The sequence below is a fragment of the Ovis canadensis genome, chromosome 25 (genome assembly GCF_042477335.2).
Source record: "Ovis canadensis isolate MfBH-ARS-UI-01 breed Bighorn chromosome 25, ARS-UI_OviCan_v2, whole genome shotgun sequence".
Taxonomy (NCBI): Eukaryota; Metazoa; Chordata; class Mammalia; order Artiodactyla; family Bovidae; genus Ovis; species Ovis canadensis.
In genome coordinates this window covers 13911033-13981879 of record NC_091269.1, presented here as the reverse complement: position 1 = coordinate 13981879, position 70847 = coordinate 13911033, and positions in this window count along the sequence as shown.

Here is a 70847-nt window from a genome sequence, read left to right as displayed (position 1 = left end):
CCTGTTTCGTAGGGAAAGAATTCCCGGCATTCCCGTCGCATCTCAAGAGGAGGCGCTCTCCACAGGAAAGGCGAGAGGAACTCCAGGGTCGTGCCACCATTCCAAGAGTCCCCAAGATGTGTCAGTCCATTCCAGAGGAACCTGTTTTCCCTGCACTGCGTTGACGTTCAAGCCGAGCATCGACTCACTCGACATGTGCACGTGGGACAGCCCTGTGGGAAAGCCTCGTGGGAAATCCTCGAGGGAAAGACTCGAGGGAAAAACATAGATCCATTGATCCACGCGGTGGACTGCATGACACTGCTGCTACCGCTCTGGAGGAAAGCGCAAGTGCATGCCCGCATTCGAGACGAGGACTGACTCCCCTGGGGAGACTCCAGAAGTACCCCAAGATCCATGTCAGCACTGGAGAGGAATCCTCAGGTTCCGGCCCCGACTCCACACAAGGTCTTAGGCCCCGGCATGGAAGGGAGAGGAATCCCGAGAGGCCCCCGAGGAACTCGCATGGGGACTGGCCTTTCCTGAGGCTACCAGAGAGGGTCCCTGAGGTCCCCGTCGTAAGTCGAGGGCACCTGCCGCAACTCGAGAAAATCCAGGAGGTTTTGCCCTCCAGGCGAGATGAGGCCCATTTCCGCTCAGGCTTCTCAAGGCTAATCACATCTAACTGCTGGAACTTCCAAAGGGTCCTTCACACCCTTGCTGCAACTCAAGAAGTTCCCCGACATACCCGTCTCCACTCGAGAGGAAGCACGAGGGTCCCGCACACTTCCAGGGGAGCCCCGTTTCCGCCTCCTAGCTCGAGATGAGGGATCCTTTCCCTGTTTCGTAGGGAAAGAATTCCCGGCGTTCCTGTCGCATCTCAAGAGGAGGCGCTCTCCACAGGAAAGGCGAGAGGAACTCCAGGGTCGTGCCACCATTCCAAGAGTCCCCCAGATGTTTCAGTCCATTCCAGAGGAACCTGTTTTCCCTGCCCTGCCTTGACGTTCAAGCCGAGGATCGACTCCCACCATGTGTGCACGTGGGACAGCCCTGTGGGAAAGCCTCGTGGGAAAGCCTCGAGGGAAAGCCATAGATCCCATAATCCACGCGGCGGAATGCGTGGCACTGCTCCTACCGCTCTTGAGGAAAGCGCAAGTGCCTGCCCGCATTCGAGACGAGGACTGACTCCCCTGGGGAGACTCCAGAAGTACCCCAAGATCCATGTCAGCACTGGAGAGGAATCCTCAGGTTCCGGCCCCGACTCCACACAATGCCTTAGGCCCCGGCATCGACGGGAGAGGAATCCCGAGAGGCCCCCGAGGAACTCGCATGGGGACTGGCCTTTCCTGAAGCCACCAGAGCGGGTCCTTGATGTCCCCGTCGTAAGTCGAGAGCACCTGCCGCAACTCGAGAAATCCAGGAAGTTTTGCCCTCCAGGCGAGATGAGGCCCATTTCCGCTGAGGCTTCTCGAGGCTAATCACATCTAACCACTGGAACTTCCAAAGGGTCCTTCACACCCTTGCTGCAAGTCCAGAAGTTCCCCGACATAGCCGTCTCCACTCGAGAGGAAGCACAAGGGTCCCGCACACATCCAGGGTAGCCCGGTTTCCACCTCCTAGCTCGAGATGAGGGATCCTTTCCCTGTTTCGTAGGGAAAGAATTCCCGGCGTTCCCGTCGCATCTCAAGAGGAGGCGCTCTCCACAGGAAAGGCGAGAGGAACTCCAGGGTCGTGCCACCATTCCAAGAGTCCCCCAGATGTGTACGTCCATTCCAGAGGAACCTGTTTGCCCTGCACTGCCTTCACGTTCAAGCCGAGGATCGACTCCCGCCACGTGTGCACGTGGGACAGCCCTGTGGGAAAGCCTCGTGGGAAAGCCTCGTGGGAAAGACTCGAGAGAAACCATATATCCTTTCAACCACGTGGCGGACTGCGTGACACTGCTGCTACCGCTGTTTAGGAAAGCTCAAGTGCATGCCCGCATTCGAGACGAGGACTGACTCCGCTGGGGAGACTCCAGAAGTACCCCAAATCCATGTCAGCACTGGAGAGGAATCATCAGGTTCCGGACCCGACTCCACACAAGGTATTAAGCCCCGGCATCGACGGGAGAGGAATCCCGAGAGGCCCCCGAGGAACTCGCATGGGGACTGGCCTTTCCTGAGGCCACCAGAGCGGGTCCCTGAGGTCCCCGTCGTAAGTCGAGAGCACCTGCCGCAACTCGAGAAAATCCAGGAGGTTTTGCCCTCCAGGCGAGATGAGGCCCATTTCCGCTGAGGCTTCTCGAGGCTAATCACATCTAACCACTGGAACTTCCAAAGGGTCCTTCACACCCTTGCTGCAAGTCCAGAAGTTCCCCGACATAGCCGTTTCCACTCGAGAGGAAGCACGAGGGTCCCGCAAACATCCAGGTGAGCCCCGTTTCCGCCTCCTAGCTCGAGATGAGGGATCCTTTTCCTCTTTCGTAGGGAAAGATTTCCCGGCGTTCCCGTCGCATCTCCAGAGGAGGCGCTCTCCACAGGAAAGGCGAGAGGAACTCCAGGGTCGTGCCACCATTCCAAGAGTCCCCCAGATGTGTCAGTCCATTCCAGAGGAACCTCTTTTCCCTGCACTGCCTTGACGTTCAAGCCGAGGATCGACTCCCACCACGTGTGCACGTGGGACAGCCCTCTGGGAAAGCCTCGTGGGAAAGCCTCGTGGGAAAGACTCGAGGGAAAACCATAGATCCTTTGATCCACGCAGTGGACTGCGTGACTCTCCTGCTACCGCTCTGGAGGAAAGCGCAAGTGCATGCCCGCATTCGAGACGAGGACTGACTCCCCTGGGGAGACTCCAGAAGTACCCCAAGATCCATGTCAGCACTGGAGAGGAATCCTCAGGTTCCGGACCCGACTCCACACAATGCCTTAGGCCCCGGCATTGACAGGAGAGGAATCCCGAGAGGCCCCCGAGGAACTCCCATGGGGACTGGCCTTTCCTGAGGCCACCAGAGCGGGTCCATGATGTCCCCGTCGTAAGTCGAGAGCACCTGCCGCAACTCGAGAAATCCAGGAGGTTTTGCCCTCCAGGCGAGATGAGGCCCATTTCCGCTGAGGCTTCTCGAGGCTAATCACATCTAACCACTGGATCTTCCAAAGGGTCCTTCACACACTTGCTGCAACTCAAGAAGTTCCCCGACACACCCGTCTTCAATCGAGAGGAAGCACGAGGGACCGCACACATCCAGGTGAGCCCCGTTTCCACCTCCTAGCTCGAGATGAGGGATCCTTTCCCTGTTTCGTAGGGAAAGAATTCCCGGCATTCCCGTCGCATCTCAAGAGGAGGCACTCTCCACAGGAAAGGCGAGAGGAACTCCAGGGTCGTGCCACCATTCCAAGAGTCCCCCAGATGTGTCAGTCCATTCCAGAGGAACCTATTTTCCCTGCACTGCCTTGACGTTCAAGCCGAGCATCGACTCACTCGACATGTGCACGTGGGACAGCCCTGTGGGAAAGCCTCGTGGGAAAGCCTCGAGGGAAAGACTCGAGGGAAAACCATAGATCGATTGATCCACGCGGCGGACTGCATGACACTGCTGCTACCGCTCTGGAGGAAAGCGCAAGTGCATGCCCGCATTCGAGACGAGGACTGACTCCCCTAGGGAGACTCCAGAAGTACCCCAAGATCCATGTCAGCACTGGAGAGGAATCCTCAGGTTCTGGCCCCGACTCCACACAAGGTCTTAGGCCCCGGCATCGACGGGACAGGAATCCCGAGAGGCCCCCGAGGAACTCGCATGGGGACTGGCCTTTCTTGAGGCCACCAGAGCGGGTCCCTGAGGTCCCCGTCGTAAGTCAAGAGCACCTGCCGCAACTCGAGAAAATCCAGGAGGTTTTGCCCTCCAGGCGAGATGAGGCCCATTTCCGCTGAGACTTCTCGAGGCTAATCACATCTAACGACTGGAACTTTCAAAGGGACCTTCACACCCTTGCTGCAACTCAAGAAGTTCCCCGACATACCCGTCTCCACTCGAGAGGAAGCACGAGGGTCCCGCACACATACAGGGGAGCCCCGTTTCCGCCTCCTAGCTCGAGATGTGGGATCCTTTTCCTGTTTCGTAGGGAAAGAATTCCCGGCGTTCCCGTCCCATCTCCAGAGGAGGCGCTCTGCACAGGAAAGGCGAGAGGAACTCCAGGGTCGTGCCACCATTCCAAGTGTCCCCCAGATGTGTCAGTCCATTCCAGAGGAACCTGTATTCCCTGCACTGCCTTGACGTTCAAGCCGAGGATCGACTCCCTCCACGTGTGCACGTGGGACAGCCCTGTGGGAAAGCCTCGTGGGAAAGCCTCGTGGGAAAGACTCGAGGGAAAACCATAGATCCTTTGATCCATGCAGTGGACTGCGTGACTCTGCTGCTACCGCTCTGGAGGAAAGCGAAAGTGCATGCCCGCATTCGAGACGAGGACTGACTCCCCTGGGGAGACTCCAGAAGTACCCCAAGATCCATGTCAGCACTGGAGAGGATTCCTCAGGTTCCGGCCCCGACTCCACACAATGCCTTAGGCACCAGCATTGACAGGAGAGGAATCCCGAGAGGCCCCCGAGGAACTCGCATGGGGACTGGCCTTTCCTGAGGCCACCAGAGCGGGTCCCTGAGGTCCCCGTCGTAAGTCGAGAGCACCTGCCGCAACTCGAGAAATCCAGGAGGTTTTGGACTCCAGGCGAGATGAGGCCCATTTCCGCTGAGGCTTCTCGAGGCTAATCACATCTAACCACTGGAACTTCCAAAGGGTCCTTCACACCCTTGCTGCAAGTCCAGAAGTTCCCCGACATAGCCGACTCCACTCGAGAGGAAGGACGAGGGTCCCGCACACATCCAGGGTAGCCCTGTTTCCACCTCCTAGCTCGAGATGAGGGATCCTTTCCCTGTTTCGTAGGGAAAGAATTCCCAGCATTCCCGTCGTATCTCAAGAGGAGGCGCTCTTCACAGGAAAGGCGAGACGAACTCCAGGGTCGTGCCACCATTCCAAGAGTCCCCCAGATGTGACAGTGCATTCCAGAGGAACCTGTTTTCCCTGCACTGCCTTGACGTTCAAGCCGAGGATCGACTCCCGCCACGTGTGCACGTGGGACAGCCCTGTGGGAAAGCCTCGTGGGAAAGCCTCCTGGGAAAGACTCGAGGGAAAACCATAGATCATTTGATCCACGCGGCGGACTGCGTGACACTGCTGCTACCACTGTTTAGGAAACCTCAAGTGCATGCCCGCATTCGAGACGAGGACTGACTCCCCTGGGGAGACTCCAGAAATACCCCAAAATCCATGTCAGCACTGGAGAGGAATCCTCAGGTTGCGGCCCCGACTCCACACAAGGTCTTAGACACCGGCATCGACGGGGGAGGAATCCCGAGAGGCCCCCGAGGAACTCGTATGGGGACTGGCCTTTCCTGAGGCCACCAGAGCGGGTCCCTGTGGTCCCCATCGTAAGTCGAGAGCACCTGCCGCAACTCGAGAAAATCCAGGAGGTTTTGCCCTCCAGGCGAGATGAGGCCCATTTTCGATGAGGCTTCTCGAGGCTAATCACATCTAACCACTGGAACTTCCAATGGGTCCTTCACACCCTTGCTGCAACTCAAGAAGTTCCCCGACATACCCGTCTCCACTCGAGAGGAAGCACGATGGTCCCGCACACATCCAGGGGAGCCCCGTTTCCGCCTCCTAGCTCGAGATGAGGGATCCTTTCCCTGTTTTGTAGGGAAAGAATTCCCGGCGTTCCCGTCGCATCTCAAGAGGAGGTGCTCTCCACAGGAAAGGCGAGAGGAACTCCAGGGTCGTGCCACCATTCCAAGAGTCCCCCAGATGTGTCAGTCCATTCCAGAGGAACCTGTTTTCCCTGCACTGCCTAGATGTTCAAGCAGAGCATCGACTCCCACCACGTGTGCACGTGGGACAGCCCTGTGGGAAAGCCTCGTGGGAAAGCCTCGTGGGAAAGTCTCGAGGGAAAACCATAGATCCTTTGATCCACACGGTGGACTGCGTGACACTGCTGCTACCGCTCTGGAGGAAAGCGCAAGTGCATGCCCGCATTCGAGACGAGGACTGACTCCCCTGGGGAGACTCCAGAAGTACCCCAAGATCCATGTCAGCACTGGAGAGGAATCCTCAGATTCCGGCCCCCACTCCACACAAGGTCTTAGGCCCCGGCATGGCCGGGAGAGGATTCCCGAGAGGCCCCCGAGGAACTCGCATAGGGACTGGCCTTTCCTGAGGCCACCAGAGCGGGTCCCTGAGGTCCCCGTCGTAAGTCGAGAGCAGCTGCCGCAACTCGAGAAAATCCAGGAGGTTTTGCCCTCCAGGCGAGATGAGGCCCATTTCCGCTGAGGCTTCTCGAGGCTAATCACATCTAACCACTGGAACTACCAAAGGGTCATTCACACCCTTGCTGCAACTCAAGAAGTTCCCCGACATACCCGTCTCCACTCGGGAGGAAGCACGAGGGTCCCGCACACATCCAGGGGAGCCCCGTTTCCACCTCCTAGCTCGAGATGAGGGATCCTTTCCCTGTTTCGTAGGGAAAGAATTCCCGGCGTTCCCGTCGCATCTCAAGAGGAGGCGCTCTCCACAGGAAAGGCGAGAGGAACTCCAGGGTCGTGCCACCATTCCAAGAGTACCCCAGATGTGTCAGTCCATTGCAGAGGAACCTGTTTTTCCTGCACTGCCTTGACGTTCAAGCCTAGGATCGACTCCCACCACGTGTGCACGTGTGACAGCCCTGTGGGAAAGCCTCGTGGGAAAGCCTTGTGGGAAAGACTCGAGGGAAAAACATAGATGCTTTGATCCAAGCGGTGGAATGCATAACATTGCTGTTACCGCTTTTTAGGAAAGCGCAAGAGCATGCCCGCATTCGAGACGAGGACTGCCTCCCCTGGGGAGACTCTAGAAGTACCCCAAGATCCATGTCAGCACTGGAGAGGAATCCTCAGGTTCCGGCCCCGACTCCACACAAGGTCTTAGGCAACGGCATCGCCCGGAGAGGAATCCCGAGAGGCCCCCTAGGAACTCGAATTGGGACAGGCCTTTCCTGAGGCCACCAGAGCGGGTCCCCGAGGTCCCCGTCGTAAGTCGAGAGCAGCTGCCGCAACTCGAGAAAATCCAGGACGTTTTGCCCTCCAGGCGAGATGAGGCCCATTTCCCCTGAGGCTTCTCGAGGCTAATCACATCTAACCACTGGAACTTCCAAATGGTCCTTCACACCCTTGCTGCAACTCAAGAAGTTTCCCGACATAGCCGTCTCCACTCGAGAGGAAGCCAGAGGGTCCCGCACACATCCAGGGGAGCCCTGTTTCCGCCTCCTAGCTCGAGATGAGGGATCCTTTCCCTGTTTCGTAGGGAAAGAATTCCCGGCGTTCCCGTCGCATCTCAAGAGGTGGCGCTCTCCACAGGAAAGGCGAGAGGAACTCCAGGGTCGTGCCACCATTCCAAGAGTCCCCCAGATGTATCAGTCCATTCCAGAGGAATGTATTTTCCCTGCACTGCCTCGACGTTCATGCCGAGGTTCGAATCCCACCACGGTGGCAAGTGGTACAGCCCTGTGGGAAAGCCTCGTGGGAAAGCCTCGAGCGAAAGCCATAGATCCCTTGATCCACGCGGCGGAATGCGTGACACTGCTGCTACCACTCTGGAGGAAAGCGCAAGTGCATGCCCGCATTCGAGACGAGGACTGACTCCCCTGGGGAGACTCCAAAAGTACCCCAAGATCCATGTCAGCACTGGAGAGGAATCCTCAGGTTCCGGCCCCGACTCCACACAAGGTCTTAGGCCCCGGCATCGCCGGGAGAGGAATTCCGAGAGGCCCCCGAGGAACTCGCATGGGGAGTGGCCTTTCCTGAGGCCACCAGAGCGGGTCCCTGAGGTCCCCGTCGTAATTCGAGAGCACCTGCCGAAACTCGAGAAAATCCAGGAGGTTTTGACCTCCAGGCGAGATGAGGCCCATTTCCGCTGAGGCTTCTCGAGGCTAATCACATCTAACCACTGGAACTTCCAAAGGGTCCTTCACACCCTTGCTGCAACTCAAGAAGTTCCCCGACATACCCGTCTCCACTCGGGAGGAAGCACGAGGGTCGCACACACATCCAGGGGAGCCCCAATTCCGCCTCCTAGCTCGAGATGAGGGATCCTTTCCCTCTTTCGTAGGGAAAGAATTCCCGGCGTTCCCGTCACATCTCAAGAGGAGGCGCTCTCCACAGGAAAGGCGAGAGGAACTCCAGGGTCGTGCCACCATTCCAAGAGTCCACCAGATTTGTCAGTCCATGCCAGAGGAACCTGTTTTCCCTGCACTGCCTTGACGTTCAAGCCGAGGATCGACTCCCACCACGTGTGCACGTGGGAGAGACCTGTGGGAAAGCCTCGTGAGAAAGCCTCTTGGAAAAGACTCGAGGGAAAGCCATAGATCCTTTTATCCACTCGACGGAATGCCTAACACTGCTGCTACCGCTCTGGAGGAAAGCGCAAGGGCATGCCCGCATTCGAGACGAGGACTGTCTCCCCTGGGGAGACTCCAGAAGTACCCCAAGATCCATGTCAGCACTGGAGAGGAATCCTCACGTTCCGGCCCCGACTCCACACAAGGTCTTAGGCCCCGGCATCCACGGGAGAGGAATCCCGAGAGGCCCCCGAGGTACTAGCATGGGGACTGGCCTTTCCTGAGGCCACCAGAGCGGGTCCCTGAGGTCCCCATCGTAAGTCGACAGCACCTTCCGCAACTCGAGAAAATCCAGGAGGTTTTGCCCTCCAGGGGAGATGAGGCCCATTTCCGCTGAGGGTACTCCAGGCTAATCACATCTAACCACTGGAACTTCCAAAGGGTCCTTCACACCCTTGCTGCAACTCAAGAAGTTCCCGACATAGCCGTCTCCACTCGAGAGGAAGCACGAGGGTCCCGCACACATCCAGGGGAGCCCCGTTTCCGTCTCCTAGCTCGAGATGAGGGATCCTTTCCCTGTTTCGTAGGGAAAGAATTCCCGGCATTCCCGTCGCATCTCAAGAGGAGGCGCTCTCCACAGGAAAGGCGAGAGGAACTCCAGGGTCGTGCCACCATTCCAAGAGTCCCCAAGATGTGTCAGTCCATTCCAGAGGAACCTGTTTTCCCTGCACTGCGTTGACGTTCAAGCCGAGCATCGACTCACTCGACATGTGCACGTGGGACAGCCCTGTGGGAAAGCCTCGTGGGAAATCCTCGAGGGAAAGACTCGAGGGAAAAACATAGATCCATTGATCCACGCGGTGGACTGCATGACACTGCTGCTACCGCTCTGGAGGAAAGCGCAAGTGCATGCCCGCATTTGAGACGAGGACTGACTCCCCTGGGGAGACTCCAGAAGTACCCCAAGATCCATGTCAGCACTGGAGAGGAATCCTCAGGTTCCGGCCCCGACTCCACACAAGGCCTTAGGCCCCGGCATGGACGGGAGAGGAATCCCGAGAGGCCCCCGTGGAACTCGCATGGGGACTGGCCTTTCCTGAGGCCACCAGAGAGGGTCCCTGAGGTCCCCGTCGTAAGTCGAGGGCACCTGCCGCAACTCGAGAAAATCCAGGAGGTTTTGCCCTCCAGGCGAGATGAGGCCCATTTCCGCTCAGGCTTCTCAAGGCTAATCACATCTAACTGCTGGAACTTCCAAAGGGTCCTTCACACCCTTGCTGCAACACAAGAAGTTCCCCGACATACCCGTCTCCACTCGAGAGGAAGCACGAGGGTCCCGCACACTTCCAGGGGAGCCCCGTTTCCGCCTCCTAGCTCGAGATGAGGGATCCTTTCCCTGTTTCGTAGGGAAAGAATTCCCGGCGTTCCTGTCGCATCTCAAGAGGAGGCGCTCTCCACAGGAAAGGAGAGAGGAACTCCAGGGTCGTGCCACCATTCCAAGAGTCCCCCAGATGTTTCAGTCCATTCCAGAGGAACCTGTTTTCCCTGCCCTGCCTTGACGTTCAAGCCGAGGATCGACTCCCACCACGTGTGCACGTGGGACAGCCCTGTGGGAAAGTCTCGTGGGAAAGCCTCGAGGGAAAGCCATAGATCCCATAATCCACGCGGCGGAATGCGTGGCACTGCTCCTACCGCTCTTGAGGAAAGCGCAAGTGCATGCCCGCATTCGAGACGAGGACTGACTCCCCTGGGGAGACTCCAGAAGTACCCCAAGATCCATGTCAGCACTGGAGAGGAATCCTCAGGTTCCGGCCCCGACTCCACACAATGCCTTAGGCCCCGGCATCGACGGGAGAGGAATCCCGAGAGGCCCCCGAGGAACTCGCATGGGGACTGGCCTTTCCTGAAGCCACCAGAGCGGGTCCTTGATGTACCCGTCGTAAGTTGAGAGCACCTGCCACAACTCGAGAAATCCAGGAAGTTTTGCCCTCCAGGCGAGATGAGGCCCATTTCCGCTGAGGCTTCTCGAGGCTAATCACATCTAACCACTGGAACTTCCAAAGGGTCCTTCACACCCTTGCTGCAAGTCCAGAAGTTCCCCGACATAGCCGTCTCCACTCGAGAGGAAGCACAAGGGTCCCGCACACATCCAGGGTAGCCCGGTTTCCACCTCCTAGCTCGAGATGAGGGATCCTTTCCCTGTTTCGAAGGGGAAGAATTCCCGGCGTTCCCGTCGCATCTCAAGAGGAGGCGCTCTCCACAGGAAAGGCGAGAGGAACTCCAGGGTCGTGCCACCATTCCAAGAGTCCCCCAGATGTGTACGTCCATTCCAGAGGAACCTGTTTTCCCTGCACTGCCTTCACGTTCAAGCCGAGGATCGACTCCCGCCACGTGTGCACGTGGGACAGCCCTGTGGGAAAGCCTCGTGGGAAAGCCTCGTGCGAAAGACTCGAGAGAAACCATATATCCTTTCATCCACGTGGCGGACTGCGTGACACTGCTGCTACCGCTGTTTAGGAAAGCTCAAGTGCATGCCCGCATTCGAGACGAGGACTGACTCCGCTGGGGAGACTCCAGAAGTACCCCAAATCCATGTCAGCACTGGAGAGGAATCATCAGGTTCCGGACCCGAATCCACACACGGTATTAGGCCCCGGCATCGACGGGAGAGGAATCCCGAGAGGCCCCCGAGGAACTCGCATGGGGACTGGCCTTTCTTGAGGCCACCAGAGCGGGTCCCTGAGGTCCCCGTCGTAAGTCGAGAGCACCTGCCGCAACTCGAGAAAATCCAGGAGGTTTTGCCCTCCAGGCGAGATGAGGCCCATTTCCGCTCAGGCTTCTCGAGGCTAATCACATCTAACCACTGGAACTTCCAAAGGGTCCTTCACACCCTTGCTGCAAGTCCAGAAGTTCCCCGACATAGCCGTTTCCACTCGAGAGGAAGCACGAGGGTCCCGCAAACATCCAGGTGAGCCCCGTTTCTGCCTCCTAGCTCGAGATGAGGGATCCTTTTCCTCTTTCGTAGGGAAAGATTTCCCGACGTTCCCGTCGCATCTCCAGAGGAGGCGCTCTCCACAGGAAAGGCGAGAGGAACTCCAGGGTCGTGCCACCATTCCAAGAGTCCCCCAGATGTGTCAGTCCATTCCAGAGGAACCTCTTTTCCCTGCACTGCCTTGACGTTCAAGCCGAGGATCGACTCCCACCACGTGTGCACGTGGGACAGCCCTGTGGGAAAGCCTCGTGGGAAAGCCTCGTGGGAAAGACTCGAGGGAAAACCATAGATCCTTTGATCCACGCAGTGGACTGCGTGACTCTGCTGCTACCGCTCTGGAGGAAAGCGCAAGTGCATGCCCGCATTCGAGACGAGGACTGACTCCCCTGGGGAGACTCCAGAAGTACCCCAAGATCCATGTCAGCACTGGAGAGGAATCCTCAGGTTCCGGCCCCGACTCCACACAATGCCTTAGGCCCCGGCATTGACAGGAGAGGAATCCCGAGAGGCCCCCGAGGAACTCGCATAGGGACTGGCCTTTCCTGAGGCCACCAGAGCGGGTCCATGATGTCCCCGTCGTAAGTCGAGAGCACCTGCCGCAACTCGAGAAATCCAGGAGGTTTTGCCCTCCAGGCGAGATGAGGCCCATTTCCGCTGAGACTTCTCGAGGCTAATCACATCTAACGACTGGAACTTTCAAAGGGACCTTCACACCCTTGCTGCAACTCAAGAAGTTCCCCGACATACCCGTCTCCACTCGAGAGGAAGCACGAGGGTCCCGCACACATACAGGGGAGCCCCGTTTCCTCCTCCTAGCTCGAGATGAGGGATCCTTTCCCTGTTACGTAGGGAAAGAATTCCCGGCGTTCCTGTCGCATCTCAAGAGGTGGCGCTCTCCACAGGAAAGGCGAGAGGAACTCCACGGTCGTGCCACCATTCCAAGAGTCCCCCAGATGTGTCAGTCCATTCCAGAGGAACCTGTTTTCCCTGCACTGCCTTGACGTTCAAGCCGAGGATCGACTCCCTCCACGTGTGCACGTGGGAGAGCCCTGTGGGAAAGCCTCGTGGGAAAGCCTCGTGAAAAGCCTCGAGGGAAAACCATAGATCCTTTGATCCAAGCGGTGGACTGCGTGACACTGCTGCTACCGCTCTGGAGGAAAGCGCAAGTGCATGCCCGCATTCGAGACGAGGACTGACTCCCCTGGGGAGACTCCAGAAGTACCCCAAGATCCATGTCAGCACTGGAGAGGAATCCTCAGGTTCCGGCCCCGACTCCACACAAGGTCTTAGGCCCCGGCATCGACGGGAGAGGAATCCCGAGAGGCCCCCGAGGAACTCGCATGGGGACTGGCCTTTCCTGAGGCCACCAGAGGGGTCCCTGAGGTTCCCGTCGTAAGTCGAGAGCACCTGCCGCAACTCGAGAAAATCCAGGAGGTTTTGCCCTCCAGGCGAGATGAGGCCCATTTCCGCTGCGGCTTCTCGAGGCTAATCACATCTAACCACTGGAACTTCCAAAGGGTCCTTCACACCCTTGCTGCAACTCAAGAAGTTCCCCGACATACCGGTCTCCACTCGATAGGAAGCACGAGGGTCCCGCACACATCCAGGGGAGCCCCGTTTCCACCTCCTAGCTCGAGATGAGGGATCCTTTCCCTGTTTCATAGGGAAAGAATTCCCGGCGTTCCTGTCACGTGTCAAGAGGAGGCGCTCTCCACAGGAAATGCGATAGGAACTCCAGGGTCGTGCCACCATTCCAAGAGTCTCCCAGATGTGTCAGTCCATTCCAGAGGAACCTGTTTTCCCTGCACTGCCTTGACGTTCAAGCCGAGTATCGACTGCCCCCACGGTGGCACTTGGCACAGCCCTGTGGGAAAACCTCGTTGGAAAGCCTCGAGGGAAAGCCGTAGATCCCTTGATCCACGCTGCGGAATTCGTGACACTGCTGCTACCGCTCTGGAGGAAAGCGCAACTGCATGCCCGCATTCGAGACGAGGACTGACTCACCTGGGGACCCTCCAGAAGTACCCCAAGATCCATGTCAGCACTGGAGAGGAATCCTCAGGTTCCGGCCCCGACTCCACACAAGGTCTTAGGCCCCGGCTTCGACGGGATAGGAATCCCGAGAGACCCCCGAGGAACTCGCATGGGGACTGGCCTTTTCTGAGGCCACCAGAGCGTGTCCCTCTTGTCCCCGTCGTAAGTCGAGAGCACCTGCCGCAACTCGAGAAAATCCAGGAGGTTTTGCCCTCCAGGCGAGATGAGGCCCATTTCCGCTGAGACTTCTCGAGGCTAATCACATCTAACCACTGAAACTTCCAAAGGGTACTTCACACCCTTCTGCAACTCAAGAAGTTCCCCGACATACCCGTATCCACTTGAGAGGAAGCACAAGGGTCCCGCACACATCCAGGGGAGCCCCGTTTCCGCCTCCTAACTCGAGATGAGGGATCCTTTCCCTGTTTCGTAGGGAAAGATTTCCCGGCGTTCCCGTCGCATCTCAAGGGGAGGCGCTCTCCACAGGAAGGCGAGACGAACTCCAGGGTCGTGCCACCATTCCCAGAGTCTCCCAGATGTGTCAATCCATTCCAGAGGAACCTGTTTTCCCTGCACTGCCTTTTCGTTCAAGCCGAGGATCGACTCCCACCACGTGTGCTCGTGGGACAGCCCTGTGGGAAAGCCTCGTGGGAAAGACTCGAGGGAAAACCATAGATCCTTTGATCCACGCGGCGGACTGCGTGACACTGCTGCTACCGCTCTGGAGGAAAGCGCAAGTGCATGCCCGCATTCGAGACGAGGACTGACTCCCCTGGGGAGACTCCAGAAGTACCCCAAGATCCATGTCAGCACTGGAGAGGAATCCTCAGGTTCCGGCCCCGACTCCACACAAGGTCTTAGGCCCCGGCATCGACGGGAGAGGAATCCCCAGAGGCCCCCGAGGAACTCGCATGGGGACTGGCCTTTCCTGAGGCCACCAGAGCGGGTCCCTGAGTTCCCCGTCGTAAGTCGAGAGCACCTGCCGCAACTCGAGAAAATCCAGGAGGTTTTGCACTCCAGGCGAGATGAGGCCCATTTCCGCTGAGGCTTCTCGAGGCTAATCACGTCTAACCACTGGAACTTCCTAAAGGTCCTTCACACCCTTGCTGCAACTCAAGAAGTTTCCCGACATACCCATCTCCACTCGAGAGGAAGCACGTGGGGTTCCGCACACATCCAGGGGAGCCCCGTTTCTGCCTCCTAGCTCGAGATGAGGGATCCTTTCCCTGTTTCGTAGGGAAAGAATTCCCGGCGTTCCCATCGCATCTCAAGAGGAGGCGCTCCCACAGGAAAGGCGAGAGGAACTCAAGGGTCGTGCCACCATTCCAAGAGACCCCAGATGTGTCAGTCCATTCCATAGGAACCTGTTTTCCCTGCACTGCATTGACGTTCAAGCCGAGGATCGACTCCCATCACGTGTGCTTTTGGGACAGCCCTTTGGGAAAGCCTCGTGGGAAAGTCTCGTGGGAAAGACTGAAGGGAAAACCATAGATCCTTTGCTCCACGCGGCGGACTGCGTGACACTGCTGTTACCGCTCTGGAGGAAAGCGCAAGTGCATGCCCGCATTCGAGACGAGGACTGACTCCCCTGGGGAGACTCCAGAAGTACCCCAAGATCCATGTCAGCACTGGAGAGGAATCCTCAGGTTCCGGCCCCGACTCCACACAAGGTCTTAGGCCCCGGCATCGACGGGAGAGGAATCCCGAGAGGCCCCCGAGGAACTCGCATGGGGACTGGCCTTTCCTGAGGCCACCAGAGGGGGTCCCTGAGGTCCCCGTCGTAAGTCGAGAGCACCTGCCGCAACTCGAGAAAATTCAGGAGGTTTTGCCCTCCAGGCGAGATGAGGCCCATTTCCGCTGAGGCTTCTCTAGGCTAAACACATCTAACCACTGGAACTTCCAAAGGGTCCTTCACACCCTTGCTGCAACTCAAGAAGTTCCCCGACATACCCGTTTCCACTCGAGCGAAAGCACGAGGGTCCCGCACACATCCAGGGGAGACCCGTTTCCGCCTCTTAGCTCGAGATGAGGGATCCTTTCCCTGTTTCTTAGGGCAAGAATTCCCGGCGTTCCCGTCCCATCTCAAGAGAAGGCGCTATCCACAGGAAAGGCGAGAGGAACTCCATGGTCGTGTCACCATTCTAAGAGTCCACCAAATGTGTCAGTCCATTCCAGAGGAACCTGTTTTCCCTACACTGCGTTGACGTTCAAGCCGAGGATCGACTCCCACCACCTGTGCACGTGGGACAGCCCTGTGGGAAAGCCTCGTGGGAAAGCCTCGTGGGAAAGACTCGAGGGAAAACCAAAGATCCTTTGCTCCACGCGGCGGACTGCGTGACACTGCTACTACCGCTCTGGAGGAAAGCGCAAGTGCATGCCCGCATTCGAGACGAGGACTGACTCCCCTGGGGAAACTCCAGAAGTACCGAAGATCCATGTCAGCACTGGAGATGAATCCTCAGTTTCCGGCCCCGACTCCACCCAAGGTCTTAGGCCCCTGCATCGACGGGAGAGGAATCCCGAGAGGCCACCGAGGAACTCGCATGGGGACTGGCCTTTCCTGAGGCCACCAGAGCGGGTCCCTGAGGTCCCCGTCGTAAGTCGTGAGCACCTGCGACAACTCGAGTAAATCCAGGAGGTTTTGCCCTCCAGGCGAGATGAGGCCCTTTTTCGCTGAGGCTTCTCGAGGCTAATCACATCTAACCACTGGAACTTCCAAAGGGTCCTTCACACCCTTGCTGCAACTCAAGAAGTTCCTCGACATACCCTTCTCCACTCGAGAGGAAGTACGAGGGTCCCGCACACATCCAGGGGAGACCCGTTTCCGCCTCCTAGCGCGAGATGAGGGATCATTTCCCTGTTTCGTAGGGAAATAATTCCCGGCGTTCCCGTCGCATCTCAAGAGGAGGCGCTCTCCACAGGAAAGGAGAGAGGAACTCCAGGGTAGTGCCACCATTGCAAGAGTCCCCCAGATGTCTCAGTCCATTCCAGAGGAACCTGTTTTCCCTGCACTGCCTTGACGATCAAGCCGAGGATCGAATCCCACCACCTGTGCACGTGGAACAGCCCTTTGGGAAAGCCTCGTGGGAAAGCCTCGTGGGAAAGACTCGAGGGAAAATCATAGATCCTTTGCTCTACGCAGCGGAGTGGGTGACACTGCTTCTACCGCTCTGGAGAAAAGCGCAAGTGCATACCCGCATTCGAGACGAGGACTAACTCCCCTGGGGAGATTCCAGAAGTACCCCAAGATCCATGTTAGCACTGGAGAGGAATCCTCAGGTTCCGGCCCCGACTCCACACAAGGTCTTAGGCCCCGGCATCGAAGGGAGAGGAAACCCCAGAGGTCCCCGAGGAACTCGCATGGGGACTGGCCTTTCCTGAGACCACCACAGCGGGTCCCTGAGGTCCCCGTGGTAAGTCGAGACCACCTGCCGCAACTCGAGAAAATCCAGGAGGTTTTGCCCTTCAGGCGAGATGAGGCCCATTTTCGCTGAGTCTTCTAGAGGCTAATCACATCTAACCACTGGAACTTCCAAAGGGTCCTTCACACCCTTGCTGCAACACAAGAAGTTCCCCGACACAGCCGTCTCCACTCGAGAGGAAGCACGAGGGTCCCGCACACATCCATCGGAGACCCGTTTCCGCCTCCTAGCTCGAGATGAGGGATCCTTTCCCTGTTTCGTAGGGAAAGAATTCCCGGCGTTCCAGTCGCATCTCAAGAGGAGGCGCTCTCCACAGGAAAGGCGAGAGGAACTCCAGGGTCGTGCCACTATTCCAAGAGTCCCCCAGATGTGTCAGTCCATTCCAGAGGAACCTGTTTTCCCTGCACTGCCTTGACGTTCAAGCCGAGGATCGACTCCCATCACGTGTGCTCGTGGGACAGCCCTGTGGGAAAGCCTCGTGGGAAAGCCTCGTGGGAAAGACTCGAGGGAAAACCATAGATCCTTTGATCCACGCGGCGGACTGCGTGACACTGCTGCTACCGCTCTGGAGGAAAGCGCAAGTGCATGCCCGCATTCGAGACGAGGACTGACTCCCCTGGGGAGACTCCAGAAGTACCCCAAGATCCATGTCAGCACTGGAGAGGAATCCTCAGGTTCCGGCCCCGACTCCACACAAGGACTTAAGCCCCGGCATCGACGGGAGAGGAATCCCGAGAGGCCCCTGAGGAACTCGCATGGGGACTGGCCTTTCCTGAGGCCACCAGAGCGGGTCCCTGAGGTCCCCGTCGTAAGTCGAGAGCACCTGCCGCAACTCGAGAAAATCCAGGAGGTTTTGCCCTCCAGGCGAGATGAGGCCCGTTTCCGCTGAGGCTTCTCGAGGTCAATCACATCTAACCACTGGAACTTCCAAAGGGTCCTTCACACCCTTGCTGCAACTCAAGAAGTTCCCCGACATACCCGTCTCCACTCGAGAGGAAGCACGTGGGTCCCGCACACATCCAGGGGAGCCCCGTTTCCACCTCCTAGCTAGAGATGAGGGATCCTTTCCCTGTTTCGTAGGGAAAGAATTCCCGGCGTTCCCGTCGCATCTCAAGAGGAGGCGCTCTCCACAGGAAAGGCGAGAGGAACTCCAGGGTCGTGCCACCATTCCAAGAGTCCCCCAGATGTGTCAGTCCATTCCAGAGGAACCTGTTTTCCCTGCACTACCTTGACGTTCAAGCCGAGGATCGACTCCCACCACGTGTGCACGTGGGACAGCCCTGTGGGAAAGCCTCGTGGGAAAGCCTCGTGGGAAAGACTCGAGGGAAAACCATAGATCCTTTGATCCACGCGGCGGACTGCTTGACACTGCTGCTACCGCTCTGGAGGAAAGCACAAGTGCATTCCCGCATTCGAGACGAGGACTGACTCCCCTGGGGAGACTCCAGAAGTACCCCAAGATCCATGTCAGCACTGGAGAGGAAACCTCAGGTTCCGGCCCCGACTCCACACAAGGTCTTAGGCCCCGGCATCGACGGGAGAGGAATCCCGAGAGGCCCCCGAGGAACTCGCATGGGGACTGGCCTTTCCTGAGGCCACCAGAGCGGGTCCCTGAGGTCCCCGTCTTAAGTCGAGAGCACCTGCCGCAACTCGAGAAAATCCAGGAGGTTTTGCCCTCCAGGCGAGATGAGGCCCATTTCCGCTGAGGCTTCTCGAGGCCAATCACATCTAACCACTGGAACTTCCAAAGGGTCCTTCACACCCTTGCTGCAACACAAGAAGTTCCCCGACACAGCCGTCTCCACTCGAGAGGAAGCACGAGGGTCCCGCACACATCCATCGGAGACCCGTTTCCGCCTCCTATCTCGAGATGAGGGATCCTTTCCCTGTTTCAAAGGGAAAGAATTCCCGGCGTTCCCGTCGCATCTCAAGAGGAGGAGCTCTCCACAGGAACGGCGAGAGGAACTCCAGGGTCGTGACACCATTCCAAGAGACGCCCAGATGTGTCAGTCCATTCCAGAGGAACCTGTTTTCCCTGCACTGCCTTGACGTTCAAGCCGAGGATCGACTCCCTCCACGTGTGCACGTGGGACAGCCCTGTGGGAAAGCCTCGTGGGAAAGCCTCGTGGGAAAGACTCGAGGGAAAACCATAGATCCTTTGATCCACGCGGCGGACTGCGTGACACTGCTGCTACCGCTCTGGAAGAAAGCGCAAGTGCATGCCCGCATTCGAGACGAGGACTGACTCCCTGGGGAGACTCCAGAAGTACCCCAAGATCCATGTCAGCACTGGAGAGGAATCCTCAGGTTCCGGCCCCGACTCCACACAAGGTCTTAGGCCCCGGCATCGACGGGAGAGGAATCCCGAGAGGCCCCGAGGAACTCGCATGGGGACTGGCCTTTCCTGAGGCCACCAGAGCGGGTCCCCGAGGTCCCCGTCGTAAGTCGAGAGCACCTGCCGCAACTCGAGAAAATCCAGGAGGTTTTGCCCTCCAGGCGAGATGAGGCCCATTTCCGCTGAGGCTTCTCGAGGCCAATACGTCTAACCACTGGAACTTCCAAAGGGTCCTTCACACCCTTGCTTCAACTCAAGAAGTTCCCCGACATACCCATCTCCACTCGAGAGGAAGCACGTGGTGTCCCGCACACATCCAGGGGAGCCCCGTTTCCGCCTCCTATCTCGAGATGAGGGATCCTTTCCCTGTTTCGTAGGGAAAGAATTCCCGGCGTTCCCGTCGCATCTCAAGAGGAGGCGCTCTCCACAGGAAAGGCGAGAGGAACTCCAGGGTGGTGCCACCATTCCAAGAGTCCCCCAGATGTGTCAGTCCATTCCAGAGGAAGCTGTTTTCCCTGCACTGCCTTGACATTCAAGCCGAGGATCGACTCCCACCACGTGTGCACGTGGGACAGCCCTGTGGGAAAGCCTCGTGGGAAAGCCTCGTGGGAAAGACTCGAGGGCAAACCATAGATCCTTTGATCCACGCGGCGGACTGGGTGACACTGCTGCTACCGCTCTGGAGGAAAGCGCAAGTGCATGCCCGCATTCGAGACGAGGACTGACTCCCCTGGGGGGACTCCAGAAGTACCCCAAGATCCATGTCAGCACTGGAGAGGAATCCTCAGGTTCCGGCCCCGACTCCACACAAGGTCTTAGGCCCCGGCATCGACGGGAGAGGAATCCCGAGAGGCCCCCGAGGAACTCGCATGGGGACTGGCCTTTCCTGAGGCCACCAGAGCGGGTCCCTGAGGTCCCCGTCATAAGTCGAGAGCACCTGCCGCAACTCGAGAAAATCCAGGAGGTTTTGCCCTCCAGTCGAGATGAGGCCCATTTCCGCTATGGCTTCTCGAGGCCAATCACATCTAACCACTGAAACTTCCAAAGGGTCCTTCACACCATTGCTGCAACTCAAGAAGTTCCCCGACATACCCGTCTCCACTCGAGAGGAAGCACGTGGGGTCCCGCACACATCCAGGGGAGCCCCGTTTCCACCTCCTAGCTCGAGATAAGGGATCCTTTCCCTGTTTCGTAGGGAAAGAATTCCCGGTTTTCCCGTCGCATCTCAAGAGGAGGCGCTCTCCACAGGAAAGGCGAGAGGAACTCCAGGGTGGTGCCACCATTCCAAGAGTCCCCCAGATGTGTCAGTCCATTCCAGAGGAACCTGTTTCCCCTGCACTGCCTTGACGTTCAAGCCGAGGATCGACTCCCACCACGTGTGCACGTGGGACAGCCCTGTGGGAAAGCCTCGTGGGAAAGCCTCGTGGGAAAGACTCGAGGGAAAACCATAGATCCTTTGATCCACGCGGCGGACTGCGTGACACTGCTGCTACCGCTCTGGAGGAAAGCGCAAGTGCATGCCCGCATTCGAGACGAGGACTGACTCCCCTGGGGAGACTCCAGAAGTACCCCAAGATCCATGTCAGCACTGGAGAGGAATCCTCAGGTTCCGGCCCCGACTCCACACAAGGTCTTAGGCCCCGGCATCGACGGGAGAGGAATCCCGAGAGGCCCCAGAGGAACTCGCATGGGGACTGGCCTTTCCTGAGGCCACCAGAGCGGGTCCCTGAGGTTCCCGTCATAAGTCGAGAGCACCTGCCGCAACTCGAGAAAATCCAGGAGGTTTTGCCCTCCAGGCGAGACGAGGCCCATTTCCGCTGAGGCTTCTCGAGGCCAAAACGTCTAACCACTGGAACTTCCAAAGGGTCCTTCACACCCTTGCTGCAACTCAAGAAGTTCCCCGACATACCCGTCTCCACTCGAGAGGAAGCACGTGGGGTCCCGCACACATCCAGGGGAGCCCCGTTTCCGCCTCCTGGCTCGAGATGAGGGATCCTTTCCCTGTTTCGTAGGGAAAGAATTCCGGCGTTCCCGTCGCATCTCAAGAGGAGGCGCTCTCCACAGGAAAGGCGAGAGGAACTCCAGGGTCATGCCACCATTCCAAGAGTCCCCCAGATGTGTCAGTCCATTCCAGAGGAACCTGTTTTCCCTGCACTGCCTTGACGTTCAAGCGGAGGATCGACTCCCAACACGTGTGCACGTGGGACAGCCCTGTGGGAAAGCCTCGTGGGAAAGCCTCGTGGGAAAGACTCGAGGGAAAACCATAGATCCTTTGATCCACGCGGCGGACTGCGTGACACTGCTGCTACCGCTCTGGAGGAAAGCGCAAGTGCATGCCCGCATTCGAGACGAGGACTGACTCCCCTGGGGAGACTCCAGAAGTACCCCAAGATCCATGTCAGCACTGGAGAGGAATCCTCAGGTTCCGGCCCCGACTCCACACAAGGTCTTAGGCCCCGGCATCGACGGGAGAGGAATCCCGAGAGGCCCCCGAGGAACTCGCATGGGGACTGGCCTTTCCAGAGGCCACCAGAGAGGGTCCCTGAGGTCCCCGTCGTAAGTCGAGAGCACCTGCCGCAACTCGAGAAAATCCAGGAGGTTTTGCCCTCCAGGCGAGACGAGGCCCATTTCCGCTGAGGCTTCTCGAGGCCAATCACATCTAACCACTGGAACTTCCAAAGGGTCCTTCACACCATTGCTGCAACTCAAGAAGTTCCCCGACATACCCGTCTCCACTCGAAAGGAAGCACGTGGGGTCACGCACACATCCAGGGCAGCCCCGTTTCCGCCTCCTAGCTCGAGATGAGGGATCCTTTCCCTGTTTCAAAGGGAAAGAATTCCCGGCGTTCCCGTCGCATCTCAAGAGGAGGAGCTCTCCACAGGAACGGCGAGAGGAACTCCAGGGTCGTGACACCATTCCAAGAGACGCCCAGATGTGTCAGTCCATTCCAGAGGAACCTGTTTTCCCTGCACTGCCTTGACGTTCAAGCCGAGGATCGACTCCCTCCACGTGTGCACGTGGGACAGCCCTGTGGGAAAGCCTCGTGGGAAAGCCTCGTGGGAAAGACTCGAGGGAAAACCATAGATCCTTTGATCCACGCGGCGGACTGCGTGACACTGCTGCTACCGCTCTGGAAGAAAGCGCAAGTGCATGCCCGCATTCGAGACGAGGACTGACTCCCTGGGGAGACTCCAGAAGTACCCCAAGATCCATGTCAGCACTGGAGAGGAATCCTCAGGTTCCGGCCCCGACTCCACACAAGGTCTTAGGCCCCGGCATCGACGGGAGAGGAATCCCGAGAGGCCCCGAGGAACTCGCATGGGGACTGGCCTTTCCTGAGGCCACCAGAGCGGGTCCCCGAGGTCCCCGTCGTAAGTCGAGAGCACCTGCCGCAACTCGAGAAAATCCAGGAGGTTTTGCCCTCCAGGCGAGATGAGGCCCATTTCCGCTGAGGCTTCTCGAGGCCAATACGTCTAACCACTGGAACGTCCAAAGGGTCCTTCACACCCTTGCTGCAACTCAAGAAGTTCCCCGACATACCCATCTCCACTCGAGAGGAAGCACGTGGTGTCCCGCACACATCCAGGGGAGCCCCGTTTCCGCCTCCTATCTCGAGATGAGGGATCCTTTCCCTGTTTCGTAGGGAAAGAATTCTCGGCGTTCCCGTCGCATATCAAGAGGAGGCGCTCTCCACAGGAAAGGCGAGAGGAACTCCAGGGTGGTGCCACCATTCCAAGAGTCCCCCAGATGTGTCAGTCCATTCCAGAGGAAGCTGTTTTCCCTGCACTGCCTTGACATTCAAGCCGAGGATCGACTCCCACCACGTGTGCACGTGGGACAGCCCTGTGGGAAAGCCTCGTGGGAAAGCCTCGTGGGAAAGACTCGAGGGCAAACCATAGATCCTTTGATCCACGCGGCGGACTGGGTGACACTGCTGCTACCGCTCTGGAGGAAAGCGCAAGTGCATGCCCGCATTCGAGACGAGGACTGACTCCCCTGGGGGGACTCCAGAAGTACCCCAAGATCCATGTCAGCACTGGAGAGGAATCCTCAGGTTCCGGCCCCGACTCCACACAAGGTCTTAGGCCCCGGCATCGACGGGAGAGGAATCCCGAGAGGCCCCCGAGGAACTCGCATGGGGACTGGCCTTTCCTGAGGCCACCAGAGCGGGTCCCTGAGGTCCCCGTCATAAGTCGAGAGCACCTGCCGCAACTCGAGAAAATCCAGGAGGTTTTGCCCTCCAGGCGAGATGAGGCCCATTTCCGCTATGGCTTCTCGAGGCCAATCACATCTAACCACTGAAACTTCCAAAGGGTCCTTCACACCATTGCTGCAACTCAAGAAGTTCCCCGACATACCCGTCTCCACTCGAGAGGAAGCACGTGGGGTCCCGCACACATCCAGGGGAGCCCCGTTTCCACCTCCTAGCTCGAGATAAGGGATCCTTTCCCTGTTTCGTAGGGAAAGAATTCCCGGTTTTCCCGTCGCATCTCAAGAGGAGGCGCTCTCCACAGGAAAGGCGAGAGGAACTCCAGGGTGGTGCCACCATTCCAAGAGTCCCCCAGATGTGTCAGTCCATTCCAGAGGAACCTGTTTTCCCTGCACTGCCTTGACGTTCAAGCCGAGGATCGACTCCCACCACGTGTGCACGTGGGACAGCCCTGTGGGAAAGCCTCGTGGGAAAGCCTCGTGGGAAAGACTCGAGGGAAAACCATAGATCCTTTGATCCACGCGGCGGACTGCGTGACACTGCTGCTACCGCTCTGGAGGAAAGCGCAAGTGCATGCCCGCATTCGAGACGAGGACTGACTCCCCTGGGGAGACTCCAGAAGTACCCCAAGATCCATGTCAGCACTGGAGAGGAATCCTCAGGTTCCGGCCCCGACTCCACACAAGGTCTTAGGCCCCGGCATCGACGGGAGAGGAATCCCGAGAGGCCCCAGAGGAACTCGCATGGGGACTGGCCTTTCCTGAGGCCACCAGAGCGGGTCCCTGAGGTTCCCGTCATAAGTCGAGAGCACCTGCCGCAACTCGAGAAAATCCAGGAGGTTTTGCCCTCCAGGCGAGACGAGGCCCATTTCCGCTGAGGCTTCTCGAGGCCAATACGTCTAACCACTGGAACTTCCAAAGGGTCCTTCACACCCTTGCTGCAACTCAAGAAGTTCCCCGACATACCCGTCTCCACTCGAGAGGAAGCACGTGGGGTCCCGCACACATCCAGGGGAGCCCCGTTTCCGCCTCCTGGCTCGAGATGAGGGATCCTTTCCCTGTTTCGTAGGGAAAGAATTCCGGCGTTCCCGTCGCATCTCAAGAGGAGGCGCTCTCCACAGGAAAGGCGAGAGGAACTCCAGGGTCATGCCACCATTCCAAGAGTCCCCCAGATGTGTCAGTCCATTCCAGAGGAACCTGTTTTCCCTGCACTGCCTTGACGTTCAAGCGGAGGATCGACTCCCAACACGTGTGCACGTGGGACAGCCCTGTGGGAAAGCCTCGTGGGAAAGCCTCGTGGGAAAGACTCGAGGGAAAACCATAGATCCTTTGATCCACGCGGCGGACTGCGTGACACTGCTGCTACCGCTCTGGAGGAAAGCGCAAGTGCATGCCCGCATTCGAGACGAGGACTGACTCCCCTGGGGAGACTCCAGAAGTACCCCAAGATCCATGTCAGCACTGGAGAGGAATCCTCAGGTTCCGGCCCCGACTCCACACAAGGTCTTAGGCCCCGGCATCGACGGGAGAGGAATCCCGAGAGGCCCCCGAGGAACTCGCATGGGGACTGGCCTTTCCAGAGGCCACCAGAGAGGGTCCCTGAGGTCCCCGTCGTAAGTCGAGAGCACCTGCCGCAACTCGAGAAAATCCAGGAGGTTTTGCCCTCCAGGCGAGACGAGGCCCATTTCCGCTGAGGCTTCTCGAGGCCAATCACATCTAACCACTGGAACTTCCAAAGGGTCCTTCACACCATTGCTGCAACTCAAGAAGTTCCCCGACATACCCGTCTCCACTCGAAAGGAAGCACGTGGGGTCACGCACACATCCAGGGCAGCCCCGTTTCCGCCTCCTAGCTCGAGATGAGGGATCCTTTCCCTGTTTCGTAGGGAAAGAATTCCCGGCGTTCCCGTCGCATCTCAAGAGGAGGCGCTCTCCTCAGGAAAGGCGAGAGGAACTCCAGGGTCGTGACACCATTCCAAGAGTCCCCCAGATGTGTCAGTCCATTCCAGAGGAACCTGTTTTCCCTGCACTGCCTTGACGTTCAAGCCGAGGATCGACTCCCACCACGTGTGCACGTGGGACAGCCCTGTGGGAAAGCCTCGTGGGAAAGCCTCGTGGGAAAGACACGAGGGAAAACCATAGATCCTTTGATCCACGAGGCGGACTGCGTGACACTGCTGCTACCGCTCTGGAGGAAAGCGCAAGTGCATGCCCGCATTCGAGACGAGGACTGACTCCCCTGGGGAGACTCCAGAAGTACCCCAAGATCCATGTCAGCACTGGAGAGGAATCCTCAGGTTCCGGCCCCGACTCCACACAAGGTCTTAGGCCCCGGCATCGACGGGAGAGGAATCCCGAGAGGCCCCCGAGGAACTCGCATGGGGACTGGCCGTTCCTGAGGCCACCAGAGCGGGTCCCTGAGGTCCCCGTCGTAAGTCGAGAGCACCTGCCGCAACTCGAGAAAATCCAGGAGGTTTTGCCCTCCAGGCGAGATGAGGCCCATTTCCGCTGAATCTTCTCGAGGCCAATCACGTCTAACCACTGGAACTTCCAAAGGGTCCTTCACACCCTTGTTGCAACTCAAGAAGTTCCCCGACATACCCGTCTCCACTCGAGAGGAAGCACGTGGGGTCCGCACACATCCAGAGGAGCCCCGTTTCCGCCTCCTAGCTCGAGATGAGGGATCCTTTCCCTGTTTCGTAGGGAAAGAATTCCCGGCGTTCCCATCGCATCTCAAGAGGAGGCGCTCTCCACAGGAAAGGCGAGAGGAACTCCAGGGTCGTGCCACCATTCCAAGAGTCCCCCAGATGTGTCAGTCCAATCCAGAGGAACCTGTTTTCCCTGCACTGCCTTGACGTTCAAGCTGAGGATCCACTCCCACCACGTGTGCACGTGGGACAGCCCTGTGGGAAAGCCTCGTGGGAAAGCCTCGTGGGAAAGACTCGAGGGAAAACCATAGATCCTTTGATCCACGCAGCGGACTGCGTGACACTGCTGCTACCGCTCTGGAGGAAAGCGCAAGTGCATGCCCGCATTCGAGACGAGGACTGACTCCCCTGGGGAGACTCCAGAAGTACCCCAAGATCCATGTCAGCACTGGAGAGGAATCCTCAGGTTCCGGCCCCGACTCCACACAAGGTCTTAGGCCCCGGCATCGACGGGAGAGGAATCCCGAGAGGCCCCCGAGGAACTCGCATGGGGACTGGCCTTTCCTCAGGCCACCAGAGCGGCTCCCTGAGGTCCCCGTCGTAAGTCGAGAGCACCTGCCGCAACTCGAGAAAATCCAGGAGGTTTTGCCCTCCAGGCGAGATGAGGCCCATTTCCGCTGTGGCTTCTCGAGGCCAATCACATCTAACCACTGGAACTTCCAAAGGGTCCTTCACACCATTACTGTAACTCAAGAAGTTCCCCGACATACCCATCTCCACTCGAGAGGAAGCACGTGGGGTCCCGCACACATCCAGGGGAGCCCCGTTTCCGCCTCCTAGCTCGAGATGAGGGATCCTTTCCCTGTTTCGTAGGGAAAGAATTCCCGGTGTTCCCGTCACATCTCAAGAGGAGGCGCTCTCCACAGGAAAGGCGAGAGGAACTCCAGGGTCGTGCCACCATTCCAAGAGTCCCCCAGATGTGTCAGTCCATTCCAGAGGAACCTGTTTTCCCTGCACTGCCTTGACGTTCAAGCCGAGGATCGACTCCCACCACGTGTGCACGTGGGACAGCCCTGTGGGAAAGCCTCGTGGGAAAGCCTCGTGGGAAAGACCCGAGGGAAAACCATAGATCCTTTGATCCACGTGCGGACTGCGTGACACTGCTGCTACCGCTCTGGAGGAAAGCGCAAGTGCATGCCCGCATTCGAGAAGAGGACTGATTCCCCTGGGGAGACTCCAGAAGTACCCCAAGATCCATGTCAGCACTGGAGAGGAATCCTCAGGTTCCGGCCCCGACTCCACACAAGGTCTTAGGCCCCGGCATCGACGGGAGAGGAATCCCGAGAGGCCCCCGAGGAACTCGCATGGGGACTGGCCTTTCCTGAGGCCACCAGAGCGGGTCCCTGAGGTCCCCGTGGTAAGTCGAGAGCACCTGCCGCAACTCGAGAAAATCCAGGAGGTTTTGCCCTCCAGGCGAGATGAGGCCCATTTCCGCTGAGTCTTCTCGAGGTCAATCACGTCTAACCACTGGAACTTCCAAAGGGTCCTTCACACCCTTGCTGCAACTCAAGAAGTTCCCCGACATACCCGTCTCCACTCGAGAGGAAGCACGTGGGGTCCGCACACATCCAGAGGAGCCCCGTTTCCGCCTCCTAGCTCGAGATGAGGGATCCTTTCCCTGTTTCGTAGGGAAAGAATTCCCGGCGTTCCCGTCGCATCTCAAGAGGAGGCGCTCTCCACAGGAAAGGCGAGAGGAACTCCAGGGTCGTGCCACCATTCCAAGAGTCCCCCAGATGTGTCAGTCCAATCCAGAGGAACCTGTTTTCCCTGCACTGCCTTGACGTTCAAGCCGAGGATCGACTCCCACCACGTGTGCACGTGGGACAGCCCTGTGGGAAAGCCTCGTGGGAAAGCCTCGTGGGAAAGACTCGAGGGCAAACCATAGATCCTTTGATCCACGCGGCGGACTGCGTGACACTGCTGCTACCGCTCTGGAGGAAAGCGCAAGTGCATGCCCGCATTCGAGACGAGGACTGACTCCCCTGGGGAGACTCCAGAAGTACCCCAAGATCCATGTCAGCACTGGAGAGGAATCCTCAGGTTCCGGCCCCGACTCCACACAAGGTCTTAGGCCCCGGCATCGACGGGAGTGGAATCCCGAGAGGCCCCCGAGGAACTCGCATGGGGACTGGCCTTTCCTGAGGCCACCAGAGCGGGTCCCTGAGGTCCCCGTCGTAAGTCGAGAGCACCTGCCGCAACTCGAGAAAATCCAGGAGGTTTTGCCCTCCAGGCGAGATGAGGCCCATTTCCGCTGAGGCTTCTCGAGGCCAATCACGTCTAACCACTGGAACTTCCAAAGGGTACTTCACACCCTTGCTGCAACTCAAGAAGTTCCCCGACATACCCGTCTCCACTCGAGAGGAAGCACGTGGGGTCCGCACACATCCAGAGGAGCCCCGTTTCCGCCTCCTAGCTCGAGATGAGGGATCCTTTCCCTGTTTCATAGGGAAAGAATTCCCGGCGTTCCCGTCGCATCTCAAGAGGAGGCGCTCTCCACAGGAAAGGCGAGAGGAACTCCAGGGTCGTGCCTCCATTCCAAGAGTCCCCCAGATGTGTCAGTCCATTCCAGAGGAACCTGTTTTCCCTGCACTGCCTTGACGTTCAAGCCGAGGATCGACTCCCACCACGTGTGCACGTGGGACAGCCCTGTGGGAAAGCCTCGTGGGAAAGCCTCGTGGGAAGACTCGAGGGAAAACCATAGATCCTTTGATCCACGCGGCGGAGTGCGTGACACTGCTGCTACCGCTCTGGAGGAAAGCGCAAGTGCATGCCCGCATTCGAGACGAGGACTGACTCCCCTGGGGAGACTCCAGAAGTACCCCAAGATCCATGTCCGCACTTGAAAGGAATCCTCAGGTTCCGGCCCCGACTCCACACAAGGTCTTAGGCCCCGGCATCGACGGGAGAGGAATCCCGAGAGGCCCCCGAGGAACTCGCATGGGGACTGGCCTTTCCTGAGGCCACCAGAGCGGGTCCCTGAGGTCCCCGTCGTAAGTCGAGAGCACCTGCCGCAACTCGAGAAAATCCAGGAGGTTTTGCCCTCCAGGCGAGATGAGGCCCATTTACGCTGAGGCTTCTCGAGGCCAATCACATCTAACCACCGGAACTTCCAAAGGGTCTTTCACACCATTGCTGCAACTCAAGAAGTTCCCCGACATACCCGTCTGCACTCGAGAGGAAGCACGTGGGGTCCCACACACATCCAGGGGAGCCCCGTTTCCGCCTCCTAGCTCGAGATGAGGGATCCTTTCCCTGTTTCGTAGGGAAAGAATTCCCGGCGTTCCCGTCGCATCTCAAGAGGAGGCGCTCTCCTCAGGAAAGGCGAGAGGAACTCCAGGGTCGTGCCACCATTCCAAGAGTCCCCAAGATGTGTCAGTCCATTCCAGAGGAACCTGTTTTCCCTGCACTGCCTTGACGTTCAAGCCGAGGATCGACTCCCACCACGTGTGCACGTGGGACAGCCCTGTGGGAAAGCCTCGTGGGAAAGCCTCGTGGGAAAGACTCGAGGGAAAACCATAGATCCTTTGATCCACGCGGCGGACTGCGTGACACTGCTGCTACCGCTCTGGAGGAAAGCGCAAGTGCATGCCCGCATTCGAGTCGAGGACTGACTCCCCTGGGGAGACTCCAGAAGTACCCCAAGATCCATGTCAGCACTGGAGAGGAATCCTCAGGTTCCGGCCCCGACTCCACACAAGGTCTTAGCCCCCGGCATCGACGGGAGAGGAATCCCGAGAGGCCCCCGAGGAAGTCGCATGGGGACTGGCCTTTCCTGAGGCCACCAGAGCGGGTCCCTGAGGTCCCCGTCGTAAGTCGAGAGCACCTGCCGCAACTCGAGAAAATCCACGAGGTTTTGCCCTCCAGGCGAGATTAGGCCCATTTACGCTGAGGCTTCTCGAGGCCAATCACATCTAACCACTGGAACTTCCAAAGGGTCCTTCACACCCTTGCTGCAACTCAAGAAGTTCCCCGACATACCCGTCTCCACTCGAGAGGAAGCACGTGGTGTCCCGCACACATCCAGGGGAGACCCGTTTCCGCCTCCTAGCTCGAGATGAGGGATCCTTTCCCTGTTTCGTAGGGAAAGAATTCCCGGCGTTCCCGTCGCATCTCAAGAGGAGGCGCTCTCCACAGGAAAGGCGAGAGGAACTTCAGGGTCGTGACACCATTGCAAGAGTCCCCCAGATGTGTCAGTCCATTCCAGAGGAACCTGTTTTCCCTGCACTGCCTTGACGTTCAAGCCGAGGATCGACTCCCACCACGTGTGCACGTGGGACAGCCCTGTGGGAAAGCCTCGTGGGAAAGCCTCGTGGGAAAGACTCGAGGGAAAACCATAGATCCTTTGATCCACGCGGCGGACTGCGTGACACTGCTGCTACCGCTCTGGAGGAAAGCGCAAGTGCATGCCCGCATTCGAGACGAGGACTGACTCCCCTGGGGAGACTCCAGAAGTACCCCAAGATCCATGTCAGCACTGGAGAGGAATCCTCAGGTTCCGGCCCCGACTCCACACAAGGTCTTAGACCCCGGCATCGACGGGAGAGGAATCCCGAGAGGCCCCCGAGGAACTCGCATGGGGACTGGCCTTTCCTGAGGCCACCAGAGCGGGTCCCTGAGGTCCCCGTCGTAAGTCGAGAGAACCTGCCGCAACTCGAGAAAATCCAGGAGGTTTTGCCCTCCAGGCGAGATGAGGCCCATTTCCGCTGAGGCTTCTCGAGGCCAATCACATCTAACCACTGGAACTTCCAAAGGGTCCTTCACACCATTGCTGCAACTCAAGAAGTTCCCCGACATACCCGTCTCCACTCGATAGGAAGCACGTGGTGTCCCGCACACATCCAGGGGAGCCCCGTTTCCGCCTCCTAGCTCGAGATGAGGGATCCTTTCCCTGTTTCGTAGGGAAAGAATTCCCGGCGTTCCCGTCGCATCTCAAGAGGAGGCGCTCTCCACAGGAAAGGCGAGAGGAACTCCAGGGTCGTGCCACCATTCCAAGAGTCCCCCAGATGTGTCAGTCCATTCCAGAGGAACCTGTTTTCCCTGCACTGCCTTGACGTTCAAGCCGAGGATCGACTCCCACCACGTGTGCACGTGGGACAGCCCTGTGGGAAAGCCTCGTGGGAAAGCCTCGTGGGAAAGACTCGAGGGAAAACCATAGATCCTTTGATCCACGCGGCGGACTGCGTGACACTGCTGCTACCGCTCTGGAGGAAAGCGCAAGTGCATGCGCGCATTCGAGACGAGGACTGACTCCCCTGGGGAGACTCCAGAAGTACCCCAAGATCCATGTCAGCACTGGAGAGGAATCCTCATGTTCCGTCCCCGACTCCACACAAGGTCTTAGACCCCGGCATCGACGGGAGAGGAATCCCGAGAGGCCCCCGAGGAACTCGCATGGGGACTGGCCTTTCCTGAGGCCACCAGAGCGGGTCCCTGAGGTCCCCGTCGTAAGTCGAGAGCACCTGCCGCAACTCGAGAAAATCCAGGAGGTTTTGCCCTCCAGGCGAGATGAGGCCCATTTCCGCTGAGGCTTCTCGAGGCCAATCACGTCTAACCACTGGAACTTCCAAAGGGTCCTTCACACCATTGCTGCAACTCAAGAAGTTCCCCGACATACCCATCTCCACTCGAGAGGAAGCACGTGGGGTCCCGCACACATCCAGGGGAGCCCCGTTTCCGCCTCCTAGCTCGAGATGAGGGATCCTTTCCCTGTTTCGTAGGGAAAGAATTCCCGGCGTTCCCGTCGCATCTCAAGAGGAGGCGCTCTCCACAGGAAAGGCGAGAGGAACTCCAGGGTCGTGCCACCATTCCAAGAGTCCCCCAGATGTGTCAGTCCATTCCAGAGGAACCTGTTTTCCCTGCACTGCCTTGACGTTCAAGCCGAGGATCGACTCCCACCACGTGTGCACGTGGGACAGCCCTGTGGGAAAGCCTCGTGGGAAAGCCTCGTGGGAAAGACTCGAGGGAAAACCATAGATCCTTTGATCCACGCGGCGGACTGCGTGACACTGCTGCTACCGCTCTGGAGGAAAGCGCAAGTGCATGCCCGCATTCGAGACGAGGACTGACTCCCCTGGGGAGACTCCAGAAGTACCCCAAGATCCATGTCAGCACTGGAGAGGAATCCTCAGGTTCCGGCCCCGACTCCACACAAGGTCTTAGGCCCCGGCATCGACGGGAGAGGAATCCCGAGTGGCCCCCGTGGAACTCGCATGGGGACTGGCCTTTCCTGAGGCCACCAGAGCGGGTCCCTGAGGTCCCCGTCGTAAGTCGAGAGCACCTGCCGCAACTCGAGAAAATCCAGGAGGTTTTGCCCTCCAGGCGAGATGAGGCCCATTTCCGCTGAGGCTTCTCGAGGCCAATCACGTCTAACCACTGGAACTTCCAAAGGGTCCTTCACACCATTGCTGCAACTCAAGAAGTTCCCCGACATACCCGTCTCCACTCGAGAGGAAGCACGTGGGGTCCCGAACACGTCCAGGGGAGACCCGTTTCCGCCTCCTAGCTCGAGATGAGGGATCCTTTCCCTGTTTCGTAGGGAAAGAATTCCCGGCGTTGCCGTCGCATCTCAAGAGGAGGCGCTCTCCTCAGGAAAGGCGAGAGGAACTCCAGGGTCGTGACACCATTCCAAGAGTCCCCCAGATGTGTCAGTCCATTCCAGAGGAACCAGTTTTCCCTGCACTGCCTTGACGTTCAAGCCGAGGATCGACTCCCACCACGTGTGCACGTAGGACAGCCCTGTGGGAAAGCCTCGTGGGAAAGCCTCGTGGGAAAGACTCGAGGGAAAACCATAGATCCTTTGATCCACGCGGCGGACTGCGTGACACTGCTGCTACCGCTCTGGAGGAAAGCGCAAGTGCATGCCCGCATTCGAGACGAGGACTGACTCCCCTGGGGATACTCCAGAAGTACCCCAAGATCCATGTCAGCACTGGAGAGGAATCCTCAGGTTCCGGCCCCGACTCCACACAAGGTCTTAGGCCCCGGCATCGACGGGAGAGGAATCCCGAGAGGCCCCCGAGGAACTCGCATGGGGTTGGCCTTTCCTGAGGCCACCAGAGCGGGTCCCTGAGGTCCCCGTCGTAAGTCGAGAGCACCTGCCGCAACTCGAGAAAATCCAGGAGGTTTTGCCCTCCAGGCGAGATGAGGCCCATTTCCGCTGAGGCTTCTCGAGGCCAATCACGTCTAACCACTGGAACTTCCAAAGGGTCCTTCACACCATTGCTGCAACTCAAGAAGTTCCCCGACATACCCGTCTCGACTCGAGAGGAAGCACGTGGGGTCCCGCACACATGCAGGGGAGCCCCGTTTCCGCCTCCTAGCTCGAGATGAGGGATCCTTTCCCTGTTTCGTAGGGAAAGAATTCCCGGCGTTCCCGTCGCATCTCAAGAGGAGGCGCTCTCCACAGGAAAGGCGAGAGGAACTCCAGGGTCGTGACACCATTCCAAGAGTCCCCCAGATGTGTCAGTCCATTCCAGAGGAACCTGTTTTCCCTGCACTGCCTTGACGTTCAAGCCGAGGATCGACTCCCACCACGTGTGCACGTGGGACAGCCCTGTGGGAAAGCCTCGTGGGAAAGCCTCGTGGGAAAGACTCGAGGGAAAACCATAGATCCTTTGATCCACGCGGCGGACTGCGTGACACTGCTGCTACCGCTCTGGAGGAAAGCGCAAGTGCATGCCCGCAATCTAGACGAGGACTGAACCCCTGGGGAGACTCCAGAAGTACCCCAAGATCCATGTCAGCACTGGAGAGGAATCCTCAGGTTCCGGCCCCGACTCCACACAAGGTCTTAGGCCCCGGCATCGACGGGAGAGGAATCCCGAGAGGCCCCCGAGGAACTCGCATGGGGACTGGCCTTTCCTGAGGCCACCAGAGCGGGTCCCTGAGGTCCCCGTCGTAAGTCGAGAGCACCTGCCGCAACTCGAGAAAATCCAGGAGGTTTTGCCCTCCAGGCGAGATGAGGCCCATTTCCGCTGAGGCTTCTCGAGGCCAATCACATCTAACCACTGGAACTTCCAAAGGGTCCTTCACACCCTTGCTGCAACTCAAGAAGTTCCCCGACATACCCGTCTCTACTCGAGAGGAAGCACGTGGGGTCCCGCACACATCCAGGGGAGCCCCGTTTCCGCCTCCTAGATCGAGATGAGGGATCCTTTCCCTGTTTCGTAGGGAAAGAATTCCCGGCGTTCCCGTCGCATCTCAAGAGGAGGCGCTCTCCACAGGAAAGGCGAGAGGAACTCCAGGGTCGTGCCACCATTCCAAGAGTCCCCCAGATGTGTCAGTCCATTCCAGAGGAACCTGTTTTCCCTGCACTGCCTTGACGTTCAAGCCGAGGATCGACTCCCACCACGTGTGCACGTGGGACACCCCTGTGGGAAAGCCTCGTGGGAAAGCCTCGTGGGAAAGACTCGAGGGAAAACCATACATCCTTTGATCCACGCGGCGGACTGTGTGACACTGCTGCTACCGCTCTGGAGGAAAGCGCAAGTGCATGCCCGCATTCGAGACGAGGACTGACTCCCCTGGGGAGACTCCAGAAGTACCCCAAGATCCATGTCAGCACTGGAGAGGAATCCTCAGGTTCCGGCCCCGACTCCACACAAGGTCTTAGACCCCGGCATCGACGGGAGATGAATCCCGAGAGGCCCCCGAGGAACTCGCATGGGGACTGGCCTTTCCTCAGGCCACCAGAGCGGGTCCCCCGTCGTAAGTCGAGAGCACCTGCCGCAACTCGAGAAAATCCAGGAGGTTTTGCCCTCCAGGCGAGATGAGGCCCATTTCCGCTGAGGCTTCTCGAGGCCAATCACATCTAACCACTGGAACTTCCAAAGGGTTCTTCACACCCTTGCTGCAACTCAAGAAGTTCCCCGACATACCCGTCTCCACTCGAGAGGAAGCACGTGGGGTCCCGCACACATCCAGGGGAGCCCCGTTTCCGCCTCCTAGCTCGAGATGAGGGATCCTTTCCCTGTTTCGTAGGGAAAGAATTCCCGGCGTTCCCGTCGCATCTCAAGAGGAGGCGCTCTCCACAGGAAAGGCGAGAGGAACTCCAGGGTCGTGCCACCATTCCAAGAGTCCCCCAGATGTGTCAGTCCATTCCAGAGGAACCTGTTTGCCCTGCACTGCCTTGACGTTCAAGCCGAGGATCGACTCCCACCACGTGTGCACTTGGGACAGCCCTGTGGGAAAGCCTCGTGGGAAAGCCTCGTGGGAAAGACTCGATGGAAAACCATAGATCCTTTGATCCACGCGGCGGACTGCGTGACACTGCTGCTACCGCTCTGGAGGAAAGCGCAAGTGCATGCCCACATTCGAGACGAGGACTGACTCCCCTGGGGAGACTCCAGAAGTACCCCAAGATCCATGTCAGCACTGGAGAAGAATCCTCAGGTTCCGGCCCCGACTCCACACAAGGTCTTAGGCCCCGGCATCGACGGGAGAGGAATCCCGAGAGGCCCCTGAGGAACTCGCATGGGGACTGGCCTTTCCTGAGGCCACCAGAGCGGGTCCCTGAGGTCCCCGTCCTAAGTCGAGAGCACCTGCCCCAACTCGAGAAAATCCAGGAGGTTGTGCCCTCCAGGCGAGATGAGGCCCGTTTCCGCTGAGGCTTCTCGAGGCCAATCACATCTAACCACTGGAACTTCCAAAGGGTCCTTCACACCATTGCTGCAACTCAAGAAGATCCCCGACATACCAGTCTCCACTCGAGAGGAAGCACGTGGTGTCCCGCACACATCCAGGGGAGCCCCGTTTCCGCCTCCTAGCTCGAGATGAGGGATCCTTTCCCTGTTTCGTAGGGAAAGAATTCCCGGCGTTCCCGTCGCATCTCAAGAGGAGGCGCTCTCCACAGGAAAGGCGAGAGGAACTCCAGGGTCGTGCCACCATTCCAAGAGTCAACCAGATGTGTCAGTCCATTCCAGAGGAACCTGTTTTCCCTGCACTGCCTTGACGTTCAAGCCGAGGATCGACTCCCACCACGTGTGCACGTGGGACACCCCTGTGGGAAAGCCTCGTGGGAAAGCCTCGTGGGAAAGACTCGAGGGAAAACCATACATCCTTTGATCCACGCGGCGGACTGTGTGACACTGCTGCTACCGCTCTGGAGGAAAGCGCAAGTGCATGCCCGCATTCGAGACGAGGACTGACCCCCCTGGGGAGACTCCAGAAGTACCACAAGATCCATGTCAGCACTGGAGAGGAATCCTCAGGTTCCGGCCCCGACTCCACACAAGGTCTTAGGCTCCGGCATCGACGGGAGAGGAATCCCGAGAGGCCCCCGAGGAACTCGCATGGGGACTGGCCTTTCCTGAGGCCACCAGAGCGGGTCCCTGAGGTTCCCGTCGTAAGTCGAGAGCACCTGCCGCAACTCGAGAAAATCCAGGAGGTTTTGCCCTCCAGGCGAGATGAGGCCCATTTCTGCTGAGGCTTCTCGAGGCCAATCACGTCTAACCACTGGAACTTCCAAAGGGTCCTTCACACCATTGCTGCAACTCAAGAAGTTCCCCGAAATACCCGTCTCCACTCGAGAGGAAGCACGTGGGGTCCCGCACACATCCAGGGGAGCCCCGTTTCCGCCTCCTAGCTCGAGATGAGGGATCCTTTCCCTGTTTCGTAGGGAAAGAATTCCCGGCGTTCCCGTCGCATCTCAAGAGGAGGCGCTCTCCACAGGAAAGGGGAGAGGAACTCCAGGGTCGTGCCACCATTCCAAGAGTCCCCCAGATGTGTCAGTCCATTCCAGAGGAACCTGTTTTCCCTGCACTGCCTTGACGTTCAAGCCGAGGATCGACTCCCACCACGTGTGCACGTGGGACACCCCTGTGGGAAAGCCTCGTGGGAAAGCCTCGTGGGAAAGACTCGAGGGAAAACCATACATCCTTTGATCCACGCGGCGGAATGTGTGACACTGCTGCTACCGCTCTGGAGGAAAGCGCAAGTGCATGCCCGCATTCGAGACGAGGACTGACTCCCCTGGGGAGACTCCAGAAGTACCCCAAGATCCATGTCAGCACTGGAGAGGAATCCTGAGGTTCCGGCCCCGACTCCACACAAGGTCTTAGGCCCCGGCATCGACGGGAGAAGAATCCCGAGAGGCCCCTGAGGAACTCGCATGGGGACTGGCCTTTCCTGAGGCCACCAGAGCGGGTCCCTGAGGTCCCCGTCCTAAGTCGAGAGCACCTGCCCCAACTCGAGAAAATCCAGGAGGTTTTGCCCTCCAGGCGAGATGAGGCCCATTTCCGCTGAGGCTTCTCGAGGCCAATCACATCTAACCACTGGAACTTCCAAAGGGTTCTTCACACCCTTGCTGCAACTCAAGAAGTTCCCCGACATACCCGTCTCCACTCGAGAGGAAGCACGTGGGGTCCCGCACACATCCAGGGGAGCCCCGTTTCCGCCTCCTAGCTCGAGATGAGGGATCCTTTCCCTGTTTCGTAGGGAAAGAATTCCCGGCGTTCCCGTCGCATCACAAGAGGAGGCGCTCTCCACAGGAAAGGCGAGAGGAACTCCAGGGTCGTGCCACCATTCCAAGAGTCCCCCAGATGTGTCAGTCCATTCCAGAGGAACCTGTTTTCCCTGCACTGCCTTGACGTTCAAGCCGAGGATCGACTCCCACCACGTGTGCACGTGGGACAGCCCTGTGGGAAAGCCTCGTGGGAAAGCCTCGTGGGAAAGACTCGAGGGAAAACCATAGATCCTTTGATCCACGCGGCGGACTGCGTGACACTGCTGCTACCGCTCTGGAGGAAAGCGCAAGTGCATGCCCGCATTCGAGACGAGGACTGACTCCCCTGGGGAGACTCCAGAAGTACCCCAAGATCCATGTCAGCACTGGAGAGGAATCCTCAGGTTCCGGCCCCGACTCCACACAAGGTCTTAGGCCCCGGCATCGACGGGAGAGGAATCCCGAGAGGCCCCCGAGGAACTCGCATGGGGACTGGCCTTTCCTGAGGCCACCAGAGCGGGTCCCTGAGGTCCCCGTCGTACGTCGAGAGCACCTGCCGCAACTCGAGAAAATCCAGGAGGTTTTGCCCTCCAGGCGAGATGAGGCCCATTTCCGCTGAGGATTCTCGAGGCCAATCACGTCTAACCACTGGAACTTCCAAAGGGTCCTTCACACCCTTGCTGCAACTCAAAAAGTTCCCCGACATACCCGTCTCCACTCGAGAGGAAGCACGTGGGGTCCCGCACACATCCAGGGGAGCCCCGTTTCCGCCTCCTAGCTCGAGATGAGGATTCCTTTCCCTGTTTCGTAGGGAAAGAATTCCCGGCGTTCCCGTCGCATCTCAAGAGGAGGCGCTCTCCACAGGAAAGGCGAGAGGAACTCCAGGGTCGTGCCACCATTCCAAGAGTCCCCCAGATGTGTCAGTCCATTCCAGAGGAACCTGTTTGCCCTGCACTGCCTTGACGTTCAAGCCGAGGATCGACTCCCACCACGTGTGCACTTGGGACAGCCCTGTGGGAAAGCCTCGTGGGAAAGCCTCGTGGGAAAGACTCGATGGAAAACCATAGATCCTTTGATCCACGCGGCGGACTGCGTGACACTGCTGCTACCGCTCTGGAGGAAAGCGCAAGTGCATGCCCGCATTCGAGACGAGGACTGACTCCCCTGGGGAGACTCCAGAAGTACCCCAAGATCCATGTCAGCACTGGAGAGGAATCCTGAGGTTCCGGCCCCGACTCCACACAAGGTCTTAGGCCCCGGCATCGACGGGAGAGGAATCCCGAGAGGCCCCTGAGGAACTCGCATGGGGACTGGCCTTTCCTGAGGCCACCAGAGCGGGTCCCTGAGGTCCCCGTCCTAAGTCGAGAGCACCTGCCCCAACTCGAGAAAATCCAGGAGGTTTTGCCCTCCAGGCGAGATGAGGCCCATTTCCGCTGAGGCTTCTCGAGGCCAATCACATCTAACCACTGGAACTTCCAAAGGGTCCTTCACACCATTGCTGCAACTCAAGAAGATCCCCGACATACCAGTCTCCACTCGAGAGGAAGCACGTGGTGTCCCGCACACATCCCGGGGAGCCCCGTTTCCGCCTCCTAGCTCGAGATGAGGGATCCTTTCCCTGTTTCGTAGGGAAAGAATTCCCGGCGTTCCCGTCGCATCTCAAGAGGAGGCGCTCTCCACAGGAAAGGCGAGAGGAACTCCAGGGTCGTGCCACCATTCCAGGAGTCCCCCAGAGGTGTCAGTCCATTCCAGAGGAACCTGTTTTCCCTGCACTGCCTTGACGTTCAAGCCGAGGATCGACTCCCACCACGTGTGCACGAGGGACACCCCTGTGGGAAAGCCTCGTGGGAAAGCCTCGTGGGAAAGACTCGAGGGAAAACCATACATCCTTTGATCCACGCGGCGGACTGTGTGACACTGCTGCTACCGCTCTGGAGGAAAGCGCAAGTGCATGCCCGCATTCGAGACGAGGACTGACCCCCCTGGGGAGACTCCAGAAGTACCACAAGATCCATGTCAGCACTGGAGAGGAATCCTCAGGTTCCGGCCCCGACTCCACACAAGGTCTTAGGCTCCGGCATCGACGGGAGAGGAATCCCGAGAGGCCCCCGAGGAACTCGCATGGGGACTGGCCTTTCCTGAGGCCACCAGAGCGGGTCCCTGAGGTTCCCGTCGTAAGTCGAGAGCACCTGCCGCAACTCGAGAAAATCCAGGAGGTTTTGCCCTCCAGGCGAGATGAGGCCCATTTCCGCTGAGGCTTCTCGAGGCCAATCACATCTAACCACTGGAACTTCCAAAGGGTCCTTCACACCATTGCTGCAACTCAAGAAGTTCCCCGACATACCCGTCTCCACTCGAGAGGAAGCACGTGGGGTCCCGCACACATCCAGGGGAGCCCCGTTTCCGCCTCCTAGCTCGAGATGAGGGATCCTTTCCCTGTTTCGTAGGGAAAGAATTCCCGGCGTTCCCGTCGCATCTCAAGAGGAGGCGCTCTCCACAGGAAAGGCGAGAGGAACTCCAGGGTCGTGCCACCATTCCAAGAGTCCCCCAGATGTGTCAGTCCATTCCAGAGGAACCTGTTTTCCCTGCACTGCCTTGACGTTCAAGCCGAGGATCGACTCCCACCACGTGTGCACGTGGGACAGCCCTGTGGGAAAGCCTCGTGGGAAAGCCTCGTGGGAAAGACTCGAGGGAAAACCATAGATCCTTTGATCCACGCGGCGGACTGCGCGACACTGCTGCTACCGCTCTGGAGGAAAGCGCAAGTGCATACCCGCATTCGAGACGAGGACTGACTCCCCTGGGGAGACTCCAGAAGTACCCCAAGATCCATGTCAGCACTGGAGAGGAATCCTCAGGTTCCGGCCCCGACTCCACACAAGGTCTTAGGCACCGGCATCAACGGAGAGGAATCCCGAGGGGCCCCCGAGGAACTCGCATGGGGACTGGCCTTTCCTGAGGCCACCAGAGCGGGTCCCTGAGGTCCCCGTCGTAAGTCGAGAGCACCTGCCGCAACTCTAGAAAATCCAGGAGGTTTTGCCCTCCAGGCGAGATGAGGCCCATTTCCGCTGAGGCTTCTCGAGGCCAATCACATCTAACCACTGGAACTTCCAAAGGGTCCTTCACACCATTGCTGCAACTCAAGAAGTTCCCCGACATACCCGTCTCCACTCGAGAGGAAGCACGTGGGGTCCCGCACACATCCAGGGGAGCCCCGTTTCCGCATCCTAGATAGAGATGAGGGATCCTTTCCCTGTTTCGTAGGGAAAGAATTCCCGGCGTTCCCGTCGCATCTCAAGAGGAGGCGCTCTCCACAGGAAAGGCGAAAGGAACTCCAGGGTCGTGCCACCATTCCAAGAGTCCCCCAGATGTGTCAGTCCATTCCAGAGGAACCTGTTTTCCCTGCACTGCCTTGACGTTCAAGCCGAGGATCGACTCCCACCACGTGTGCACGTGGGACAGCCCTGTGGGAAAGCCTCTTGGGAAAGCCTCATGGGAAAGACTCGAGGGAAAATCATAGATCCTTTGATCCACGCGGCGGACTGCGTGACACTGCTGCTACCGCTCTGGAGGAAAGCGCAAGTGCATGCCCGCATTCGAGACGAGGACTGACTCCCCTGGGGAGACTCCAGAAGTACCCCAAGATCCATGTCAGCACTGGAGAGGAATCCTCAGGTTCCGGCCCCGACTCCACACAAGGTCTTAGGCCCCGGCATCGACGGGAGAGGAATCCCGAGAGGCCCCCGAGGAACTCGCATGGGGACTGGCCTTTCCTCAGGCCACCAGAGCGGGTCCCTGAAGTCCCCGTCGTAAGTCGAGAGCACCTGCCGCAACTCGAGAAAATCCAGGAGGTTTTGCCCTCCAGGCGAGATGAGGCCCATTTCCGCTGAGGCTTCTCTAGGCCAATCACATCTAACCACTGGAACTTCCAAAGGGTCCTTCACACCCTTGCTGCAACTCAAGAAGTTCCCCGACATACCCGTCTCCACTCGAGAGGAAGCACGTGGTGTCCCGCACACATCCAGGGGAGCCCCGTTTCCGCCTCCTAGCTCGAGATGAGGGATCCTTTCCCTGTTTCGTAGGGAAAGAATTCCCGGCGTTCCCGTCGCATCTCAAGAGGAGGCGCTCTCCACAGGAAAGGGGAGAGGAACTCCAGGGTCGTGCCACCATTCCAAGAGTCCCCCAGATGTGTCAGTCCATTCCAGAGGAACCTGTTTTCCCTGCACTGCCTTGACGTTCAAGCCGAGGATCGACTCCCACCACGTGTGCACGTGGGACAGCCCTGTGGGAAAGCCTCGTGGGAAAGCCTCGTGGGAAAGACTCGAGGGAAAACCATAGATCCTTTGATCCACGCGGCGGACTGCGTGACACTGCTGCTACCTCTCTGGAGGAAAGCGCAAGTGCATGCGCGCATTCGAGACGAGGACTGACTCCCCTGGGGAGACTCCAGAAGTACCCCAAGATCCATGTCAGCACTGGAGAGGAATCCTCAGGTTCCGGCCCCGACTCCACACAAGGTCTTAGGCCCCGGCATCGACGGGAGAGGAATCCCGAGAGGCCCCCAAGGAACTCGCATGGGGACTGGCCTTTTCTGAGGCCACCAGAGCGGGTCCCTGAGGTCCCCGTCGTAAGTCGAGAGCACCTGCCGCAACTCGAGAAAATCCAGGAGGTTTTGCCCTCCAGGCGAGATGAGGCCCATTTCCGCTGAGGCTTCTCGAGGCCAATCACATCTAACCACTGGAACTTCCAAAGGGTCCTTCACACCATTGCTGCAACTCAGGAAGTTCCCCGACATACCCGTCTCCACTCGAGAGGAAGCACGTGGTATCGCGCACACATCCAGGGGAGCCCCGTTTCCGCCTCCTAGCTCGAGATGAGGGATCCTTTCCCTGTTTCGTAGGGAAAGAATTCCCGGCGTTCCCGTCGCATCTCAAGAGGAGGCGCTCTCCTCAGGAAAGGCGAGAGGAACTCCAGGGTCGTGCCACCATTCCAAGAGTCCCCCAGATGTGTCAGTCCATTCCAGAGGAACCTGTTTTCCCTGCACTGCCTTGACGTTCAAGCCGAGGATCGACTCCCACCACGTGTGCACGTGGGACAGCCCTGTGGGAAAGCCTCGTGGGAAAGCCTCGTGGGAAAGACTCGAGGGAAAACCATAGATCCTTTGATCCACGCGGTGGAGTGCGTGACACTGCTGCTACCGCTCTGGAGGAAAGCGCAAGTGCATGCGCGCATTCGAGACGAGGACTGACTCCCCTGGGGAGACTCCAGAAGTACCCCAAGATCCATGTCAGCACTGGAAAGGAATCCTCAGGTTCCGGCCCCGACTCCACACAAGGTCTTAGGCCCCGGCATCGACGGGAGAGGAATCCCGAGACGCCCCCGAGGAACTCGCATGGGGACTGGCCTTTCCTGAGGCCACCAGAGCAGGTCCTTGAGGTTCCCGTCGTAAGTCAAGAGCACCTGCCGCAACTCGAGAAAATCCAGAAGGTTTTGCCCTCCAGGCGAGATGAGGCCCATTTCCGCTGAGGCTTCTCGAGGCCAATCACATCTAACCACTGGAACTTCCAAAGGGTCCTTCACACCATTGCTGCAACTCAAGAAGTTCCCCGACATACCCGTCTCCACTCGAGAGGAAGCACGTGGGGTCCCGCACACATCCAGGGGAGCCCCGTTTCCGCCTCCTAGCTCGAGATGAGGGATCCTTTCCCTGTTTCGTAGGGAAAGAATTCCCGGCGTTCCCGTCGCATCTCAAGAGTAGGCGCTCTCCACAGGAAAGGCGAGAGGAACTCCAGGGTCGTTCCACCATTCCAAGAGTCCCCCAGATGTGTCAGTCCATTCCAGAGGAACCTGTTTTCCCTGCACTGCCTTGACGTTCAAGCCGAGGATCGACTCCCACCACGTGTGCACGTGGGACAGCCCTGTGGGAAAGCCTCGTGGGAAAGCCTCGTGGGAAAGACTCGAGGGAAAACCATAGATCCTTTGATCCACGCGGCGGACTGCGTGACACTGCTGCTACCGCTCTGGAGGAAAGCGCAAGTGCATGCCCGCATTCGAGACGAGGACTGACTCCCCTGGGGAGACTCCAGAAGTACCCCAAGATCCATGTCAGCACTGGAGAGGAATCCTCAGGTTCCGGCCCCGACTCCACACAAGGTCTTAGGCCCCGGCATCGACGGGAGAGGAATCCCGAGAGGCCCCCGAGGAACTCGCATGGGGACTGGCCTTTCCTGAGGCCACCAGAGCGTAAGTCCCCGTCGTAAGTCGAGAGCACCTGCCGCAACTCGAGAAAATCCAGGAGGTTTTGCACTCCAGGCGAGATGAGGCCCATTTCCGCTGAGGCTTCTCGAGGCCAATCACATCTAACCACTGGAACTTCCAAAGGGTCCTTCACACCATTGCTGCAACTCAAGAAGTTCCCCGACATACCCGTCTCCACTCGAGAGGAAGCACGTGGGTCCCGCACACATCCAGGGGAGCCCCGTTTCCGCCTCCTAGCTCGAGATGAGGGATCCTTTCCCTGTTTCGTAGGGAAAGAATTCCCGGCGTTCCCGTCGCATCTCAAGAGGAGGCGCTCTCCACAGGAAAGGCGAGAGGAACTCCAGGGTAGTGCCACCATTCCAAGAGTCCCCCAGATGTGTCAGTCCATTTCAGAGGAACCTGTTTTCCCTGCACTGCCTTGACGTTCAAGCCGAGGATCGAGTCCCACCACGTGTGCACGTGGGACAGCCCTGTGGGAAAGCCTCGTGGGAAAGCCTCGTGGGAAAGACTCGAGGGAAAACCATAGGTCCTTTGATCCACGCGGCGGAGTGCGTGACACTGCTGCTACCGCTCTGGAGGAAAGCGCAAGTGCATGCGCGCATTCGAGACGAGGACTGACTCCCCTGGGGAGACTCCAGAAGTACCCCAAGATCCATGTCAGCACTGGAGAGGAATCCTCAGGTTCCGGCCCCGACTCCACACAAGGTCTTAGGCCCCGGCATCGACGGGAGAGGAATCCCGAGACGCCCCCGAGGAACTCGCATGGGGACTGGCCTTTCCTGAGGCCACCAGAGCAGGTCCCTGAGGTTCCCGTCGTAAGTCAAGAGCACCTGCCGCAACTCGAGAAAATCCAGAAGGTTTTGCCCTCCAGGCGAGATGAGGCCCATTTCCGCTGAGGCTTCTCGAGGCCAATCACATCTAACCACTGGAACTTCCAAAGGGTCCTTCACACCCTTGCTGCAACTCAAGAAGTTCCCCGACATACCCGTCTCCACTCGAGAGGAAGCACGTGGGGTCCCGCACACATCCAGGGGAGCCCCGTTTCCGCCTCCTAGCTCGAGATGAGGGATCCTTTCCCTGTTTCGTAGGGAAAGAATTCCCGGCGTTCCCGTCGCATCTCAAGAGTAGGCGCTCTCCACAGGAAAGGCGAGAGGAACTCCAGGGTCGTTCCACCATTCCAAGAGTCCCCCAGATGTGTCAGTCCATTCCAGAGGAACCTGTTTTCCCTGCACTGCCTTGATGTTCAAGCCGAGGATCGACTCCCACCACGTGTGCACGTGGGACAGCCCTGTGGGAAAGCCTCGTGGGAAAGCCTCGTGGGAAAGACTCGAGGGAAAACCATAGATCCTTTGATCCACGCGGCGGACTGCGTGACACTGCTGCTACCGCTCTGGAGGAAAACGCAAGTGCATGCCCGCATTCGAGACGAGGACTGACTCCCCTGGGGATACTCCAGAAGTACCCCAAGATCCATGTCAGCACTGGAGAGGAATCCTCAGGTTCCGGCCCCGACTCCACACAAGGTCTTAGGCCCCGGCATCGACGGGAGAGGAATCCCGAGAGGCCCCCGAGGAACTCGCATGGGGACTGGCCTTTCCTGAGGCCACCAGAGCCGGTCCCTCAGGTCCCCGTCGTAAGTCGAGAGCACCTGCCGCAACTCGAGAAAATCCAGGAGGTTGTGCACTCCAGGCGAGATGAGGCCCATTTCCGCTGAGGTTTCTGGATGCTAATCACGTCTAACCACTGGAACTTCCAAAGGGTCCTTCACACCATTGCTGCAACTCAAGAAGTTCCCCGACATACCCGTCTCCACTCGAGAGGAAGCACGTGGGTCCCGCACACATCCAGGGGAGCCCCGTTTCCGCCTCCTAGCTCGAGATGAGGGATCCTTTCCCTGTTTCGTAGGGAAAGAATTCCCGGCGTTCCCGTCGCATCTCAAGAGGAGGCGCTCTCCACAGGAAAGGCGAGAGGAACTCCAGGGTAGTGCCACCATTCCAAGAGTCCCCCAGATGTGTCAGTCCATTTCAGAGGAACCTGTTTTCCCTGCACTGCCTTGACGTTCAAGCCGAGGATCGAGTCCCACCACGTGTGCACGTGGGACAGCCCTGTGGGAAAGCCTCGTGGGAAAGCCTCGTGGGAAAGACTCGAGGGAAAACCATAGGTCCTTTGATCCACGCGGCGGAGTGCGTGACACTGCTGCTACCGCTCTGGAGGAAAGCGCAAGTGCATGCGCGCATTCGAGACGAGGACTGACTCCCCTGGGGAGACTCCAGAAGTACCCCAAGATCCATGTCAGCACTGGAGAGGAATCCTCAGGTTCCGGCCCCGACTCCACACAAGGTCTTAGGCCCCGGCATCGACGGGAGAGGAATCCCGAGAGGCCCTCGAGGAACTCGCATGGGGACTGGCCTTTCCTGAGGCCACCAGAGCGGGTCCCTGAGGTCCCCATCGTAAGTCGAGAGCACCTGCCGCAACTCGAGAAAATCCAGGAGGTTTTGCCCTCCAGGCGAGATGAGGCCCATTTCCGCTGAGGCTTCTCGAGGCCAATCACATCTAACCACTGGAACTTCCAAAGGGTCCTTCACACCATTGCTGCAACTCAAGAAGTTCCCCGACATACCCGTCTCCACTCGAGAGGAAGCACGTGGTGTCCCGCACACATCCAGGGGAGCCCCGTTTCTGCCTCCTAGCTCGAGATGAGGGATCCTTTCCCTGTTTCGTAGGGAAAGAATTCCCGGCGTTCCCGTCGCATCTCAAGAGGAGGCGCTCTCCACAGGAAAGGCGAGAGGAACTCCAGGGTCGTGCCACCATTCCAAGAGTCCCCCAGATGTGTCAGTCCATTCCAGAGGAACCTGTTTTCCCTGCACTGCCTTGACGTTCAAGCCGAGGATCCACTCCCACCACGTGTGCACGTGGGACAGCCCTGTGGGAAAGCCTCGTGGGAAAGCCTCGTGGGAAAGACTCGAGGGAAAACCATAGATTCTTTGATCCACGCGGCGGACTGCGTGACACTGCTGCTACCGCTCTGGAGGAAAGCGCAAGTGCATGCCCGCATTCGAGACGAGGACTGACTCCCCTGGGGAGACTCCAGAAGTACCCCAAGATCCATGTCAGCACTGGAGAGGAATCCTCAGGTTCCGGCCCGACTCCACACATGGTCTTAGGCCCCGGCATCGACGGGAGAAGAATCCCGAGAGGCCCCCGAGGAACTCGCATGGGGACTGGCCTTTCCTGAGGCCACCAGAGCGGGTCCCTGAGGTCCCTGTGGTAAGTCGAGAGCACCTGCCCCAACTCGAGAAAATCCAGGAGGTTTTGCCCTCCAGGCGAGATGAGGCCCATTTCCGCTGAGGCTTCTCGAGGCCAATCACATCTAACCACTGGAACTTCCAAAGGGTCCTTCACACCATTGCTGCAACTCAAGAAGTTCCCCGACATACCCGTCTCCACTCGAGAGGAAGCACGTGGGGTCCCGCACACATCCAGGGGAGCCCCGTTTCCGCCTCCTAGCTCGAGATGAGGGATCCTTTCCCTGTTTCGTAGGGAAAGAATTCCCGGCGTTCCCGTCGCATCTCAAGAGTAGGCGCTCTCCACAGGAAAGGCGAGAGGAACTCCAGGGTCGTTCCACCATTCCAAGAGTCCCCCAGATGTGTCAGTCCATTCCAGAGGAACCTGTTTTCCCTGCACTGCCTTGACGTTCAAGCCGAGGATCGACTCCCACCACGTGTGCACGTGGGACAGCCCTGTGGGAAAGCCTCGTGGGAAAGCCTCGTGGGAAAGACTCGAGGGAAAACCATAGATCCTTTGATCCACGCGGCGGACTGCGTGACACTGCTGCTACCGCTCTGGAGGAAAGCGCAAGTGCATGCCCGCATTCGAGACGAGGACTGACTCCCCTGGGGAGACTCCAGAAGTACCCCAAGATCCATGTCAGCACTGGAGAGGAATCCTCAGGTTCCGGCCCCGACTCCACACAAGGTCTTAGGCCCCGGCATCGACGGGAGAGGAATCCCCAGAGGCCCCCGAGGAACTCGCATGGGGACTGGCCTTTCCTGAGGCCACCAGAGCGTAAGTCCCCGTCGTAAGTCGAGAGCACCTGCCGCAACTCGAGAAAATCCAGGAGGTTTTGCACTCCAGGCGAGATGAGGCCCATTTCCGCTGAGGCTTCTCGAGGCCAATCACATCTAACCACTGGAACTTCCAAAGGGTCCTTCACACCATTGCTGCAACTCAAGAAGTTCCCCGACATACCCGTCTCCACTCGAGAGGAAGCACGTGGGTCCCGCACACATCCAGGGGAGCCCCGTTTCCGCCTCCTAGCTCGAGATGAGGGATCCTTTCCCTGTTTCGTAGGGAAAGAATTCCCGGCGTTCCCGTCGCATCTCAAGAGGAGGCGCTCTCCACAGGAAAGGCGAGAGGAACTCCAGGGTAGTGCCACCATTCCAAGAGTCCCCCAGATGTGTCAGTCCATTTCAGAGGAACCTGTTTTCCCTGCACTGCCTTGACGTTCAAGCCGAGGATCGAGTCCCACCACGTGTGCACGTGGGACAGCCCTGTGGGAAAGCCTCGTGGGAAAGCCTCGTGGGAAAGACTCGAGGGAAAACCATAGGTCCTTTGATCCACGCGGCGGAGTGCGTGACACTGCTGCTACCGCTCTGGAGGAAAGCGCAAGTGCATGCGCGCATTCGAGACGAGGACTGACTCCCCTGGGGAGACTCCAGAAGTACCCCAAGATCCATGTCAGCACTGGAGAGGAATCCTCAGGTTCCGGCCCCGACTCCACACAAGGTCTTAGGCCCCGGCATCGACGGGAGAGGAATCCCGAGACGCCCCCGAGGAACTCGCATGGGGACTGGCCTTTCCTGAGGCCACCAGAGCAGGTCCCTGAGGTTCCCGTCGTAAGTCAAGAGCACCTGCCGCAACTCGAGAAAATCCAGAAGGTTTTGCCCTCCAGGCGAGATGAGGCCCATTTCCGCTGAGGCTTCTCGAGGCCAATCACATCTAACCACTGGAACTTCCAAAGGGTCCTTCACACCCTTGCTGCAACTCAAGAAGTTCCCCGACATACCCGTCTCCACTCGAGAGGAAGCACGTGGGGTCCCGCACACATCCAGGGGAGCCCCGTTTCCGCCTCCTAGCTCGAGATGAGGGATCCTTTCCCTGTTTCGTAGGGAAAGAATTCCCGGCGTTCCCGTCGCATCTCAAGAGTAGGCGCTCTCCACAGGAAAGGCGAGAGGAACTCCAGGGTCGTTCCACCATTCCAAGAGTCCCCCAGATGTGTCAGTCCATTCCAGAGGAACCTGTTTTCCCTGCACTGCCTTGATGTTCAAGCCGAGGATCGACTCCCACCACGTGTGCACGTGGGACAGCCCTGTGGGAAAGCCTCGTGGGAAAGCCTCGTGGGAAAGACTCGAGGGAAAACCATAGATCCTTTGATCCACGCGGCGGACTGCGTGACACTGCTGCTACCGCTCTGGAGGAAAGCGCAAGTGCATGCCCGCATTCGAGACGAGGACTGACTCCCCTGGGGATACTCCAGAAGTACCCCAAGATCCATGTCAGCACTGGAGAGGAATCCTCAGGTTCCGGCCCCGACTCCACACAAGGTCTTAGGCCCCGGCATCGACGGGAGAGGAATCCCGAGAGGCCCCCGAGGAACTCGCATGGGGACTGGCCTTTCCTGAGGCCACCAGAGCCGGTCCCTCAGGTCCCCGTCGTAAGTCGAGAGCACCTGCCGCAACTCGAGAAAATCCAGGAGGTTGTGCACTCCAGGCGAGATGAGGCCCATTTCCGCTGAGGCTTCTGGATGCTAATCACGTCTAACCACTGGAACTTCCAAAGGGTCCTTCACACCATTGCTGCAACTCAAGAAGTTCCCCGACATACCCGTCTCCACTCGAGAGGAAGCACGTGGGTCCCGCACACATCCAGGGGAGCCCCGTTTCCGCCTCCTAGCTCGAGATGAGGGATCATTTCCCTGTTTCGTAGGGAAAGAATTCCCGGCGTTCCCGTCGCATCTCAAGAGGAGGCGCTCTCCACAGGAAAGGCGAGAGGAACTCCAGGGTAGTGCCACCATTCCAAGAGTCCCCCAGATGTGTCAGTCCATTTCAGAGGAACCTGTTTTCCCTGCACTGCCTTGACGTTCAAGCCGAGGATCGAGTCCCACCACGTGTGCACGTGGGACAGCCCTGTGGGAAAGCCTCGGGGGAAAGCCTCGTGGGAAAGACTCGAGGGAAAACCATAGGTCCTTTGATCCACGCGGCGGAGTGCGTGACACTGCTGCTACCGCTCTGGAGGAAAGCGCAAGTGCATGCGCGCATTCGAGACGAGGACTGACTCCCCTGGGGAGACTCCAGAAGTACCCCAAGATCCATGTCAGCACTGGAGAGGAATCCTCAGGTTCCGGCCCCGACTCCACACAAGGTCTTAGGCCCCGGCATCGACGGGAGAGGAATCCCGAGAGGCCCTCGAGGAACTCGCATGGGGACTGGCCTTTCCTGAGGCCACCAGAGCGGGTCCCTGAGGTCCCCATCGTAAGTCGAGAGCACCTGCCGCAACTCGAGAAAATCCAGGAGGTTTTGCCCTCCAGGCGAGATGAGGCCCATTTCCGCTGAGGCTTCTCGAGGCCAATCACATCTAACCACTGGAACTTCCAAAGGGTCCTTCACACCATTGCTGCAACTCAAGAAGTTCCCCGACATACCCGTCTCCACTCGAGAGGAAGCACGTGGTGTCCCGCACACATCCAGGGGAGCCCCGTTTCTGCCTCCTAGCTCGAGATGAGGGATCCTTTCCCTGTTTCGTAGGGAAAGAATTCCCGGCGTTCCCGTCGCATCTCAAGAGGAGGCGCTCTCCACAGGAAAGGCGAGAGGAACTCCAGGGTCGTGCCACCATTCCAAGAGTCCCCCAGATGTGTCAGTCCATTCCAGAGGAACCTGTTTTCCCTGCACTGCCTTGACGTTCAAGCCGAGGATCCACTCCCACCACGTGTGCACGTGGGACAGCCCTGTGGGAAAGCCTCGTGGGAAAGCCTCGTGGGAAAGACTCGAGGGAAAACCATAGATTCTTTGATCCACGCGGCGGACTGCGTGACACTGCTGCTACCGCTCTGGAGGAAAGCGCAAGTGCATGCCCGCATTCGAGACGAGGACTGACTCCCCTGGGGAGACTCCAGAAGTACCCCAAGATCCATGTCAGCACTGGAGAGGAATCCTCAGGTTCCGGCCCGACTCCACACATGGTCTTAGGCCCCGGCATCGACGGGAGAAGAATCCCGAGAGGCCCCCGAGGAACTCGCATGGGGACTGGCCTTTCCTGAGGCCACCAGAGCGGGTCCCTGAGGTCCCTGTGGTAAGTCGAGAGCACCTGCCCCAACTCGAGAAAATCCAGGAGGTTTTGCCCTCCAGGCGAGATGAGGCCCATTTCCGCTGAGGCTTCTCGAGGCCAATCACATCTAACCACTGGAACTTCCAAAGGGTCCTTCACACCATTGCTGCAACTCAAGAAGTTCCCCGACATACCCGTCTCCACTCGAGAGGAAGCACGTGGGGTCCCGCACACATCCAGGGGAGCCCCGTTTCCGCCTCCTAGCTCGAGATGAGGGATCCTTTCCCTGTTTCGTAGGGAAAGAATTCCCGGCGTTCCCGTCGCATCTCAAGAGGAGGCGCTCTCCACAGGAAAGGCGAGAGGAACTCCAGGGTCGTGCCACGATTCCAAGAGTCCCCCAGATGTGTCAGTCCATTCCAGAGGAACCTGTTTTCCCTGCACTGCCTTGACGTTTAACCCGAGGATCGACTCCCACCACGTGTGCACGTGGGACAGCCCTGTGGGAAAGCCTCGTGGGAAAGCCTCGTGGGAAAGACTCGAGGGAAAACCATAGATCCTTTGATCCACGCGGCGGACTGCGTGACACTGCTGCTACCGCTCTGGAGGAAAGCGCAAGTGCATGCCCGCATTCGAGACGAGGACTGACTCCCCTGGGGAGACTCCAGAAGTACCCCAAGATCCATGTCAGCACTGGAGAGGAATCCTCAGGTTCCGGCCCCGACTCCACACAAGGTCTTAGGCCCCGGCATCGACGGGAGAGGAATCCCGAGAGGCCCCCGAGGAACTCGCATGGGGACTGGCCTTTCCTGAGGCCACCAGAGCGGGTCCCTGAGGTCCCCGTCGTAAGTCGAGAGCACCTGCCGCAACTCGAGAAAACCCAGGAGGTTTTGCCCTCCAGGCGAGATGAGGCCCATTTCCGCTGAGGCTTCTCGAGGCCAATCACATCTAACCACTGGAACTTCCAAAGGGTCCTTCACACCCTTGCTGCAACTCAAGAAGTTCCCCGACATACCCGTCTCCACTCGAGAGGAAGCACGTGGGGTCCCGCACACATCCAGGGGAGCCCCGTTTCCGCCTCCTAGCTCGAGATGAGGGATCCTTTCCCTGTTTCGTAGGGAAAGAATTCCCGGCGTTCCCGTCGCATCTCAAGAGGAGGCGCTCTCCACAAGAAATGCGAGAGGAACTCCAGGGTCGTGCCACCATTCCAAGAGTCCCCCAGATGTGTCAGTCCATTCCAGAGGAACCTGTTTTCCCTGCACTGCCTTGACGTTCAAGCCGAGGATCGACTCCCACCACGTGTGCACGTGGGACAGCCCTGTGGGAAAGCCTCGTGGGAAAGCCTCGTGGGAAAGACTCGAGGGAAAACCATACATCCTTTGATCCACGCGGCGGACTGCGTGACACTGCTGCTACAGCTCTGGAGGAAAGCGCAAGTGCATGCCCGCATTCGAGACGAGGACTGACTCCCCTGGGGAGACTCCAGAAGTACCCCAAGATCCATGTCAGCACTGGAGAGGAATCCTCAGGTTCCGGCCCCGACTCCACACAAGGTCTTAGGCCCCTGCATCGACGGGAGAGGAATCCCGAGAGGCCCCCGAGGAACTCGCATGGGGACTGTCCTTTCCTGAGGCCACCAGAGCGGGTCCCTCAGGTCCCCGTCGTAAGTCGAGAGCACCTGCCGCAACTCGAGAAAATCCAGGAGGTTTTGCCCTCCAGGCGAGATGAGGCCCATTTCCGCTGAGGCTTCTCGAGGCCAATCACGTCTAACCACTGGAACTTCCAAAGGGTCCTTCACACCCTTGCTGCAACTCAAGAAGTTCCCCGACATACCCGTCTCCACTCGAGAGGAAGCACGTGGGGTCCCGCACACATCCAGAGGAGCCCCGTTTCCGCCTCCTAGCTCGAGATGAGGGATCCTTTCCCTGTTTCGTAGGGAAAGAATTCCCGGCGTTCCCGTCGCATCTCAAGAGGAGGCGCTCTCCACAGGAAAGGCGAGAGGAACTCCACGGTCGTGCCACCATTCCAAGAGTCCACCAGATGTGTCAGTCCATTCCAGAGGAACCTGTTTTCCCTGCACTGCCTTGACGTTCAAGCCGAGGATCGACTCCCACCACGTGTGCACGTGGGACAGCCCTGTGGGAAAGCCTCGTGGGAAAGCCTCGTGGGAAAGACTCGAGGGAAAATCATAGATCCTTTGATCCACGCGGCGGACTGCGTGACACTGCTGCTACCGCTCTGGAGGAAAGCGCAAGTGCATGCCCGCATTCGAGACGAGGACTGACTCCCCTGGGGAGACTCCAGAAGTACCCCAAGATCCATGTCAGCACTGGAGAGGAATCCTCAGGTTCCGGCCCCAACTCCACACAAGGTCGTAGGCCCCGGCATCGACGGGAGAGGAATCCCGAGAGGCCCCCGAGGAACTCGCATGGGGACTGGCCTTTCCTGAGGCCACCAGAGCGGGTCCCTGAGGTCCCCGTCGTAAGTCGAGAGCACCTGCCGCAACTCGAGAAAATCCAGGAGGTTTTGCCCTCCAGGCGAGATGAGGCCCATTTCCGCTGAGGCTTCTCGAGGCCAATCACATCTAACCACTGGAACTTTCAAAGGGTCCTACACACCCTTGCTGCAACTCAAGAAGTTCCCCGACATACCCGTCTGCACTCGAGAGGAAGCACGTGGTGTCCCGCACACATCCAGGGGAGCCCCGTTTCCGCCTCCTAGCTCGAGATGAGGGATCCTTTCCCTGTTTCGTAGGGAAAGAATTCCCGGCGTTCCCGTCGCATCTCAAGAGGAGGCGCTCTCCACAGGAAAGGCGAGAGGAACTCCAGGGTCGTGCCACGATTCCAAGAGTCCCCCAGATGAGTCAGTCCATTCCAGAGGAACCTGTTTTCCCTGCACTGCCTTGACGTTCAAGCCGAGGATCGACTCCCACCACGTGTGCACGTGGGACAGCCCTGTGGGAAAGCCTCGTGGGAAAGCCTCGTGGGAAAGACTCGAGGGAAAACCATAGATCCTTTGATCCACGCGGCGGACTGCGTGACACTGCTGCTACCGCTCTGGAGGAAAGCGCAAGTGCATGCCCGCATTCGAGACGAGGACTGACTCCCCTGGGGAGACTCCAGAAGTACCCCAAGATCCATGTCAGCACTGGAGAGGAATCCTCAGGTTCCGGCCCCGACTCCACACAAGGTCTTAGGCCCCGGCATCGACGGGAGAGGAATCCCCAGAGGCCCCCGAGGAACTCGCATGGGGACTGGCCTTTCCTGAGGCCACCAGAGCGTAAGTCCCCGTCGTAAGTCGAGAGCACCTGCCGCAACTCGAGAAAATCCAGGAGGTTTTGCACTCCAGGCGAGATGAGGCCCATTTCCGCTGAGGCTTCTCGAGGCCAATCACATCTAACCACTGGAACTTCCAAAGGGTCCTTCACACCCTTGCTGCAACTCAAGAAGTTCCCCGACATACCCGTCTCCACTCGAGAGGAAGCACGTGGGTCCCGCACACATCCAGGGGAGCCCCGTTTCCGCCTCCTAGCTCGAGATGAGGGATCCTTTCCCTGTTTCGTAGGGAAAGAATTCCCGGCGTTCCCGTCGCATCTCAAGAGGAGGCGCTCTCCACAGGAAAGGCGAGAGGAACTCCAGGGTAGTGCCACCATTCCAAGAGTCCCCCAGATGTGTCAGTCCATTTCAGAGGAACCTGTTTTCCCTGCACTGCCTTGACGTTCAAGCCGAGGATCGAGTCCCACCACGTGTGCACGTGGGACAGCCCTGTGGGAAAGCTTCGTGGGAAAGCCTCGTGGGAAAGACTCGAGGGAAAACCATAGGTCCTTTGATCCACGCGGCGGAGTGCGTGACACTGCTGCTACCGCTCTGGAGGAAAGCGCAAGTGCATGCGCGCATTCGAGACGAGGACTGACTCCCCTGGGGAGACTCCAGAAGTACCCCAAGATCCATGTCAGCACTGGAGAGGAATCCTCAGGTTCCGGCCCCGACTCCACACAAGGTCTTAGGCCCCGGCATCGACGGGAGAGGAATCCCGAGACGCCCCCGAGGAACTCGCATGGGGACTGGCCTTTCCTGAGGCCACCAGAGCAGGTCCCTGAGGTTCCCGTCGTAAGTCAAGAGCACCTGCCGCAACTCGAGAAAATCCAGAAGGTTTTGCCCTCCAGGCGAGATGAGGCCCATTTCCGCTGAGGCTTCTCGAGGCCAATCACATCTAACCACTGGAACTTCCAAAGGGTCCTTCACACCATTGCTGCAACTCAAGAAGTTCCCCGACATACCCGTCTCCACTCGAGAGGAAGCACGTGGGGTCCCGCACACATCCAGGGGAGCCCCGTTTCCGCCTCCTAGCTCGAGATGAGGGATCCTTTCCCTGTTTCGTAGGGAAAGAATTCCCGGCGTTCCCGTCGCATCTCAAGAGGAGGCGCTCTCCACAAGAAATGCGAGAGGAACTCCAGGGTCGTGCCACCATTCCATGAGTCCCCCAGATGTGTCAGTCCATTCCAGAGGAACCTGTTTTCCCTGCACTGCCTTGACGTTCAAGCCGAGGAAGGACTCCCACCACGTGTGCACATGGGACAGCCCTGTGGGAAAGCCTCCTGGGAAAGCCTCGTGGGAAAGACTCGAGGGAAAACCATAGATCCTTTGATCCACGCGGCGGACTGCGTCACACTGCTGCTACCGCTCTGGAGGAAAGCGCAAGTGCATGCCCGCATTCGAGACGAGGACTGACTCCCCTGGGGAGACTCCAGAAGTACCCCAAGATCCATGTCAGCACTGGAGAGGAATCCTCAGGTTCCGGCCCCGACTCCACACAAGGTCTTAGGCCCCGGCATCGACGGGAGAGGAATCCCGAGAGGCCCCCGAGGAACTCGCATGGGGACTGGCCTTTCCTGAGGCCACCAGAGCGGGTCCCTGAGGTCCCCGTCGTAAGTCGAGAGCACCTGCCGCAACTCGAGAAAACCCAGGAGGTTTTGCCCTCCAGGCGAGATGAGGCCCATTTCCGCTGAGGCTTCTCGAGGCCAATCACATCTAACCACTGGAACTTCCAAAGGGTCCTTCACACCCTTGCTGCAACTCAAGAAGTTCCCCGACATACCCGTCTCCACTCGAGAGGAAGCACGTGGGGTCCCGCACACATCCAGGGGAGCCCCGTTTCCGCCTCCTAGCTCGAGATGAGGGATCCTTTCCCTGTTTCGTAGGGAAAGAATTCCCGGCGTTCCCGTCGCATCTCAAGAGGAGGCGCTCTCCACAAGAAATGCGAGAGGAACTCCAGGGTCGTGCCACCATTCCAAGAGTCCCCCAGATGTGTCAGTCCATTCCAGAGGAACCTGTTTTCCCTGCACTGCCTTGACGTTCAAGCCGAGGATCGACTCCCACCACGTGTGCACGTGGGACAGCCCTGTGGGAAAGCCTCGTGGGAAAGCCTCGTGGGAAAGACTCGAGGGAAAACCATACATCCTTTGATCCACGCGGCGGACTGCGTGACACTGCTGCTACAGCTCTGGAGGAAAGCGCAAGTGCATGCCCGCATTCGAGACGAGGACTGACTCCCCTGGGGAGACTCCAGAAGTACCCCAAGATCCATGTCAGCACTGGAGAGGAATCCTCAGGTTCCGGCCCCGACTCCACACAAGGTCTTAGGCCCCTGCATCGACGGGAGAGGAATCCCGAGAGGCCCCCGAGGAACTCGCATGGGGACTGTCCTTTCCTGAGGCCACCAGAGCGGGTCCCTCAGGTCCCCGTCGTAAGTCGAGAGCACCTGCCGCAACTCGAGAAAATCCAGGAGGTTTTGCCCTCCAGGCGAGATGAGGCCCATTTCCGCTGAGGCTTCTCGAGGCCAATCACGTCTAACCACTGGAACTTCCAAAGGGTCCTTCACACCCTTGCTGCAACTCAAGAAGTTCCCCGACATACCCGTCTCCACTCGAGAGGAAGCACGTGGGGTCCCGCACACATCCAGAGGAGCCCCGTTTCCGCCTCCTAGCTCGAGATGAGGGATCCTTTCCCTGTTTCGTAGGGAAAGAATTCCCGGCGTTCCCGTCGCATCTCAAGAGGAGGCGCTCTCCACAGGAAAGGCGAGAGGAACTCCACGGTCGTGCCACCATTCCAAGAGTCCACCAGATGTGTCAGTCCATTCCAGAGGAACCTGTTTTCCCTGCACTGCCTTGACGTTCAAGCCGAGGATCGACTCCCACCACGTGTGCACGTGGGACAGCCCTGTGGGAAAGCCTCGTGGGAAAGCCTCGTGGGAAAGACTCGAGGGAAAATCATAGATCCTTTGATCCACGCGGCGGACTGCGTGACACTGCTGCTACCGCTCTGGAGGAAAGCGCAAGTGCATGCCCGCATTCGAGACGAGGACTGACTCCCCTGGGGAGACTCCAGAAGTACCCCAAGATCCATGTCAGCACTGGAGAGGAATCCTCAGGTTCCGGCCCCAACTCCACACAAGGTCGTAGGCCCCGGCATCGACGGGAGAGGAATCCCGAGAGGCCCCCGAGGAACTCGCATGGGGACTGGCCTTTCCTGAGGCCACCAGAGCGGGTCCCTGAGGTCCCCGTCGTAAGTCGAGAGCACCTGCCGCAACTCGAGAAAATCCAGGAGGTTTTGCCCTCCAGGCGAGATGAGGCCCATTTCCGCTGAGGCTTCTCGAGGCCAATCACATCTAACCACTGGAACTTTCAAAGGGTCCTACACACCCTTGCTGCAACTCAAGAAGTTCCCCGACATACCCGTCTGCACTCGAGAGGAAGCACGTGGTGTCCCGCACACATCCAGGGGAGCCCCGTTTCCGCCTCCTAGCTCGAGATGAGGGATCCTTTCCCTGTTTCGTAGGGAAAGAATTCCCGGCGTTCCCGTCGCATCTCAAGAGGAGGCGCTCTCCACAGGAAAGGCGAGAGGAACTCCAGGGTCGTGCCACGATTCCAAGAGTCCCCCAGATGAGTCAGTCCATTCCAGAGGAACCTGTTTTCCCTGCACTGCCTTGACGTTCAAGCCGAGGATCGACTCCCACCACGTGTGCACGTGGGACAGCCCTGTGGGAAAGCCTCGTGGGAAAGCCTCGTGGGAAAGACTCGAGGGAAAACCATAGATCCTTTGATCCACGCGGCGGACTGCGTGACACTGCTGCTACCGCTCTGGAGGAAAGCGCAAGTGCATGCCCGCATTCGAGACGAGGACTGACTCCCCTGGGGAGACTCCAGAAGTACCCCAAGATCCATGTCAGCACTGGAGAGGAATCCTCAGGTTCCGGCCCCGACTCCACACAAGGTCTTAGGCCCCGGCATCGACGGGAGAGGAATCCCCAGAGGCCCCCGAGGAACTCGCATGGGGACTGGCCTTTCCTGAGGCCACCAGAGCGTAAGTCCCCGTCGTAAGTCGAGAGCACCTGCCGCAACTCGAGAAAATCCAGGAGGTTTTGCACTCCAGGCGAGATGAGGCCCATTTCCGCTGAGGCTTCTCGAGGCCAATCACATCTAACCACTGGAACTTCCAAAGGGTCCTTCACACCCTTGCTGCAACTCAAGAAGTTCCCCGACATACCCGTCTCCACTCGAGAGGAAGCACGTGGGTCCCGCACACATCCAGGGGAGCCCCGTTTCCGCCTCCTAGCTCGAGATGAGGGATCCTTTCCCTGTTTCGTAGGGAAAGAATTCCCGGCGTTCCCGTCGCATCTCAAGAGGAGGCGCTCTCCACAGGAAAGGCGAGAGGAACTCCAGGGTAGTGCCACCATTCCAAGAGTCCCCCAGATGTGTCAGTCCATTTCAGAGGAACCTGTTTTCCCTGCACTGCCTTGACGTTCAAGCCGAGGATCGAGTCCCACCACGTGTGCACGTGGGACAGCCCTGTGGGAAAGCTTCGTGGGAAAGCCTCGTGGGAAAGACTCGAGGGAAAACCATAGGTCCTTTGATCCACGCGGCGGAGTGCGTGACACTGCTGCTACCGCTCTGGAGGAAAGCGCAAGTGCATGCGCGCATTCGAGACGAGGACTGACTCCCCTGGGGAGACTCCAGAAGTACCCCAAGATCCATGTCAGCACTGGAGAGGAATCCTCAGGTTCCGGCCCCGACTCCACACAAGGTCTTAGGCCCCGGCATCGACGGGAGAGGAATCCCGAGACGCCCCCGAGGAACTCGCATGGGGACTGGCCTTTCCTGAGGCCACCAGAGCAGGTCCCTGAGGTTCCCGTCGTAAGTCAAGAGCACCTGCCGCAACTCGAGAAAATCCAGAAGGTTTTGCCCTCCAGGCGAGATGAGGCCCATTTCCGCTGAGGCTTCTCGAGGCCAATCACATCTAACCACTGGAACTTCCAAAGGGTCCTTCACACCATTGCTGCAACTCAAGAAGTTCCCCGACATACCCGTCTCCACTCGAGAGGAAGCACGTGGGGTCCCGCACACATCCAGGGGAGCCCCGTTTCCGCCTCCTAGCTCGAGATGAGGGATCCTTTCCCTGTTTCGTAGGGAAAGAATTCCCGGCGTTCCCGTCGCATCTCAAGAGGAGGCGCTCTCCACAAGAAATGCGAGAGGAACTCCAGGGTCGTGCCACCATTCCATGAGTCCCCCAGATGTGTCAGTCCATTCCAGAGGAACCTGTTTTCCCTGCACTGCCTTGACGTTCAAGCCGAGGAAGGACTCCCACCACGTGTGCACATGGGACAGCCCTGTGGGAAAGCCTCCTGGGAAAGCCTCGTGGGAAAGACTCGAGGGAAAACCATAGATCCTTTGATCCACGCGGCGGACTGCGTCACACTGCTGCTACCGCTCTGGAGGAAAGCGCAAGTGCATGCCCGCATTCGAGACGAGGACTGACTCCCCTGGGGAGACTCCAGAAGTACCCCAAGATCCATGTCAGCACTGGAGAGGAATCCTCAGGTTCCGGCCCCGACTCCACACAAGGTCTTAGGCCCCGGCATCGACGGGAGAGGAATCCCGAGAGGCCCCCGAGGAACTCGCATGGGGACTGTCCTTTCCTGAGGCCACCAGAGCGGGTCCCTGAGGTCCCCGTCGTAAGTCGAGAGCACCTGCCGCAACTCGAGAAAATCCAGGAGGTTTTGCCCTCCAGGCGAGATGAGGCCCATTTCCGCTGAGGCTTCTCGAGGCCAATCACATCTAACCACTGGAACTTTCAAAGGGTCCTACACACCCTTGCTGCAACTCAAGAAGTTCCCCGACATACCCGTCTGCACTCGAGAGGAAGCACGTGGTGTCCCGCACACATCCAGGGGAGCCCCGTTTCCGCCTCCTAGCTCGAGATGAGGGATCCTTTCCCTGTTTCGTAGGGAAAGAATTCCCGGCGTTCCCGTCGCATCTCAAGAGGAGGCGCTCTCCACAAGAAATGCGAGAGGAACTCCAGGGTCGTGCCACCATTCCAAGAGTCCCCCAGATGTGTCAGTCCATTCCAGAGGAACCTGTTTTCCCTGCACTGCCTTGACGTTCAAGCCGAGGATCGACTCCCACCACGTGTGCACGTGGGACAGCCCTGTGGGAAAGCCTCGTGGGAAAGCCTCGTGGGAAAGACTCGAGGGAAAACCATAGATCCTTTGATCCACGCGGCGGACTGCGTGACACTGCTGCTACAGCTCTGGAGGAAAGCGCAAGTGCATGCCCGCATTCGAGACGAGGACTGACTCCCCTGGGGAGACTCCAGAAGTACCCCAAGATCCATGTCAGCACTGGAGAGGAATCCTCAGGTTCCGGCCCCGACTCCACACAAGGTCTTAGGCCCCGGCATCGACGGGAGAGGAATCCCGAGAGGCCCCCGAGGAACTCGCATGGGGACTGTCCTTTCCTGAGGCCACCAGAGCGGGTCCCTCAGGTCCCCGTCGTAAGTCGAGAGCACCTGCCGCAACTCGAGAAAATCCAGGAGGTTTTGCCCTCCAGGCGAGATGAGGCCCATTTCCGCTGAGGCTTCTCGAGGCCAATCACGTCTAACCACTGGAACTTCCAAAGGGTCCTTCACACCCTTGCTGCAACTCAAGAAGTTCCCCGACATACCCGTCTCCACTCGAGAGGAAGCACGTGGGGTCCCGCACACATCCAGAGGAGCCCCGTTTCCGCCTCCTAGCTCGAGATGAGGGATCCTTTCCCTGTTTCGTAGGGAAAGAATTCCCGGCGTTCCCGTCGCATCTCAAGAGGAGGCGCTCTCCACAGGAAAGGCGAGAGGAACTCCACGGTCGTGCCACCATTCCAAGAGTCCACCAGATGTGTCAGTCCATTCCAGAGGAACCTGTTTTCCCTGCACTGCCTTGACGTTCAAGCCGAGGATCGACTCCCACCACGTGTGCACGTGGGACAGCCCTGTGGGAAAGCCTCGTGGGAAAGCCTCGTGGGAAAGACTCGAGGGAAAACCATAGATCCTTTGATCCACGCGGCGGACTGCGTGACACTGCTGCTACCGCTCTGGAGGAAAGCGCAAGTGCATGCCCGCATTCGAGACGAGGACTGACTCCCCTGGGGAGACTCCAGAAGTACCCCAAGATCCATGTCAGCACTGGAGAGGAATCCTCAGGTTCCGGCCCCAACTCCACACAAGGTCGTAGGCCCCGGCATCGACGGGAGAGGAATCCCGAGAGGCCCCCGAGGAACTCGCATGGGGACTGGCCTTTCCTGAGGCCACCAGAGCGGGTCCCTGAGGTCCCCGTCGTAAGTCGAGAGCACCTGCCGCAACTCGAGAAAATCCAGGAGGTTTTGCCCTCCAGGCGAGATGAGGCCCATTTCCGCTGAGGCTTCTCGAGGCCAATCACATCTAACCACTGGAACTTTCAAAGGGTCCTACACACCCTTGCTGCAACTCAAGAAGTTCCCCGACATACCCGTCTGCACTCGAGAGGAAGCACGTGGTGTCCCGCACACATCCAGGGGAGCCCCGTTTCCGCCTCCTAGCTCGAGATGAGGGATCCTTTCCCTGTTTCGTAGGGAAAGAATTCCCGGCGTTCCCGTCGCATCTCAAGAGGAGGCGCTCTCCACAGGAAAGGCGAGAGGAACTCCAGGGTCGTGCCACGATTCCAAGAGTCCCCCAGATGTGTCAGTCCATTCCAGAGGAACCTGTTTTCCCTGCACTGCCTTGACGTTTAAACCGAGGATCGACTCCCACCACGTGTGCACGTGGGACAGCCCTGTGGGAAAGCCTCGTGGGAAAGCCTCGTGGGAAAGACTCGAGGGAAAACCATAGATCCTTTGATCCACGCTGCGGACTGCGTGACACTGCTGCTACCGCTCTGGAGGAAAGCGCAAGTGCATGCCTGCATTCGAGACGAGGACTGACTCCCCTGGGGAGACTCCAGAAGTACCCCAAGATCCATGTCAGCACTGGAGAGGAATCCTCAGGTTCCGGCCCCGACTCCACACAAGGTCTTAGGCCCCGGCATCGACGGGAGAGGAATCCCCAGAGGCCCCCGAGGAACTCGCATGGGGACTGGCCTTTCCTGAGGCCACCAGAGCGGGTCCCTGAGGTCCCCGTCGTAAGTCGAGAGCACCTGCCGCAACTCGAGAAAACCCAGGAGGTTTTGCCCTCCAGGCGAGATGAGGCCCATTTCCGCTGAGGCTTCTCGAGGCTAATCACATCTAACCACTGGAACTTCCAAAGGGTCCTTCACACCCTTGCTGCAACTCAAGAAGTTCCCCGACATACCCGTCTCCACTCGAGAGGAAGCACGTGGGGTCCCGCACACATCCAGGGGAGCCCCGTTTCCGCCTCCTAGCTCGAGATGAGGGATCCTTTCCCTGTTTCGTAGGGAAAGAATTCCCGGCGTTCCCGTCGCATCTCAAGAGGAGGCGCTCTCCACAGGAAAGGCGAGAGGAACTCCAGGGTCGTGCCACCATTCCAAGAGTCCCCCAGATGTGTCAGTCCATTCCAGAGGAACCTGTTTTCCCTGCACTGCCTTGACGTTCAAGCCGAGGATCGACTCCCACCACGTGTGCACGTGGGACAGCCCTGTGGGAAAGCCTCGTGGGAAAGCCTCGTGGGAAAGACTCGAGGGAAAGCCTCGTGGGAAAGACTCGAGGGAAAACCATAGATCCTTTGATCCACGCGGCGGACTGCGTGACACTGCTGCTACCGCTCTGGAGGAAAGCGCAAGTGCATGCCCGCATTCGAGACGAGGACTGATTCCCCTGGGCAGACTCCAGAAGTACCCCAAGATCCATGTCAGCACTGGAGAGGAATCCTCAGGTTCCGGCCCCAACTCTACACAAGGTCGTAGGCCCCGGCATCGACGGGAGAGGAATCCCGAGAGGCCCCCGAGGACCTCGCATGGGGACTGGCCTTTCCTGAGGCCACCAGAGCGGGTCCCTGAGGTCCCCGTTGTAAGTCGAGAGCACCTGCCGCAACTCGAGAAAATCCAGGAGGTTTTGCCTTCCAGGCGAGATGAGGCCCATTTCCGCTGAGGATTCTCGAGGCCAATCACGTCTAACCACTGGAACTTCCAAAGGGTCCTTCACACCCTTGCTGCAAATCAAGAAGTTCCCCGACATACCCGTCTCCACTCGAGAGGAAGCACGTGGGGTCCCGCACACATCCAGGGGAGCCCCGTTTCCGCCTCCTAGCTCGAGATGAGGGATCCTTTCCCTGTTTCGTAGGGAAAGAATTCCCGGCGTTCCCGTCGCATCTCAAGAGGAGGCGCTCTCCACAGGACAGGCGAGAGGAACTCCAGGGTCGTGACACCATTCCAAGAGTCCCCCAGATGTGTCAGTCCATTCCAGAGGAACCTGTTTTCCCTGCACTGCCTTGACGTTCAAGCCGAGGATCGACTCCCACCACGTGTGCACGTGGGACAGCCCTGTGGGAAAGCCTCGTGGGAAAGCCTCGTGGGAAAGACTCGAGGGAAAACCATAGATCCTTTGATGCACGCGGCGGACTGCGTGACACTGCTGCTACCGCTCTGGAGGAAAGCGCAAGTGCATGCCCGCATTCGAGACGAGGACTGACTCCCCTGGGGAGACTCCAGAAGTACCCCAAGATCCATGTCAGCACTGGAGAGGAATCCTCAGGTTCCGGCCCCGACTCCACACAAGGTCTTAGGCCCCGGCATCGACGGGAGAGGAATCCCCAGAGGCCCCCGAGGAACTCGCATGGTGACTGGCCTTTCCTGAGGCCACCAGAGCGTAAGTCCCCGTCGTAAGTCGAGAGCACCTGCCGCAACTCGAGAAAATCCAGGAGGTTTTGCACTCCAGGCGAGATGAGGCCCATTTCCGCTGAGGCTTCTCGAGGCCAATCACATCTAACCACTGGAACTTCCAAAGGGTCCTTCACACCCTTGCTGCAACTCAAGAAGTTCCCCGACATACCCGTCTCCACTCGAGAGGAAGCACGTGGGTCCCGCACACATCCAGGGGAGCCCCGTTTCCGCCTCCTAGCTCGAGATGAGGGATCCTTTCCCTGTTTCGTAGGGAAAGAATTCCCGGCGTTCCCGTCGCATCTCAAGAGGAGGCGCTCTCCACAGGAAAGGCGAGAGGAACTCCAGGGTAGTGCCACCATTCCAAGAGTCCCCCAGATGTGTCAGTCCATTTCAGAGGAACCTGTTTTCCCTGCACTGCCTTGACGTTCAAGCCGAGGATCGAGTCCCACCACGTGTGCACGTGGGACAGCCCTGTGGGAAAGCTTCGTGGGAAAGCCTCGTGGGAAAGACTCGAGGGAAAACCATAGGTCCTTTGATCCACGCGGCGGAGTGCGTGACACTGCTGCTACCGCTCTGGAGGAAAGCGCAAGTGCATGCGCGCATTCGAGACGAGGACTGACTCCCCTGGGGAGACTCCAGAAGTACCCCAAGATCCATGTCAGCACTGGAGAGGAATCCTCAGGTTCCGGCCCCGACTCCACACAAGGTCTTAGGCCCCGGCATCGACGGGAGAGGAATCCCGAGACGCCCCCGAGGAACTCGCATGGGGACTGGCCTTTCCTGAGGCCACCAGAGCAGGTCCCTGAGGTTCCCGTCGTAAGTCAAGAGCACCTGCCGCAACTCGAGAAAATCCAGAAGGTTTTGCCCTCCAGGCGAGATGAGGCCCATTTCCGCTGAGGCTTCTCGAGGCCAATCACATCTAACCACTGGAACTTCCAAAGGGTCCTTCACACCATTGCTGCAACTCAAGAAGTTCCCCGACATACCCGTCTCCACTCGAGAGGAAGCACGTGGGGTCCCGCACACATCCAGGGGAGCCCCGTTTCCGCCTCCTAGCTCGAGATGAGGGATCCTTTCCCTGTTTCGTAGGGAAAGAATTCCCGGCGTTCCCGTCGCATCTCAAGAGGAGGCGCTCTCCACAAGAAATGCGAGAGGAACTCCAGGGTCGTGCCACCATTCCATGAGTCCCCCAGATGTGTCAGTCCATTCCAGAGGAACCTGTTTTCACTGCACTGCCTTGACGTTCAAGCCGAGGAAGGACTCCCACCACGTGTGCACATGGGACAGCCCTGTGGGAAAGCCTCCTGGGAAAGCCTCGTGGGAAAGACTCGAGGGAAAACCATAGATCCTGTGATCCACGCGGCGGACTGCGTCACACTGCTGCTACCGCTCTGGAGGAAAGCGCAAGTGCATGCCCGCATTCGAGACGAGGACTGACTCCCCTGGGGAGACTCCAGAAGTACCCCAAGATCCATGTCAGCACTGGAGAGGAATCCTCAGGTTCCGGCCCCGACTCCACACAAGGTCTTAGGCCCCGGCATCGACGGGAGAGGAATCCCGAGAGGCCCCCGAGGAACTCGCATGGGGACTGTCCTTTCCTGAGGCCACCAGAGCGGGTCCCTGAGGTCCCCGTCGTAAGTCGAGAGCACCTGCCGCAACTCGAGAAAATCCAGGAGGTTTTGCCCTCCAGGCGAGATGAGGCCCATTTCCGCTGAGGCTTCTCGAGGCCAATCACATCTAACCACTGGAACTTTCAAAGGGTCCTACACACCCTTGCTGCAACTCAAGAAGTTCCCCGACATACCCGTCTGCACTCGAGAGGAAGCACGTGGTGTCCCGCACACATCCAGGGGAGCCCCGTTTCCGCCTCCTAGCTCGAGATGAGGGATCCTTTCCCTGTTTCGTAGGGAAAGAATTCCCGGCGTTCCCGTCGCATCTCAAGAGGAGGCGCTCTCCACAAGAAATGCGAGAGGAACTCCAGGGTCGTGCCACCATTCCAAGAGTCCCCCAGATGTGTCAGTCCATTCCAGAGGAACCTGTTTTCCCTGCACTGCCTTGACGTTCAAGCCGAGGATCGACTCCCACCACGTGTGCACGTGGGACAGCCCTGTGGGAAAGCCTCGTGGGAAAGCCTCGTGGGAAAGACTCGAGGGAAAACCATAGATCCTTTGATCCACGCGGCGGACTGCGTGACACTGCTGCTACAGCTCTGGAGGAAAGCGCAAGTGCATGCCCGCATTCGAGACGAGGACTGACTCCCCTGGGGAGACTCCAGAAGTACCCCAAGATCCATGTCAGCACTGGAGAGGAATCCTCAGGTTCCGGCCCCGACTCCACACAAGGTCTTAGGCCCCGGCATCGACGGGAGAGGAATCCCGAGAGGCCCCCGAGGAACTCGCATGGGGACTGTCCTTTCCTGAGGCCACCAGAGCGGGTCCATCAGGTCCCCGTCGTAAGTCGAGAGCACCTGCCGCAACTCGAGAAAATCCAGGAGGTTTTGCCCTCCAGGCGAGATGAGGCCCATTTCCGCTGAGGCTTCTCGAGGCCAATCACGTCTAACCACTGGAACTTCCAAAGGGTCCTTCACACCCTTGCTGCAACTCAAGAAGTTCCCCGACATACCCGTCTCCACTCGAGAGGAAGCACGTGGGGTCCCGCACACATCCAGAGGAGCCCCGTTTCCGCCTCCTAGCTCGAGATGAGGGATCCTTTCCCTGTTTCGTAGGGAAAGAATTCCCGGCGTTCCCGTCGCATCTCAAGAGGAGGCGCTCTCCACAGGAAAGGCGAGAGGAACTCCACGGTCGTGCCACCATTCCAAGAGTCCACCAGATGTGTCAGTCCATTCCAGAGGAACCTGTTTTCCCTGCACTGCCTTGACGTTCAAGCCGAGGATCGACTCCCACCACGTGTGCACGTGGGACAGCCCTGTGGGAAAGCCTCGTGGGAAAGCCTCGTGGGAAAGACTCGAGGGAAAACCATAGATCCTTTGATCCACGCGGCGGACTGCGTGACACTGCTGCTACCGCTCTGGAGGAAAGCGCAAGTGCATGCCCGCATTCGAGACGAGGACTGACTCCCCTGGGGAGACTCCAGAAGTACCCCAAGATCCATGTCAGCACTGGAGAGGAATCCTCAGGTTCCGGCCCCAACTCCACACAAGGTCGTAGGCCCCGGCATCGACGGGAGAGGAATCCCGAGAGGCCCCCGAGGAACTCGCATGGGGACTGGCCTTTCCTGAGGCCACCAGAGCGGGTCCCTGAGGTCCCCGTCGTAAGTCGAGAGCACCTGCCGCAACTCGAGAAAATCCAGGAGGTTTTGCCCTCCAGGCGAGATGAGGCCCATTTCCGCTGAGGCTTCTCGAGGCCAATCACATCTAACCACTGGAACTTTCAAAGGGTCCTACACACCCTTGCTGCAACTCAAGAAGTTCCCCGACATACCCGTCTGCACTCGAGAGGAAGCACGTGGTGTCCCGCACACATCCAGGGGAGCCCCGTTTCCGCCTCCTAGCTCGAGATGAGGGATCCTTTCCCTGTTTCGTAGGGAAAGAATTCCCGGCGTTCCCGTCGCATCTCAAGAGGAGGCGCTCTCCACAGGAAAGGCGAGAGGAACTCCAGGGTCGTGCCACGATTCCAAGAGTCCCCCAGATGTGTCAGTCCATTCCAGAGGAACCTGTTTTCCCTGCACTGCCTTGACGTTTAAACCGAGGATCGACTCCCACCACGTGTGCACGTGGGACAGCCCTGTGGGAAAGCCTCGTGGGAAAGCCTCGTGGGAAAGACTCGAGGGAAAACCATAGATCCTTTGATCCACGCTGCGGACTGCGTGACACTGCTGCTACCGCTCTGGAGGAAAGCGCAAGTGCATGCCTGCATTCGAGACGAGGACTGACTCCCCTGGGGAGACTCCAGAAGTACCCCAAGATCCATGTCAGCACTGGAGAGGAATCCTCAGGTTCCGGCCCCGACTCCACACAAGGTCTTAGGCCCCGGCATCGACGGGAGAGGAATCCCCAGAGGCCCCCGAGGAACTCGCATGGGGACTGGCCTTTCCTGAGGCCACCAGAGCGGGTCCCTGAGGTCCCCGTCGTAAGTCGAGAGCACCTGCCGCAACTCGAGAAAACCCAGGAGGTTTTGCCCTCCAGGCGAGAGGAGGCCCATTTCCGCTGAGGCTTCTCGAGGCTAATCACATCTAACCACTGGAACTTCCAAAGGGTCCTTCACACCCTTGCTGCAACTCAAGAAGTTCCCCGACATACCCGTCTCCACTCGAGAGGAAGCACGTGGGGTCCCGCACACATCCAGGGGAGCCCCGTTTCCGCCTCCTAGCTCGAGATGAGGGATCCTTTCCCTGTTTCGTAGGGAAAGAATTCCCGGCGTTCCCGTCGCATCTCAAGAGGAGGCGCTCTCCACAGGAAAGGCGAGAGGAACTCCAGGGTCGTGCCACCATTCCAAGAGTCCCCCAGATGTGTCAGTCCATTCCAGAGGAACCTGTTTTCCCTGCACTGCCTTGACGTTCAAGCCGAGGATCGACTCCCACCACGTGTGCACGTGGGACAGCCCTGTGGGAAAGCCTCGTGGGAAAGCCTCGTGGGAAAGACTCGAGGGAAAGCCTCGTGGGAAAGACTCGAGGGAAAACCATAGATCCTTTGATCCACGCGGCGGACTGCGTGACACTGCTGCTACCGCTCTGGAGGAAAGCGCAAGTGCATGCCCGCATTCGAGACGAGGACTGATTCCCCTGGGCAGACTCCAGAAGTACCCCAAGATCCATGTCAGCACTGGAGAGGAATCCTCAGGTTCCGGCCCCAACTCTACACAAGGTCGTAGGCCCCGGCATCGACGGGAGAGGAATCCCGAGAGGCCCCCGAGGAACTCGCATGGGGACTGGCCTTTCCTGAGGCCACCAGAGCGGGTCCCTGAGGTCCCCGTTGTAAGTCGAGAGCACCTGCCGCAACTCGAGAAAATCCAGGAGGTTTTGCCTTCCAGGCGAGATGAGGCCCATTTCCGCTGAGGATTCTCGAGGCCAATCACGTCTAACCACTGGAACTTCCAAAGGGTCCTTCACACCCTTGCTGCAAATCAAGAAGTTCCCCGACATACCCGTCTCCACTCGAGAGGAAGCACGTGGGGTCCCGCACACATCCAGGGGAGCCCCGTTTCCGCCTCCTAGCTCGAGATGAGGGATCCTTTCCCTGTTTCGTAGGGAAAGAATTCCCGGCGTTCCCGTCGCATCTCAAGAGGAGGCGCTCTCCACAGGACAGGCGAGAGGAACTCCAGGGTCGTGACACCATTCCAAGAGTCCCCCAGATGTGTCAGTCCATTCCAGAGGAACCTGTTTTCCCTGCACTGCCTTGACGTTCAAGCCGAGGATCGACTCCCACCACGTGTGCACGTGGGACAGCCCTGTGGGAAAGCCTCGTGGGAAAGCCTCGTGGGAAAGACTCGAGGGAAAACCATAGATCCTTTGATGCACGCGGCGGACTGCGTGACACTGCTGCTACCGCTCTGGAGGAAAGCGCAAGTGCATGCCCGCATTCGAGACGAGGACTGACTCCCCTGGGGAGACTCCAGAAGTACCCCAAGATCCATGTCAGCACTGGAGAGGAATCCTCAGGTTCCGGCCCCGACTCCACACAAGGTCTTAGGCCCCGGTATCGACGGGAGAGGAATCCCGAGAGGCCCCCGAGGAAGTCGCATGGGGACTGGCCTTTCCTGAGGCCACCAGAGCGGGTCCCTGAGTTCCCCGTCGTAAGTCGAGAGCACCTGCCGCAACTCGAGAAAATCCAGGAGGTTTTGCCCTCCAGGCGAGATGAGGCCCATTTCCGCTGAGGCTTCTCAAGGCCAATCACATCTAACCACTGGAACTTCCAAAGGGTCCTTCACACCCTTGCTGCAACTCAAGAAGTTCCCCGACATACCCGTCTCCACTCGAGAGGAAGCAGGTGGTGTCCCGCACACATCCAGGGGAGCCCCGTTTCTGCCTCCTAGCTCGAGATGAGGGATCCTTTCCCTGTTTCGTAGGGAAAGAATTCCCGGCGTTCCCGTCGCATCTCAAGAGGAGGCGCTCTCCACAGGAAAGGCGAGAGGAACTCCAGGGTCGTGCCACCATTCAAAGAGTCCCCCAGATGTGTCAGTCCATTCCAGAGGAACCTGTTTTCCCTGCACTGCCTTGACGTTCAAGCCGAGGATCGACTCCCACCACGTGTGCACGTGGGACAGCCCTGTGGGAAAGCCTCGTGGGAAAGCCTCGTGGGAAAGACTCGAGGGAAAACCATAGATCCTTTGATCCACTCGGCGGACTGCGTGACACTGCTGCTACCGCTTTGGAGGAAAGCGCAAGTGCATGCCCGCATTCGAGACGAGGACTGACTCCCCTGGGCAGACTCCAGAAGTACCCCAAGATCCATGTCAGCACTGGAGAGGAATCCTCAGGTTCCGGCCCCGACTCCACACAAGGTCTTAGGCCCCGGCATCGACGGGAGAGGAATCCCGAGAGGCCCCCGAGGAACTCGCATGGGGACTGGCCTTTCTTGAGGCCACCAGAGCGGGTCCCTGAGGTCCCCGTCGTAAGTTGAGAGCACCTGCCGCAACTCGAGATAATCCAGGAGGTTTTGCCCTCCAGGCGAGAGGA